The sequence below is a fragment of the Oncorhynchus kisutch genome, linkage group LG1 (assembly GCF_002021735.2).
Source record: "Oncorhynchus kisutch isolate 150728-3 linkage group LG1, Okis_V2, whole genome shotgun sequence".
Lineage (NCBI taxonomy): Eukaryota > Metazoa > Chordata > Actinopteri > Salmoniformes > Salmonidae > Oncorhynchus > Oncorhynchus kisutch.
In genome coordinates, this window is record NC_034174.2 from 13,816,476 (window position 1) to 13,888,564 (window position 72,089).

The window sequence follows — 72,089 nt, forward strand, 5'->3', positions numbered from 1 at the left end:
CATGTTGAAAGTCACTGAGCTCTTCAGTGAGGCCATTCTACTGCCAATGTTTGTCTATGGAGATTGCATGGCTGTGTGCTCGATTTTATACACCGGTAAGCAACAGCTGTGGCCAAAATAGCCAGATCCACTAATTTGAAGGGGTGTCCACATACTTTTGTGCATATGTATATTATGACATGGTAATGAGTGTCATAACGTTATGGCGCTGCGTGTTAAGTCAAGTGCGTTAAACCTCAATGTAAACTAGATGAACTGCACAAGAAGTATACATGTATAGATTTTTTTTAAATACATTGTTCTCTTTATTCAACCCGCCCTTCATCCACACATTGCATGAACCTAAACCTGCCTGTCCCGTGGATATAACAGTCAGGACTGCAGGTTGTGTGTCAACCTGGGCATCACTTAAATACATACAAATCAAAATTAGACATACAACATAAAGTGATGTAACAGCCATTTCCTTTGTTAGATGACCTGGTGCAGATAGCTTCGGTGATGCTATTTGGCAGGCTCAGTCAGTCTGAGAAAAATGCCAATCCACTCAGCTAAGGCAAATACAAAACCATGTGCATTACATTTAGGGGCATGTCATTAATAAAATAAACAAAATTATGGCCATAAACTAAAATTATTGAACTTTTGTCTATAGCCCTGAAGTAACAGACCACTTCACGACCTTACTGTATATGTATGTATAAATATGCATAATATAAATGATTCAAGTATTTAAAATGTAAAAAATAAACTAAGATGTGAGTGTCTGTGGCAGCGAACCATGAGGTGTAGCTGTGGAATAACCCCTAGGTGCTTGGTCCCTGTCTCAAACTAAACCTCAGTGAAATGCGAGTTGAAGAGGTTTCTTTTGAAAAAAAAAAAGTTAAAAAGCTAATTCTGACGTTTCTTTAGCCTTCTCAATCGACCACAGTTAAATTAACAATTAAAATGTGTCAATCAGACTGATAGCTTGAAATCACATGCCTGCAAAAACATGATAGAGGCTATGAAATACCTTCACAAATGGAGGCTGAGGGGAGGACGGCTCATAATGTCTGGAATGGAACAAATGGAAACCAAGTGTGTATTTGACACCACTCCAGCCATTACCATAAGCCCGTCCTCCCCAATTAAGGTGCCACCAACCACCTGTGACCTATACAAATCTTTACACCACACTATGGCATTCAACCAACAGCACAAAAGTGGAATAAATTATCAAATATTTTTTAGATAAACAATGGATAAAGAAAACAAAAAAACGATGAAAAAACTTTCAGTTGTTGTTTGTGTTGAAATTGCCCCTCAGAGGGAGAGGAACCAGGGAGACTCCCCAGCCAGTGCCACTGCTGCACTTCATGGTCCGCAGTTCAGCAAACTGACACCTTCAAGTGCAATCATTGTTCACAGCCCATTAAATAAACCAGGAAAATATTTGGAGGAAGTGCAGTACAGCTGTTAGACCATACAGGAAGTCAAGAATGTTTTTTAAATTTTCTCTTTTCTAGGATCCAAAGCTCTGACACCTCAGTCTTATGTAGTTTATTTTTTCTGTAAAAAATACTGATGGAATATAGCTGCCAGTATTTTGCTGAGATACTTCTTCATGTAACGTGTGAGAAAGTCCCATGCACAGCCAGGTAGTGTTGGTCTTGTCTCATGCAGAAAAGTAGTTGAAAGGTGACTGGTCCAGGATGAACTCTCCGATGCCAATAAAGTACATGACCTGTGCAATGCCGAAGAGAGGAGCGATGACCAGCGCCCTGCATCCTGCTCCCTTCAGAAAGGCAAAGGGACCCTCCTTACGCATGATCTTACTGCAGGGAGAGAAAGGAAATAAAACACTGCTTGAATTTCAGGAATGTGTGTAAATCAATTTTTAGAGCACACTGGTTGTAAAGTTGCAACGAGTTCAAAGTCAGGGAATAGCACGATTAAAGAGTGACTCTCTACCTGACGCAGTCAACCACACCGTTGTAGCTCTCCTCGTTGGCCCCTTTGCTCAGAGACTGCAATCTCGTTTTTACAACTGAAATAAAGAGCGGGAACTTGTTAGACCAGAAAAAGAAGAAAAAGACCCATCCGCTAGCTTAATAGAAGTGGATCACAAATGGAGACAGATTCCAGACTCACCATCACAAGGATTGACTGCCACAGCTGCAGTGGAGCCAGCCAGACAGCCAGACAAGAAAGCCCAGTAGAAGGGTGCGGATTCATCTCGAGATGGCTGGCCCAGCCGGTTAAGGTGGGCAAACAGTGGGAAGTAGACCATGGAGAAGGGAACATCTCTGAAAGACAAGAAGTATTTTACTGGTTTGTAAATCTGTTTTCTAAGCTATTCCAATATTTCTAGCCTAGCAGCCCCAATAAAAATTACTTCAGGCCTTTGACTTTACATGAATGTGTAAGAAGCCCTTACCTCATGAGGGTGGCCCCGAGGCCTTTGTAGAGGCCCTGGATGCCTTGTGTGTGCAGAAGGTCCCGGGCAATCTGGGTAGCAGACACTGCCCTGGCTGCAGGACTGGGCCCCATGTTGTAGGACCTGCTCAGCACTGTGTTAGTGGCAGCCAGCTTAGTAGGAGACTTCATGGCTGGCATTCTCTGCTGAGCCGCTGGGAGGAACAAAAAGACATGAATATACTTGCACAATATATATTTGCCGCTGTAGGAATAACATGTAACATAACTTCCATCAATCAATCAATACGGTGTACTTGCTTACCTAGCCTCCCTGCGTCCTGAAGTTGAATCTTAAGCATTTCCATAGGAGTCGTAATGACAACTTGGCATATGCCTGCACCACAACCTGCCAACATCTCCTTAAACACCGTCAAGCCTTTCCTGCAACAAGGAGTCAGAGGTTAGAAAGCATCCATGGAATAGGATTGGTCTATTCAATGACTAGTTGGACACATTATACATTATATATCTATTAGCTACACTGTACTCTTAAATCTACCGTCTTCACTGTCCAAAATGCAAACAGTAATTTACCCATTTTTGCTAAGATGCTGGCGGAAGAAGTCATTTGCAGCTAGTTTGATAGCCTTCTCAGGAGTGACCAAGGTCAGATTCACAGCAGCACCTGAAGACATAAACAATTGAACATTAGTCAAACCTTAAAAATCATACATCAAAATGTGTTTACAAGGAAATGTTACAAATAAAAACATTCCCCGCCACCATCGATCCATTTAAGTATGCAATGCCATTGACTGTACAGTAATAGCTAGCAATCTAATACACACGTTTCTAAATTAAATAGACAAGAAGCACACAGGATGGCTGCTCTGGCATGATCATGGAGGGGGATTATTTCAAGCATAAGTCAACCTAATGAGTTACATTAAAACATGAGAAACATGATGAGAAGCAAGCAGAACAGGAATGCGAACAGAGATCAGACAACACTAGAGAAGGGGATGCAAAGAAGATAGTAAGTTCCAGGAGAAAATGAAAAAAGCTTAGGCTAATCGACTGGAAGACCAACTTCTCTTAAGAAAAGAAATGTGGGAAGAAGACTTTACATGAAGACATAGGCTAGCCTACATGCCAGTGGGAAATGGATAGACGAGAATGAAAGTCACCTTAGCCGCCATTACTACGACATACATTTTCACAAGAGCATTTTTTGGCAATGGTCACAAGTGTTGGTGAAATGTCAGTAAGCGAAAGGAGTCGAAAGCAGAAAGAACAGGTTCACTGATATGAAGACATGAAGGAGCATAATTTTGAACAAATGGGAAATGTTTGCCTCGTTGAAATAAAGCATTATTGTAAGAACCATTAAATGATTTGCCTTCAGGGTGGCTGTGCCATATCGGCTAGCCGTTCAATTTCCCAGGGGCACCCAGGTCTGTAACATGGAAAAAACAGATGCAAAAAAAAAAAAAAATAGCATTCCTCACACAAATGGAGTCCCATTAAATTAACTCCAACCGCCTCTCCACAAAAGACACTAGGCTATCTATGTACATGAGGTTGCCCAACACAAATGTGTTTCATACAGTATTTAGTTTCAGTACAACTAAAGTAATGCATTTCACTGTGAACATTGCATCAATCATGTCATCAATTGAAAATTAGACCATTCGCTTTTAAAAGGTTTGGAGAATATTCTACCATTTGTCATTCATTCAAATCTAAATAAATGAGTACAAAGAAACACGCCAATTTCTAATGATGCATTTAAACATCACTACATAAGTACAATGCAGTGACAATCAATCAACTTTTGAGATCACATCAGAATATAATTACTGATATCAATAATGAGAAACTACTGCATTGATTGTGATTGAACAGCAACTTGACTGCTTTCACTTTAAGCAAATAATTAAATCCAGATCAGTTATAGCTTAAAGTAATTTTCTTACAAATCGGTCACAATTTCACTAATAACCCCCTTGTTAACTAAATATAGAACCCGTACGTACTATAAAACTAGGAAAAAATATGTAATGACTTACCTCTATACATGCCAAAGTATCCTTCTGATCGAACAGTCTTAACGAGGCAGTCCAGCCTAAGAGAGAAAACACATGATGTCAGAATGAGGGAAATTTATCACATCTTCCTTCGGGCTCGCGAGGGAGCAGAACCACCTACTTGTTCGTGTAGGTGGGGCTGTGACGGTAATGGAATTTTAGGTGAAGGTTATTTGTCAGGCAAATGACTAGTCACCGTTTAGAACTGTTACAATAGCAACAAAAGTCTCATCACGTTGTAAAGAGTCCATGTTATGGCGGAAGCGGACTCGACCACAAGTGTCAATCTTTTTTAATGCCTAGACGTCCCGTCTTCAGTCAGATGTCTGTTCCACAAAATTCTAGAACTGCCTAGTTTTGCCTCCCCTCATCTCTGCTTATATAAGCTGTTTGATGTAAACCAGGCTTATATCCATTTGCTGCTATCAGGTAAATTGTCAACTATTTTTCATGATGGACAATCCATAATCGGCAGTTACACAATTACTGCACCAGGCCTGTCTATAGATAAAACAGACAGTCAGAACTAAGTAACATCAAGGGGTTTAGGGTAGAGATGCCAACTGAATGGGTGCACAGAGCAAAGGGAAATTTCCACTCCCCTCACACATTCCTCAGGATTACTCAACAGGAAGAATGAGCCAATGACGGCAGTCGGTCGTCACAGACATGGGACTCAAAGCCGGGCACAAGTATATGCTCTCACGACAGCAGCCGCACATCAAGATATCCCATCCTATATTAGTGTAATTCCATGTCCTTTGTGGTGTTTTTAAAAACGGTCAAATGAATGTAACTATCAAGATTTAGCTATGCAGCCACACAGCATGACATGAAAAGGGAGGACAGACTCACATGTTCTTGTAGATCTGATGACCTTGCCTCTGGTTCTGTAACCTGGTCTTTACAAGGTCGATGGGAAACACACAGGTGACGCCAACAATGCCAGCAATACCACCATTGATCAGTTTAGCGGGAAGGCTGGAAAAAATAAAACCGTTTGAGATTAGGTTCAGATTGGCATTACACACACACACACACACACACACCTTCAAGGCACTTGAAATAGATAAAACATAAAGGAAGGATACATTTAGGAAAACATTTTCCTGGGTTACTAACACTGAAAAAAAACTAAGCAACTCTCTAAATATTGCATATATTGAGTAAAAAAGTGAAAGACGCTCAAGACAGATGAGAGAAAGCCACAGTTACAGTACCTGATCTGCTGCTGGTGAGCCATGGTAACTTTCAGATAGGTAACAGATGTAGAACGGAACCGTGATATCTTAGCTAGTCGTAAGTCGATCGTAGTGGTCAGTAGATCAAGTGCTGATGAGCTGCTGCTAGAGTTCTGGAGAGGAAGACCCAGGGAGATTATTTATATATAGACAAGCCTGTCAGAGTCCTGAGCGCGAGTACACACACGCAAAATTAAACCTAATACACACAAAGCCTATCCCACACACATACAGCAACATGCCCCTTGGATAATCTCCACCCACTCACACCTCAAAGGATCACGAGGGTTTACAACCTGCCTCTTACTGGAGGTGAAAAGTGACTCTCAATACACGCTCAGTAACAGGAAGTCTATATTTGGGCATCAGTTTGCATGACCCTGAGGCATCCACTCCAGTATCTTTGGCACAGTTGCTAGGGTAAAAGACATTCCAGGTCAGGACGTGAACAAGATTCAACTTGAGTCTAACTTGTAACTTTACTACACCCCAAACCAGTTTAATAATTAACGTTAGTTAGCTATTTCACTTTAATTTAAAGCTAGAATCCCTATTTGCTACATTAATTTTCGGACACACATACACTATATACACTACACAATATATACATACATATATATATACACACACACACACACACACACACACACACACACATCGCCATTGGTTGTTGAAGAATATTACTTATGAGCTTAGTTCAACTGTCATACCCCATCAGAACCCAAAATATAAGCTTGTTTTACTCCAATGTTTGCAAAGAACTTAAATATTAAGCAAAGCTGCACAGTATAGCCTCAAAACATGGTTTAAACTATAGCTTATATCATGTATGGGGAATCATTGCACCACATACTAGATCATTTAGTAGAGCATGGACCTTGCAAAGCCAGGGTTGTGGGTTTGATTCCCACGGGGGACCATTACAAACAAGTATAAAAATGAATGCACTCACTACTGTAAATAGCTCTGAATAAGAGTGTCCGCTAAATGCATAAAATGTCAAATTAGTGGTTAGCTTTAGTTAGCTACATTTTTGCCAGCCCCATCCATTAACTTAACTAACTAGCTACTATTATATTATAATTTTCCCTACGTAAACTTATTTAATAACAGCAAGAATATGTTTCATTACGATTGCGCCTTATTTACTTAGCTAATTAAGTTACCAAGTCTAGCTAAGTTAGTTAGCTGTTATTTATACGGAAATGGCGTTTGCCAACGTTAATTCAGTATCTTCCGTATATGTATAACGGTGCTGTAAGATTATTAATCAAGTTTCTCTATGTATAAACATAATAATAATAATAATAATAATAATAATAATAATACATAAAATTCGAATAGGTTGTTTAATTACACTCAGAGCAAGCTAGTGTTAACTTGCTACCTAACTTTAACTAGCTAGCCGCGGCAGTTCCTCTTTCAAAAATGCATTATAAGAAATTGAGCAACGATGACATAGAAAGTGTCAATCCCGTGATACATTAGCTAATAGTTATATTTGATAACGCGAAAGACACTCACCTGAAATAAATGTCAGATGAGATATGTCGTTCTAGTACGTAGAAGTATCGTCTGTCTTGTCGTTAGTTGTGAAACTTGCTGAATGACATACTGGAAAATTCCATTACTTAATTAAATACGAAGGCGGGGCCAACTAGTCACAACGAGAGTTCAAATTTATCCAATCGTCGTTTTCAAATGTACATATCGACGGTTCATTTGTCCTTTTATTTCGTTAGTTGTAAATACAACCAATGTTGATTTATTTTGCCTTTTGTACTTTAACTATTTGTACATCCTTACAACACTTTATATCGACCTAATATGACATTTGAAATGTCTTTATTTTTCAGGAACTTTTGTGAGTGTAATGTTTACCTGTACATTTGTTATTGTTTATTTCACTTTTGTTCATGAACTATTTCATGTGCTTTGGCCAATAAATCCCCGTATTAAATTGAAATTGTAAGAAGTGGCTGGGATTAAAGGCTGAAGTTGCCCCTGGGTGCTGATCTAAGGTCAGTTTGGAATTTTCGTGAAGATTTGGGGATGGTAACATCAACAAGATTATTCATCCAAGATCAGTTCCTACTTACATCTTCCCAGAGCCAGAGAGTAGATACACAGAGGGTTAGTTAAAAGTATCTTTGGTAGGCAGTGGTTAAAAAAGTACCAAAGTGTCATACTTGCATAAATGTAAAGATACCTTAAAAGGACTCAGGTAAAAGTGAAAGTCACCCAGATAGAAAACTACTTGAGTACTAAAGGTTTTTGGTTTCATATATACTTAAGTATCAAAAGTAAATGTATGAAGGTACCGTTTTCTTGTTTTTTAAATTCAGCGATAACCAGAGGCACACTCCAACACTCAGACATAATTTACAAATGAAGCATGTATGTTTTGTGAGTCTGTGAAGCAGTAGGGATGAATAGGGATATTCTCTTGATAAATTGACAATTTTCCTGTCATGCTAAGCTTTCAAAACAGAACTAATACTTTTTGGTGTCCGGGAAAATGTATGGAGTAAAAACTACATCATTTTCAAGATGAATGTAGAAGAGTAAAAGTAAAAAATACTGAGCATTAGTACTTTACACCACTGGGTAGAGACCTATGATTGGACATTGCACAGACTTTCTCCAGATAAGATAGGACTAATAAAACGTTAAACTTAGTGTGTTATTGGTATAGTAGTGTTCTTAATATAGATGTAACAGTATAGACTTTAGGCCCGTCCCCTCGCCCCGACCTGGGCACCAACCAGGGACGCTCTTCACACGTCAACAGTCACCCTCGAAGCATCGTTACCCATCGCTCCACAAAAGCCAGGCCCTTGCAGAGCAAGGGGAACCACTACTTCAAGGTCCCATAACAAGTGACATCACCGATTGAAACGCCACCGGCGCGCACCACCGCTAACTAGCTAGCCATTTCACATCGGCTACATAGACAAAGGCCAAATCCTACATGGCATGAGGAGTCAAATATATCAGATGGGTAGGATCACAGAGATCCTTATCTTATTCATTACTATGGGTAGACTCTTCAACTGCTTTTTTAATAGGCCTACATATTAACTAGGACAGGATCATTGAAATTGAACTGCACTGCATGTAGGGATTTTTTTACAAAAGCATGAAAGGGGGATTATATAAAATGGTTTACATTAAGCTATCCAAAATAATGCTAACCATAACTGAGTGAATGAGAGTGAATGAGACTTGAATTATCTGAATGTCCTTGTGCCAAATAAAACAATTACAAAGAGTTGGATGTTTGCAGTGCTATAATCCCTAACATAATGTCAATGTATAATCCTTAACATGGGAAAGCAAAGACAGACAATGATGCTTAACTGTTCATTAATTTATATTCCAATCATTAGCCACCACAGTACAGGAGCCAACACACATGGTCAAGGGTCAAAGACGAGCTGGGTAAGTAAGGGATGTTATAATAGATGTATAATGTTAAATTACTAATGCTTTTTCTTTTTAAAACAAGTCATAAAGTCCTTAAATCACAAAACATCTTTAAAACATAAATATTGAATCAAATATTTTATTTAGCATCACTGCTGTAAGTGAGATTCATTTGCATGTTCTCTGAAATACATATATGGAAGGAATCTCAGGCAAGTCACATGAACATCCCACCAAGGTTACATGTGTCTACATTATTAACATATCTAAACAATCCGTCATGGGTTTCAGTCATATCTGGGGGCTCTGAGTGGCGCAGCAGTCTAAGGCACTGCATCTCAGTGCCAGAGGCGTCATTACAGACCCTGGTTTGATCCTGGGCTGTATCACAACTGGCTGAGATTGGGAGTCCCATAGGGTGGCGCACAAGTGTATACGACATTAAGAACACCTTCCTAATACTGAGTTGTACCTATTTTTGTACCTAATACTGAGTTGTACCTATCGAAACAGTCTCACTTCGTCTGGGCATGAACTCTAACGTTCCACAGGGCTTCTGGCCCATGTTCACTCCAGTGCTTCCCACAGTTGTCAAGTTGGCTGGTAGTGGATCTCTAATCCAAATAGCTCATTCCATCTCATCCCAAAAATGCTCATTTGGATTGAGATCTGATGACTGGGCAGGCCACTGCAGTAAGCTGAATTCACTGTCATGTTTGTGAAACCATTCCTGGACAATCCTAGCCTTGTAGCATGGAGCATTATCCTGCTGAAAAAATATCTATTTGCAGATGGATACAGAGGATTGCGCCGACAGAAATAAACATCTCTCTGGGAAGAAGAAGGGCTGGGGTGTATGTTTCATGATTAACGACTCATGGTGTAAATGTAACAACATACAGTAACTCAAATCCTTTTGTTCACCTTACGTAGAATTCTTCACAATCAAATGCCGACCGTAATATCTCGCAAGAGAATTCTCGTCGGTTATTGTCACAGCTGTGTATATCCCCGCTCAAGCCGACACCACGACGGCCCTCAAGGAACTTCACTGGACTTTATGTAAACTGGAAACCATATATCCTGAGGCTGCATTTATTGTAGCTGGGGATTTTAACAAAGCAAATTTGAGAAGAAGGCTACCTAAATTCTATCAGCATATTAATTGTAGCACTCATTCCGCAATGCTTACAAGGCCCTCACCCGCCCTCCCTTCGGAAAATCTGACCACGACTCCATTTTGCTCCTCCCTTCCTATAGGCATAAACTCAATCAGGACGTACCCGTGGCCTCAGAGAATAATATTGATTTATACGCTGATTCGGTGAGTGAGTTTATAAGGAAGTGTGAAGGAGATGTTGTACCCACTGTGGCTATTAAAACCTACCCTAACCAGAAACCATGGATAGATGGCAGCATTCGCACAAAACTGAAAGCGTGAACCACTGCATTTAACCATGGACAGTTGACTGGGAATATGGCCGAATACAAACAGTGTAGATATTCCCTCCCCAAGGCAATCAAACAAGCAAAATGTCAGTATAGAGACAAATTGTAGTCACAATTCAACGGCTCAGACATGAGCCATGTGTACCAGGGTCTCCCGACAATCACGAGCTAAAAAAAGAAACCCAGCCACGTCACGGACAGCAACGTCTTGCTTCCAGACAAAGTAAACACATTCTTTGCCAACTTTGAGGATAATACAGTGCCACCATGGTGGCCCGCTACCAAGGACTGTGGGCTCTCCTTCACCGTGGCCGACGTGAGTAAGACATTTAAACGTGTTAATTCTCGCTAGGCTGCTGGCCCAAACAACATCCCTAACCAGCTGGCTGGTGTGTTGATGGACATATAAAATCTCTCCCTGTCCCAGTCTGCTATCCCCACATAATTCAAGATGGCCACCATTGTTCCTGTACCCAAGAAGGCAAAGGTAACTGAACTAAATGACTATCGCCCCGTAGCACTCACTTCTGTCATCCTGAAGTGCTTTACCTGTCACCCTAGACCCACTTCAATTTGCGTACCACCCCAATAGGTCCACAGACGATGCGATTGCCATTGCACACTACCATCTAGACAAAAGGAATACCTATGTAAGAATGCTGTTCATTGACTACAGCTCAGCATTCAGCACCATAGTACCTTCCAAGCTCATCATTAAGTTTGAGGTACTGGTTCTCAACCCCGCCCTGTGCAATTGGGTCCTGGACTACCTGATGGGCCGCCCCCAGGTGGTGAAGGTAGGAAACAACATCTCCACTTTGCTGATCCTCAACACTGGGTGTCCCACAAGGGTACATGCTCAGCCCCCTCCTGTACTCCCTGTTCACCCATGACTGCGTAGCCACACACGCCTCCAACTCAATCATCAAGTTTGCAGACGACACAACAGTAATAGGCTTTATAACCAACACCAATGAGACAGCCTATAGGGAGGAGGTGAGGACCCTTGGAGTGTAGTGTCAGGAAAACAACCTCTCACTGAACTTCAACCAAACAAAGGAGATGATCGTGGACTTCAGGAAACAGCAAAATGAGCATCCCCCTATCCACATTGACGGAACAGCAGTGAAGAAGGTGGAAAGGTTTAAGTTCCCCAGCATACACATCACGGACAAACTGAAATAGTCCACCCACACAGACAGTGTGGTGAAGAAGGCACAATAGCGCCACTTCAACCTCAGGAAAGCTGGGACCAAGAGACTGAAATATAGCTCCTATCTCAAGGCCATCAGACTGTTAAATAGCCATCACTAACACAGTGAGGCTGTAGCCTACATACAGACTTGAAATCATTGGCCAAGTTATTAAATGGATCACTAGTCACTTTAGTAATGCCAATTAAATAATGTTTACATATCTTGCATTACTCATCTCATATGTATGAACTGTATATTATACCATCTACTGCATCTTGCCTATGCCGCTCGGTCATTGCTCATTCATATATTTATATGTATTTATTCTTATTCCATTCCTTTACTTATATGAGTGTGTATCAGGTAGCTGTTGTGGAATTGTTAGAATACTTGTTAGATATTGCTGCACTGTCTGAACTAGAAGCACAAGCATTTCACTACACTCGCAATAACATCTTCTAACCATGTGTATGTGACCAATAAAATGTGATTTGATTTGATGCCATGAAGGGATGCACCTGATTGGCAATGATGTTCAGATTTCCTGTAGCATTCAAACATTGCTCCATTTTTATCAAGGAGCCCAATAGAGAGAAATAGTAATGCTGTCCTTTTATAGGCACTAACTAACTCTGACATGGTTCGTTGGACAAATGGTTAGTTGGAAAAATTATTTCCACCACAGAGTCATTGAACTTAATGTTGGTGATATGGCCCCTCATGTTCAGACAAGTAATCCTCTGTTGTGATTTGTTTCCTACCATTTGAAAAAGGGGAACACAACAAAAACAAAACTACACAGATTTGTTTGAATGGAACTGTGAATGGCATGTGCCCTACATACAGTAGCTAATTCAATTCTGTGTAAAAGAATGCTGAGGAGTCAAATTCTGTTTGGATGATTGTTTTATTCATCAGAGTATCAGGGCTTTTCTCTTCAAAACACAGCTTGATGTGGTATGTCAGCTGGACAATTCACACCATTGTCATGTGATTAGTCTGATTGTTTCAGAGTAAATTCAGGCCAACAGTATTTTATTCATTTTTAACCAATTGCATTTAAAACAAATGGAAAAGCAACAGACGTATAATCACTTTCCAATCTGATTAAAGCAATGAGTCTTTCATGAGGTCAATTCTAGTTGTGTAGTATTGACAAGGAAGTTTGAAGGTGGGGGGACAATATACCAATATTGTATATTAGGGGGCCGAGTGAACCATGCTCGATACGCAATTTTGTGATGTTGAAATCCTTCTGATGAATGCTATCTGACATGTTCATTTTCCATCTATTACTACTCAGCGATAAACAACATTTCGGTTATTTTTGGTTTTTAAACAACTAATTAATTGGTTGACGTCGGTTCAATTATTTGAATTCCATTTCGTTTGTTTTCTTTCTGTGAGCTCAATGCGCACATCGCACAGTTCCTCTGGTCGCGGACCTGTTAACATGCTGACCAAACCGGACACGTTGCGTGCTAGCGAGCGTCGCAAAATAAATGTAGAAATCCATGTTATTCAATTATTGCACCCACACTGCTCGCGTGCGCCAACGAGCGTCTGCGACGCCAAGGGCTAAAATAGAATTCATGCCTATTTCTGATGCAGATCGCGCTGAAAGTCCTACCTCTACCATCTCCTCATTGGTTTATAGAAGCAGGTACCCACGTGCATCTCCTCATTGGTTATACCCAAGTGGGAGATTGAAAGACGAACTGTTTTGCTGGTAGTCATGGTAATACAATGAACGTTTAGATGGATCACCATATAAATTAAACGATGAAAAAGGCTGGAAGGACGAGAGATGACTAGAAATGATTCGGTTGGCCGTTTTATGTGTGGATTAATTTTCAGAGTAGAGGTCCTTGTGCATTTCAGGTAAAATAACATACATAATATCCCAGGACAAATTAGCTAGCAACAGCAAACTAGCTAAATATGACAAATTAACGTTAGCTAGCAAGTGCAAGTGTAACAGGGTTATATTGGTGATTCCCCTTGCCACTTTATTGTTAAGCCAATGGGTTTTTGGTTTGAGTTTGTCTTGCCTTCACCTACTCAACATGGCATCTTATTGGCTGGTTTGCGTAGCTTGCTTACGAGGGGGGATGTTCCAGTTAGAATCGTCCCAGTGAACAAGCACCAAACCCGCGGTAAGTTGTTGGTTGCAAAGCACTGTACATCAAAAGTGATTTTTATACTCTCAAGTGATGATTTAAATGTACAATTTATATCAAATTGTTTGTAAATGTTATTCGAACATCACACATAAGATGCAGTGGTTTTTGGAGAATATTTGTTGTGCATTTTGTTGTAGAGAATTCCCGCCAGTACTAGCTAGCAACTTACCGTGTCTGGTGGGGGGGTTTCATATATTTTGTACAGTGCGTGAGTGCAGAGTTGGATGGTGAGACGTGCATTGCATGACGTGCAATTTTGTGTCGTTCTTATCAGAATAAAGCTACATGACTGGTGCTACATGTTGGGAGTTCCGTGTCGATGACTGATTGTACACAACGCAAGACGAGTACTGTTACACAATGCCAACTAGCTAAATCGCCATATCTGTTTAATGCTTTTCGACCTGTCCCCAGATTAATGTAATTGGTTCAGAGTTTGTTTTGATATTTTAACCTGCGTGTCATGATCGTGTTTGGTGTGGAGAGGCAAAATGATGTATGCACAATAGCGCATGCGCGCAGCCGGCTTGGGTTCCGTGTAATTGTGGGTCGCGACGTGTCAGAGTAAATGTATAATTATTTCATGAATTACTACAATTGATTTGGCCAAGTGCAACTGCGCCCACTGTTCAGTGCGCTCTGCTTAGCAGCGTTGCCTCTGTACAGTTTTGCAGACGAGTGAGAGGAAGACGTGCGTGTGCCTGGTGGTATACCTGATCTTTTTCCGGCAGTTTTCTTGAAGATCACTCCGCGACACACACGCTGCGGCGCTGTCGTTCAGCAGCAGATGAAGCGCTGTCAGCCACTGATTTGTCATTCCACTTGCCGTCACTCACCGCTGTTATCGAATTGACTCAAGCTAGCCTCAAGTTCTGACTGAACTCAATCGTCATGAAATGCAATACAGCTATGAGTTTCTCTCTCTTGGTTTCATGCGAACTATGAGAAATAACGAGGAGCGCCACAATGTATTTTGTGAAGGGAAGTGCTCAGTAATGAGTCTCAAAACGAACAAAAGAACGACACGTCCCGACCAAACATCCACAGCATGACGGTAAACTGGGACTTTTTTCAGAACAGGGCAGAATACTACAAGATACAGTGCTTTGACAGTGGTACAGTAAATCAGCTAGCAAGGCATTATTGTCATTTTATAACAGTTAATGATGACACTGTTAGCAGAAATAAGGGATTACTATCTCTCATAGTAGTCGATGTGAGTTTCTCTTAAACAACATTGTACACAGCTAATAGTTAGCTAGCTTACGTAAACGTTAGGCAAAGCAAACTAGCTAGCTACTGATACTGCAACCCTAAGTAACAGTACAGATGAAAAATAATCAGGTCTACTGTACATCATACGGTATAAATGATTGTTGTTTATTCCAGTTCAGAATGAAAGTGATGTCTTGTATTTTAACAGCAACAGTTCCAACCTAGACAGATATGAAATAGTGTTTTTAATGGGGACCAATACACATGGATAGCTATTTATATGGTTATTTAATTGTTATTTGTTTTTGTCTATATTGCATTTATTTTAGGCATTAGGACAATGCAATGTACACATATTTACATGTTTTTATAAGCTTGGGCCCCATTAAAACAGAATTTCTTAATTTGGGTCCCAGGCTGAAAATGTTTAAGAACCCCTGAAATAGAGACCAGCTGTTGCTTCCCAAGGTATCTCTCTACCTGATATTACATGATCTTCCAAGATGGCGTAGCAGTCAGACGTCTTTGTCTTTTGTCCTGTTGTGTCTTTTTACATCTTTTTCTTTGCATATATTTTTTACCTGATTTGCACTGACTGTATATAGACTTTTTGTTTTATTTTGTTCTACTGTATTATTGACTATGTTTTGTTTATTCCATGTTGTTGTATGTGTCGAATTGCTATGCTTTATCTTGGCCTGGTCGCAGTTGCAAATGAGAACTTGTTCTCAACTAGCCTACCTAGTTTAAATAAAGTTGAAATATTATTTGGTATTCAGCAGTCTTAAATAGAGGTCGACCGATTATGGTTTTTCAACACCGATGCCGATTATTGGAGGACCAAAAAAAAGTGGATACCGATTAATCTGCCTTTTTTTATATCTATTTATAATGACAATTACAACAATACTGAATGAACAATGAACACTTTTATTTTAACTTAATATAATACAGAAATATAAATCAATTTAGTCTCAAATAAATAATGAAACATGTTCAATTTGGTTTAAATAATCAAAAACACAGTGTTGGAGAAGAAAGTAAAAGTGCAATATGTGCCATGTAAAAAAGCCAACTTTAAGTTCCTTGGTGGTTCCTTTTAACATGAGTCTTCAATATTCACAGTTAAGAAGTTTTAAGTGGTTATTATAGGACTATTTCTCTCTATACCATTTTGTATTTCATAGACCTATGACTATTAGATGTTCTTATAGGCACTATAGTATTGCCAGTCTAATCTCGGGAGTTGATAGGCTGGAAGTCATAAACAGTGCTGTGCTTCAAGCATTGCGAAATGCTGCTGGCAAACGGAGGAAAGCGCTGTTTGAATGAATGCTTACGAGCATGCTGCTGCCTACCACCGCTCAGACTGCTCTATCAAATCATAGACGTAATTATAATATAATAAACACACAGAAATACGAGCCTTAGCTCATTAATATGGTCATATCTGGGAAACTATCATTTCGAAAACAAAACATTTATTATTTCAGTGAAATATGGAACCGTTCCCTATTTTATCAAACGGGTGGCAACCCTAAGTCTAAATATTGCTGTTACATTGCACAACCTTCAATGTTATGTCATAATTATGTAAAATTCTGGCAAATTAATTACGGTCTTTGTTAGGAAGAAATATTCTTCACACAGTTCGCAACGAGCCAGGTGACACAAACTGCTGCATATACCCTGACTCTGCTTACACTGAATGCAAGAGAAGTGACACAATTTCAGGCACCACATTGATTATATGCAACGCAGGACAAGCTAGTTAAACTAGTAACAACATCAACCATGTGTAGTTAAGTAGTAATTATGTTAAGATTAATTGTTTTTATAAGATAAGTTTAATGCTAGCTAGCATCTTACCTTGGCTCCTTGCTGCCTGCACTCACGTTACAGGTGGTCAGCCTGCCACGCAGTCTCCTCGTGGATTGCAATATAATCGCCATCTAAAAATGCGGATTACGATTGTTATGACAACTTGAAATCGGCCATTCTGATTAACCAGTCGACCTCTAGTCATAAACGTATTCCTTATTTACTTTGAAGAACTACAAAATAGGGATTTTTGTCAGACAGCATAGGCAGCAGCTCTATAGAGATGAGATGATGACTCTGAATGAAATAATAAAGTCATCAAATAAAACATGTAATATGCACAACTAAAGTATTTTATTAAAGTAATGTGAATAAATCATGGGACTTATATTCATTGTTTTATCCTGTGTTAGCATTCAACCCACAAAATGCACAATGCATTTAATGTAAAACATGTTTTATCGAAACAGAAATCGAAGGCCCTCAGTACATGTTTTGATAATCAAACTGAACTAACCTCAAAAGCACGAATCGCTCAGCATTTCCATCTAAGCCTCCTTACCTCTCCATACCCTGTGGTTTCCCTCTTTGAGTCATCATCATGTCATGACCCTTGTCACATTGACACCGACTGAATTACAACATAAGGTATTGAAAATTCATAAAATCAGATTAAGCATTGATTGAGATAAAGGGAGTCCAAATCACAGGCGCATAACATGTCCCCCTCTGAGCTGGTGACTTATATATAGACCACCAGCTGTCTCCCCAAATGTCCTTTGTTTATTTCTGACCATGCATGCCCCCTGTGATACACTCCCACGAGACTAAAGTTATAACCAGATGCACTTTGGATAGGAATGGATAGGATAATGTATGAAATCCCATTCAATGATGTGTGTTAGTAATGTCTGTTCATCGAGTGCACTTGGTGAAATAAAATAGTAATTCATTATACTTTTGTGTTCATTCTTTTTGACAAAACTACTACTAAATCATTTTAGAATTTAGAATATTTTTTTAATTTAATAGTGCACAGGCTATCTCTATGATTATTTCACACAGAAATAATTTCCAATCAGATTATCAAGCCAACAGAGGGAAAGTCGGGGAGTCATTGCCAAGGTCTTGTTAATCACTATGTTGTTGCTGTCAGTGTGTCTGTGTTGTGTTTTGAGTGTGACAGCAAGCTGTGTTCCTACACAGGATGTGATTCATTAAGATTACTGACAACTATTTACAGACTTCAGCTTTAATCTAGTTGCATTCATGGTATTGGTTCAACGTAAACAAAATAGCTCAGTGAGTCAATGGACAGGACAGACAGAGAAGGACAAACCCAGGAAGCAGACGAAAATACCAGGGTCAGCCTCCATTGTATAGCAGTAAACTAAAAAGCACATCCAGATACAAAACAGACAGTATACATGTCACAATACATGGTGTCCACCACCCTGTAGCTACAGGTATGTATCCACCACAAACACATAAACACAATGCTAAGCACAATGATGTTCTATTTTGATAATGAGTAGGCTATTGACCAAAAACTTTATTTTAACTGATCATTCTCATTACCTCCCCTGTTGGTAGTATGGTCATTACAGCCATCCTACAGATGCAGGGTCTTAATTTGATCACTCGTATTGCTGAACATTTTCCTGCTCAGCAAAAAGGCTTCTAAAGTTTGTAATTTCCACTTTAAAATGTCAGGCATGATTTAGCCTAACGAAAAATGTATCAACCCTACAAAGAATGACCATGAACTGTAATCCATATAATAATTAGCATTTCCTGTTGTTAAATAATTATTTTCCTGCTGTAGAAAACGGCTCAAATTAAGATCCTACATCTGTCCACGGAAGGGAGAGGATTTAGTTGGGGTGGATGTAGTTGCTCAGGCCAGGGTATGGGTAGATGTTTCTGAGTGGCTTGGTACACCTGGGGCCATCACCACTGCTGGCCTTGTGGGCACACTCATCACTGTCTGTGTTGCAAGTGCCACAGTGGCAGCTGAGGGCTACGGGGTAGGTGAAGAGAGGGTTGGCATGGAGCGGGCAACCAGGCAGTATCACTGTACGGTACTCCACCTGGTCATAGGTACAGCCTCTCTGGACCAGGAATCTTGGTCCGGCCAGCTCCTTCATATTACTGTCCTGATTATCACACACACAGACACATGCTAAACATATATACATTAAATGCATGCGATGTAGGTCAAATATGCCACACGTCAGCCTGCCAAGTGGAATCTTACATAGTTCAAGTTTCAATACATATATTTTATCATCACTTCTCCAATCCACAACATGTGACAGGATATAATTCACACATGGTATGTTGTATAATTGACCTTGTCTGTAACTACTAGTGTCCTGCAATTATGGCCAGGTCTGTCTTGTAAAAGAGTATGCTTAATCTATGCTGATCAAATAAAGGGAAAACAAAACATGTTTTTGTGGGAGGATAAACATTTTAAACTGAGTGGATTTTGCAGATTTTTTCTTGTTGAAAACTTAGAATGTCAGGTTCAGCTTGTAGCCTGCTTACCCTTGAGTAGCAGAAACCCATGCAAATGGTAGTATTGATGGCCACGCAGAAGTCACATTCATGTCTCTCCTCATACAGAGTGTAGTCCGTGGGCACACACATGGGGACAGCTTGGCTGAACAGCAGGCAAAGGAGACCACACATGGCCACAGACGATTCCATTTGGCAAGCAGCGACAACTTTCTGTCATACAACCAAGAACCTGCATGGAATTAAAGTCAATGTCAAGAAGAAAATATGAACATTTTTATAGTCGGAAATATGAACAAATATATATTATATAGATATATATATTAGTTAGTTAGTAAATCTATCCCAAAAAATGGATGTTTGTACATATGATAAGCCCTGTAAATAAAACTAAATTTGGTCCTTCAGCAAGGCTGCACCAATAGCTGGACAAAAGAAGCTGAACCAGTGTTCCTGTCTGATCAGCTCTGCTCACTCACCTGGTAGAGCTGGGCACCTGCAGGTCTGATGATGCTGCCTGATGCTTTTTATACAGGCATTCTAATCCACCTTGATCCTACTGGACCATTATCTCCAATCTCTGACCGAGTGGTAGCAGGAGTCTCCAGGTCCATTATCAGGTTGACATACATAATTACATTTGAGTCATTTAGCAGACGTTCTTATCCAGAGCGACTTACAGTTAGTGCATTCATCTGAAGATAGCTAGGTGGGACAACCACATATCACAGTCATAGTAAGTACAATTTTCCTCAATAAAGTAGATATCAGCAAAGTCAGGGATGGTAAGGGGGGAAAAAAGTCAAGTTAGTTCACGAAAGGCTACTTAAAAAATATTTATATAATAGGCACCCTCCGTAACTATTCCTAGGCCGTCATTGAAAATAAGAATTTGTTCTTAACTGACTTGCCTAGTTAAATAAAGGTAAAATAAAAAACCTTTTAAAAAAACTACAAACTTCCAGTACAGTAATGTGTGGGGTGAGGGTTTAACCTGTAATAACCTCATAATAAGCTTCTTTTTTTTAGCAGTCACATACTGTACTGCAGTATGTGACAATCTCACTGGTTAGCATAATAGAAAACGAAGTGGCGAAGTCCGATTGGCCCGGTCCAGAAACAACTCCAAACCCAACTCCTAGGTAAGAGCGTCTGCTAAATGACTGAAATGTAAATATTATTTTTCTTTATACCCCCTTTTTCTCCAGAATGTCAATCTTGTCTCAACGCTGCAACTCCCCAACGGGCTCGGGAGGCTAAGGTCAAGTCATGCGTCTCTCCCGAAACATGACCCACCAAACCGGACTTCTTAACACCCGCACGCAGCACTGATGTGTCGGCGGAAACACAGTTCAATTGATGACCGAGGTCAGCCTACAGGTGCCCGGCCCTTCACAAGGAGTTTCTAGAGCACGATGAGCCAAGTGAAGCCCCCCTGGCCAAACCCTCCCCTAACCTGGACAACGCTGGGCCAATTGTGCTCCGCCCTATGGGACATCAAATCACAGCCTGGGATCAAACCCAGGTCTATAGTGATGCCTCTAGCACTGCGATGCAGTGCCTTAGACCGCTGCGCCACTCAGGAGTCCCGTACATGTTATTCTGACCTAGGAATAGGATCTGTTAAGTATTGGGTCTACATTAAGGTGAAAATTCCACCAAACCTATTAGAGGGCAAAGTGGAGATGCAACCATAAGCTTACATATCAAATTGTTTCACATCTACATGTTCCTATACATCATGTGTGGCTGGCATTATGGCCTTAGGGGGCCCGGCCCGGCCTATTGTACATCGGATGCTGGAAACTTTAACAGTTTGATTTGATTTAATCCTATTCTTTGACCTTGATTTTTGGTTGAGATGGAGATGTGAATCCAACATATTTATTATTAACTTATAGATTCCATTTGAAATCAACCAAAGCTTGAAACCCTAGGCCTAAATCTATTGTCTATTTTGACGGGAGTGGATCTTCAATATCTGTCCACGTGACAATTCAGCAGTTAGCAGACCAAGTGGGGATTTTTTGTATGGAGATCTATAGAAAGCAATGGTTATGGCATCTTTTTGTAGGCACTAACTCCGCCATGGCTTGTTGGTCAAAGCCTATGGGGGAATACAGTTTTTGGAGGGTTTTTGGATAAATGCCGAAAAGAAGGTCTGTGGTAAACACAGGCTTAGGTGATCTTATATGTTTTATTCTATGAGATAATCTTCATCAGCTAACACCACTTTTTGTGAATTTTGAAGCATTTTCATAATCAAAACAAGCACATAAATCAAAATCAAATTTGATTTGTCACATACACATGGTTAGCAGATGTTAATGTGAGTGTAGCGAAATGCTTGTGCTTCTAGTTCCGACCGTAAAATAACCACAAGCCCGCACAAACACCAGCGGGCTAAACGAACTTAAATAACACCCATCCTAAAACCCCAACAAGGAACAGGTGAAAACAATTAGACAAAAACAAACGAAAAGGAAAAAGGGATCAGTGGCAGCTAATAGACCGGCGACCACGAGCGCCGAGCGCCACCCGAGCAGGAAGGGGAGCCACCTTCAGTGGTATTCGTGACAATAAAGTTCATGTTAACTGACGCTTGTTCCCTTCTAGCCATGACCCTCTCGCTTCGCCTCTTCCTCTCCTCCAAACAAAGGGCAAATAATTAACATAATGAAACAATGAATGTGCCTGAATTGGCAGGAAGCAGAAAATATATGCAGTGCTATGCTCCTCTTACCATGCATGTGCTTTCTGCTTCCTGCCAATTTGGGCACATTCATTGTTTCATTATGTTAATTATTTGCCCTTTGTTTGTAACATTTGTGTAAATTCCCAGATAAATATATCACAGTAGTGAATTTAACGTTCATCAACGTTTGCTTATGGTAATTCGGTTCATTAGGCTACATTTTAATTAGCTACCTTTCTCATTCGGAGTTCTTTGCAGAGCCCACAGACATGCTACACTTGAGCAAGATGTTTAGATTTATTTATTTCCATTTTAGAGTCTACTGTCAATTCCTTCAATGTTTTTCATTTGGACTGCTCCATGTGTGCTGGAACGAACAGCTTCTTCAGCTGTTCATTGAGCGTGTGCAATAGTTTTAGGCCTAAGATTAGTAGGCCTACTAAGTTGAGATAAAATGGTAGCGTTTCGTTTGTAAAGTTCAATGAACTGTGATGATATGTTATGAAGTCTGGTGTAGACTCAAATTTAGCAGGTTTTCATAATGAATCCTTGTTCTGGAGGAAGCTCTGCATTGTGGTCACTAGCTGGTACAGCCACAAAGTCATGAAATCTGAATTGAAACCTAACCTTAACCACACTGCCAGAGCCATGTCCCAGTGAGACACAGGTGCCAGCCCACGTAGAAACTGAAAAGTCCAACTTTTTAGTAAAATAGTGTTGTAAATCCTGTATTGACTTGTGCCTACTTTGTCTACATGATGCTTGAATGGTGTATATAGACCATGTAGAGCTATCACAGCCTGACTGGGAGCACAAAGGCAACGTGACATTCAACAAATTGAAACACTATAAGACTAGTGGCAATTAAACAATAAATGGAACAAATTGTTCAGTGTTCCTCAGGAGTAGGCTCAAAGCCAATGAATGTTCTGTTCCTAACTTAATCTGAACACCTGGTCATGACTGATTAAAGTAAATCTTGTAGCCAGAAGTACCCACTGGGCAAAAACTGGTTGAATCAATGTTGTTTCCACCTCATTTTGACCAAATCAATGTGGAAAACTATGAATTTTGTATTTTTTTCAACCAATCTTTAACCTAAATCTAATGACAGGGTGACATTTTTGGTTGATTTCACATTGAATTCACATTAGTTGACAACTCAACCAAATGTAAATCAAAACGACACTATCTAGAACCTAAAAGGGTTATTCGTCTGTCTCCAGAGGAGAACCCTTTGGAGAACCCTTTTTGTTTCCAGGTAGAACTCTTTTGGTTCAAGGTAGAACCCTTTTCACAGAGGGTTCTACATGGAACCCAAAATGGTTCTTCCTGGAACAAAAATAGTTCTCCTATGGGGACAGCCGAAGAAAAAAAACGTTCCAAAAGGGTTCTAAGAGAGTTGAAGTTGAACTGACGTCTGCCCAGCGGGTAGCTTTCAGATGTCAAGTCTCCCTGTTCTATCAGGCTTATTTTCATCTGAAATCTTTCATATTATACCAAGTCTTCTTGTCTGTCCAAATGCCATGTTGGCTTTCTCCTTGTTTTTTTTTTTTACACAATCTTAAATAAACGTAACCCAACTGTAAAATCTACATGTTGATTGGCATGTAGTAAGCCCTCTATGCTGCCTTCCAGAACATGTAATAATCTACTGCATCGATGGGAACAGATATCCATCCGTCCAACAGTTTTACACCAATCCTGGATGGTCCCTTATCTCCAAGTGTTTTCATTTGAAGTTAATGATTGTAGAGAGGATTATCCCTCTCTCTCATATTCATGTAAGGTTATAACTGAGAGGACTTTTTTTTTATGGTGCCCTATCCAACATTTCACACTAAAAAAAATGTTACTGAAATAAATGCAATCTATGGATAGGAGCATTATAGTTTGAGTCCTTGAGTGATTCAGTATCCATATGTTCCTAAAAACTGGACATTATCTTCTCTTTCTACAAGTGCTTATATCTATATGTACTATAATTGTTTTTCCAACCTACTGACTCGTGCAATGGAATGGAATGACTTATTTATGGCTGATCTATGACTATGTTTTATGGCTGATTTATGACTGCATTATTTTTCTCAAAGATGACTTTGCTTCTCTGGAACGTCTAATCAGTCAAATGTTGAGCAATCCGGTCTTGGAGTCCATAAGTACTGGAGGATTTCTTGTTGCAGAACCCTTTTCATGCTTTTGAAAGTCACAACTGTGTCAGGCAGACCATACATGGTGTTCTACCACTAGAACTATATCAACTGTTCTATTTAATGGTAGATCGGAAGGCGGGCCAAACACACTTCATCAAGTCAGATATAATGATCATTCCGTTTTAGAATCTTGGTAGGCAGTGCAGTGAATTCTGTATAGTTTGTCCTTGGGTGATGATTAACTAAAGGTGTGTTTATGGTTAGCCGACACCAAGAGTGTGTTCTTCCATGCTTTTGTTAGGATAAGGGGACCACACAAAGAAGTCTTGCTAAACAGGAGGATGCATTTCTAGTAATTCTCAACTTTATTCAACCTCAACAAGTACTGAAGACTTAACAAATAGGATTATTGGACATTTGTTCTTGGAATTCTCAGACGTTTGTATAAGGATGTTTCTTTCAATTGTGGATGTCTATTGTAAGTGTCAAAGAACTGCGATAATCCAAACAGGTTATCTGCATTAATACATTTCTGAGGTGCTTATCTAGTTGACTGAGAATTTATTTGCTATTGTTTTGTTTCTTGGAATACTGAAAAAAGGTTGGACTCAATTTGAACAAAATTGATTTATTTTGACATTCTTGATCAAATCAAACATTCCTTTTCTACTTAGTGAAAGTTAAATATCAATGCTACACCTGTTCTGTAATTCACATACCATTTATCTGATTAAATTGTAAATAGGAAAAATAGTGTGCATTGGAAAGAAAGGAAATTAAACATTAGCAACATTGCCTAACATTCAACCTGTAAGATCTAAGTGGCGACCAGTGGGTGAAAGTGGTTAGATAGTGAAGATTAGATAAGTGTTGGTCTCTGCCGGAGGGATCTCTTCTGTACTCATTAACCATGACGACGGGTACAGGGGGCCCAGTGGCCTCGTTCTCTGTGTGGGACTATGTGGTGTTTGTGGGGACAGTACTGGGGGCGGCCGGCATCGGCCTGTTCCAAGCCATCCGGGGCCGCAAGAACACCAGCAGCGATGAGTTTCTGCTGGGGGGCCGTCAGATGACAGCGGTGCCCGTCGCCATGTCCCTCACTGCCAGCTTCATGTCTGGCATCACCGTGATCGGCACTCCAGCAGAAGCCTATCGGTTTGGGGCGGCCTTCTGGATATTTGGCATCTCCTATGCCATCATGTCCATCATCACAGCTGAAATCTTCGTCCCTCTCTTCTACCGCCTGGGCATCACCAGCACCTACGAGGTACTGTAAGATATACCAGGCTGGGTCAGACCCGCCTGAGCATCACCAGCACCTACGAGGTACTGTAAGATATACCAGGCTGGGTCAGACCCACCTGGGTCAAATACATATACAGTATGTCAAATACATTACAACATTTGAGGTGCAAATAGCTTGATGATTCCTATTGGTCAAACAGCAAGTGCAAGCAAGGTGGATTGAGATAAAGTTATAGGGGTATGAATTAAGATGATAGCTAGGGGGGTGAAGATGAGAGGGTTTGCTCTGAAATGTCCAGCAGTTGTATTTTTTGGTATTTGTAAAAAAAAAATGCAACTCCCATACGGATTCGGCAGAGGCGAAGGTCGAGAGCCGTGCGTCCTCCGAAACACAACCCCGCCAAGCCCCGCTGTTTCTTGACACAATGCATACTTAACCCGGAAGCCAGCCACACCAATGTGTCGGAGGAAACACCGTACACCTGGCGACTGTGTCAGCGTCCATGCGTCCAGCCTGCCACAGGAGTCGCTAGAGCGCGATGGGACAAGGACATCCCGGCCGGCCAAACCCTCCCTTAACCAGGACGACACTGGGCAATTGTGTGTCACCTCATGGGTCTCCCGGGCACGGCCGGCTGCGACACAGCCCGGTATCGAACCAGGATCTGTAGTAATGCAGCCTTAGACCGCTGCGCCAGCAGTTGTAGTGTAACTAATAATTAATCAGTGATCCGTGAAAACAATCTAATCCAGGAGGGGTGCCAAGATGTTACATCTGTTACATTCAGCATCTGGGGACTTTACCTCCTAAAAATATGTGACTAGTTGCTATAAAAGTAATTACAGGTATTTAATTAGTTTTGTGCACCAAGCAACCATTTAGCAGGTTGGCATTTATTTGGATGAGTCATGTACTGGAGGCAGCTCTGCAGGGTAATCACTGGCTGGCATTGACACAAAGTCATAAAATCTGATTATAAACCTAAAAATAACCTTTACCACACTGCTAGCCTTATGCCTAATGCTAACCTTAAATTAAGATTTAAAAAAAAAAGCAAATGTTTGTTTTCACAATTTTTTACAATATACTGTATATAGCCAATTTTGGCTGCAGCTGGCACATCCAGTGGATATCGCTCAGATCTGCCTCCAGGACAAGATTCATCCCAATAAACATCAACCTGCAACCATTTATGACTTGAACAAACCAGATGTAGACCTGCAGATAGACAGACTACTGAAAAGTCTATGAATCTTTCTTCATCATCACTTCCTGACCAGGAAAAAATATTTACAAGTGTAAAAAGCCAATGAAATCAGGCCAGGTTTGACTGAAATGTTTATTTTCTCTCTAGTATCTGGAGATGCGTTTCAACAAGTTGATTCGGGTGATCGGGACCACCATGTACATCATACAAACGGTAAATATTCAGTTAACATCATGAAAATGGGGCAAAAGGGTAGATCTTAATGAAGCTAATGTTTTCCAAAGGATATGGTGGAAACAAAAATCTAAATAATGCATTAACTACAGAAAATGGCAACATTTGTCCTTGCCCTTTTTTCCAAAGCCATCTGGGCATCTAAGGTAAACATTCCGCTTTATGAATGTGCATCAAGCATATGTTTACATCCATCAACTAATGGCGGATTTTGTTTCAGGCCTTGTACACTGGTATGGTCATCTACGCCCCAGCTCTTGCTCTCAATCAAAGTAAGTCATATGCAAAGTATCTCTGTAATGTCCTTTAATGAATCAAAATAATATTATTATCTGACTGTTGACAGAAGGTCAATCTCTGGACCAAACTGATGATAAATATTTAGCTAATTAAATTGGTCTGTGACCTGCCAATAAAGGTATTGTCTAGTTGCTTACCAATTGATGCAGCACGAAAGAGGATATGCAGATGTCGTTAGGCTAAGTGATAATATCACAGGGAATTCATCTGTATCTATACTGAACAAAAATATCAACGCAACATGCAACAATTTCAAAGATTTTACTGAGTTACAGTTCATAAGGTAAACAGTCAATTGAAATAAATTCATTAGGCCCTAATCTATTGATTTGACATGACTGAAAATACTGATATGGATCTGTTGGTCACAGATACCTTAAAAAGAATGGGCCTCCCATCGATAAAATGCAATTGTGTTCGTTGTCCGTAGCTTATGACTGCCCATACCATAACCCCACCACCATGGGGCACACTGTTCATGATGTTGACAATAGCGAACCGCTCGCCCACACAACGCAACACACGTGGTCTGTGGTTGTGAGGCTGGTTGGATGTAAAGCCAAATTCCCTAAAATTATGTTGAAGGCAGTTAATGGTAGAGAAATTACAATTAAATAATCTGGCAACAGCTCTGGTGGACATTCCTGCAGCCACCATACCAATTGCACACTCCCTGATCTGTGGCATTGTGTTTTGTGACAAAACTGCACTTAGAGTGGCCTCTTATTGTCCAGAGCACAAGGTGCACCTGTATAAGGAACATGCTGTTTAATCAGCTTCTTGATATGCTACACCTGTCAGGTGGATGGATTATCTTGGCAAAGAAGGAATGCTCACTAACAGGGATGGAAACAAATTTGTGGAGCGCTTTTCGTGCATATTGAACATTTTCGGGAGCTTTTATTTCAGCTCATGAAAGATCTGACCAAGAGTTTACATGTTGCGTTTATCTATTTGTTTCAGTTCATGGAAACAGTATTATTAGTATTATTTGGAAAAGCTGTATAAATGGGTCTGTACTTGTGTGTGTTTCAGTCACAGGGCTGAACCTCTGGGGAGTGCTGGTGGCCACTGGGGTGGTGTGCATCATCTACTGCACCCTGGTCAGTGGTTCATCAGATCTCACTCACCAATCAGCAATCAACTCCTTCATGCTATGACAATACATATTTTAATATTGAACATTTATTAGGATCCCAATTAGCTGACACAATAATGTCAGCTAATCTTCCTCGGGTCCAACACAGAGCTTAAATTATATTACAAACAATTGCATTTACAATAAGAAATTAACAACATTTAACAAGTAGACATTAAATCAAATCAAATCAAATGTATTTATATAGCCCTTCGTACATCAGCTGATATCTCAAAGTGCTGTACAGAAACCCAGCCTAAAACCCCAAACAGCAAGAAATGCAGGTGTTGAAGCACGTTGACTAGGAAAAACTCCCTAGAAAGGCCAAAACCTAGGAAGAAACCTAGAGAGGAACAAGGCTATGAGGGTTGGCCAGTGCTCTTCTGGCTGTGCCGGGTGGAGATTATAACAGAACATGGCCAAGATGTTCAAATGTTCATAAATGACCAGCATGGTAAAATAATAGGTCTGGGACAGGTAGCACGTCTGGTGAACAGGTCAGGATTCCGTAGCCGCAGGCAGAACAGTTGAAACTGGAGCAGCAGCATGGCCAGGTGGACTGGGGACAGCAAGGAGTCATCATGCCAGGTAGTCCTGAGGCATGGTCCTAGGGCTCAGGTCCTCCGAGAGAAAGAGAGAATTAAAGAGAGCATACTTAAATTCACACAGGACACCGGATAAGACAGGAGAAGTACTCCAGATATAACAAACTGACTCTAGCCCCCCGACACGACACAACTACTGCAGCATAAATACTGTAGGCTGAGACAGGAGGGGTCAGGAGACACTGTGGCCACATCCGATGATACCCGCGGACAGGGCCAAACAGGAAGGATATAACCCCACCCACTTTGCCAAAGCACAGCCCCCACACCACTATAGGGATATCTTCAACCACCAACTTACCATCCTGAGACAAGGCCGAGTATAGCCCACAAAGATCTCCGCCACGGCACAACCCAAGGTTGTCAAATTGTATTGTCACATGCGCCGAATACAACCTTATGCTTACTTAGCAGCCCTGAAATGCTTACTTACAAGCCCTTAACCAATAAGAAATAGAGTTAAGAAATATCTACTAAATAAACTAAAGTAAAAAATAAAAAAAATGTATCCAGAAGGAACTAAATAAAATGTCATAATAATAATGAGGCTTTACAGTATACAGGGGGTATCGAGGCAATGTGCGGGGGTACAGGTTAGTCGAGGTAATTTGTAAAGTGACATAGATAATGCATAGATAATAAGCAGTGAATAGCATCAGTGTAAAAACAAAGGGAGGGGTCAATGTAAATATCCAGGTGGCCATTTGATTAATTGTTCAGCGGTTTTTTATTTTTTTTATTTTTTTTATTTCACCTTTATTTAACCAGGTAGGCTAGTTGAGAACAAGTTCTCATTTGCAACTGCAACCTGGCCAAGATAAAGCATAGCAGTGTGAGCAGACAACAAAGAGTTACACATGGAGTAAACAATTAACAAGTCAATAACACAGTAGAAAACAAAGGGGGAGTCTATATACAATGTGTGCAAAAGGCATGAGGAGGTAGGCAAATAATTACAATTTTGCAGATTAACACTGGAGTGATGAATGATCAGATGGTCATGTACAGGTAGAGATATTGGTGTGCAAAAGAGCAGAAAAGTAAATAAATAAAAACAGTATGGGGATGAGGTAGGTGAAAAAGGGTGGGCTATTTACCAATAGACTATGTACCGCTGCAGCGATCGGTTAGCTGCTCAGATAGCTGATGTTTGAAGTTGGTGAGGGAGATAAAAGTCTCCAACTTCAGCGATTTTTGCAATTCATTCCAGTCACAGGCAGCAGAGTACTGGAACGAAAGGCGACCAAATGAGGTGTTGGCTTTAGGGATGATCAGTGAGATACACCTGCTGGAGCGCGTGCTACGGATGGGTGTTGCCATCGTGACCAGTGAGCTGAGATAAGGCGGAGCTTTACCTAGCATGGACTTGTAGATGACCTGGAGCCAGTGGGTCTGGCGACGAATATGTAGCGAGGGCCAGCCGACTAGAGCATACAAGTCGCAGTGGTGGGTGGTATAAGGTGCTTTAGTGACAAAACGGATGGCACTGTGATAGACTGCATCCAGTTTGCTGAGTAGAGTGTTGGAAGCCATTTTGTAGATGACATCGCCGAAGTCGAGGATCGGTAGGATAGTCAGTTTTACTAGGGTAAGCTTGGCGGCGTGAGTGAAGGAGGCTTTGTTGCAGAATAGAAAGCCGACTCTTGATTTGATTTTCGATTGGAGATGTTTGATATGAGTCTGGAAGGAGAGTTTGCAGTCTAGCCAGACACCTAGGTACTTATAGACGTCCACATATTCTAGGTCGGAACCATCCAGGGTGGTGATGCTAGTCGGGCAACAGGGTGCAGGCAGCGACCGGTTGAAAAGCATGCATTTGGTTTTACTAGCGTTTAAGAGCAGTTGGAGGCCACGGAAGGAGTGTTGTATGGCATTGAAGCTTGTTTGGAGGTTAGATAGCACAGTGTCCAAAGACGGGCCGAAAGTATATAGAGTCTTACAGTCTTATGGCTTGGGGGTAGAAGCTGTTAAGGTGCCTTTGGTCCTAGACTTGGCGCTCTGGTACCGCTTGCCGTGCAGTAGCAGAAAAAACAGTCTATGACTTGGGTGACTGGAGTCTTGACAATTCTTTGGGCCTTCCTCTGACACCGCCTAGTATATAGCTCCCGGACGTCAGGAAGCTTGGCCATACCAGGCGGTGATGCAACCGGTCAGGATGCTCTCGATGGTGCAGGATATGGGGAACCATGCCAAATCGTTTCAGTCTGCTGAGGGGGAAAAGGTGTCGCCGTGCCTGTCTTTGGACCATGAAAGTTTGTTGTTGATGTGGACACCAAGGAACTTGAAATGCTCGACCCCCTACATTACAGCCCCGTTGATGTTAATGCGGGCCTGTTTGGCCCTCCTTTTCCTATAGTCCACGATTAGCTCCTCTGTCTTGCTCACATTGAGGGAGAAGTTGTTTTCCTGGCACCACAATGTCAGGTCTTTGACCTCCTCCAAATAGGCTGTCTCATCATTGTCGGTGATCAGGCCTACCACTGTTGTGTTGTCAACAAACTTAATGATGGTGTTGGAGTCGCGCTTGGCCACGCAGTCGTGGGTGATCAGGGAGTACAGGAGGGGACTAAGCAGGCACCCTGAGGGGCCCCAGTGTTGAGGATCAGTGTGACAGATGTGCTGTTGTCTACCCTTACCACCTGGGGGTGGCCTGTTAGGAAGTCCAGGATCCGGTTGCAGAGGGAGGTGTTTAGTAACAGAGTCCTTAGCTTAGTGATGAGCTTTGAGGGTACGATGGTGTTGAACACTGAGCTGTAGTCAAGGAACAGCATTCTCACATAGGTGGTCCTTTTGTACAGATGGGGAAGGGCAGTGTGGAGTACGATTGAGATTGCGTCATATGTGGATCTGTTTGGAGTGGGTCTAGGGTGTTGATGTGAGCCATGACCAGCCTTTCAAAGCACGTCATGGCTACCAATGTGAGTGCTACGGGGCAGTAATCATTTAGGCAGGTTAGCTTCTCTATCTTGTGAACAGGGACTATGGTGGTCTGTTTGAAACATGTAGATGTTACAAACTCGGTTAAGGAGAGGTTGAAAATGTCAGTGAAGACACTTGCCAGTTGGTCGCGCATGCTTTGAGTACACGTCCTGGTAATCCATCTGGCCCCATGGCTTTGTGAATGTTGACCTGTTTAAAGATCTTACTCACATTGGCTAAGGAGAGCGTGATCACACAGTCATCCGGAACAGCTGGTGCTCTCTTACATGCTTCAGTGTTGCATGCCTCGAAGTGAGCATACAAGGCATTTATCTTGTCTGGTAGGCTCGCATCACTGGGCAGCTCACGTCTGGGTTTCCCTTTGTAGTCCGTAATAGTTTGCAAGCCTCGACACATCCTACTAGCGTCAGAGCCGGTGTAGTAGGATTCAATCTTAGTCCTGAATTGACACTTTGCCTGTTTGATTTTTCTTGTGAGGGCATAGCAGGATTTCTTATAAGTGTCCGGATTAGTGTCCCGCTCCTTGAAAGTGGCAGCTCTAGCCTTTAGCTTTGTGCGAATGTTGTCTGTAATCCAAGGCTTCTGGTTGGGATATGTACGTATGGTCACTGTGGGGTCGACGTTGTCGATGCACTAATTGATGAAGCTGAGGTGGTATACTCCTCAATGTCATTGGATGAATCCTGGAACATTTTCCAGTCTATGCTATCACATGTGACATGCTGGTAGAAATTAGGTAAAACGGATTTTAGTTTGCATGCATTAAAGTCCCCTGCCACTAGGAGCGCCACTTCTGGATGAGCATTTTCTTGTTTGCTTATGGCCTTATACGGATCGTGGTCTTAGTGCCAGCATTGGTTTGTGGTAAATAGACGGCTATGAATAATATAGATGAGAACTCTCTTGGTTGATAGTGTGGTTTACAGTTTATCATGAGATACTCTACCTCAGGCGTACAATTACTCGAGACTTCTTTAATATTAGAAATCGTGCACCAGCAGTTATTGTCAAATAGACACACACCCCCGCACCGTGTCTTACCAGACATATCTGCTCTGTCCTGCTGATGCAAGGTGTAATGATTCATAGGTGTTCGTAATAATGAGTGTCAGCTGTGCATAATGATGAATCCCAGGACCAGTGGTTAGTACTCTGGTGACATCATACGCCGGAGGGGAGGAGCAGGAGCAGACGTGACACAGGGAGAAGCCAGCCAGCTCTATATTAACCTTTTCGTCGTTTAACCACGTCTCTGTGAAACATAAGATATTACAGTTTTTATTGTCCCGTTGGTAAGATAGTCTTAATCGTAGATCGTCCAGTTTGTTTTCCAATGATTGCACATTGGCCAATAATTTGGAGGGTAGTGGTGGTAGCGGTGCTTTACCTACTCGGCTAATTCTTACAAAGCACCCCGCCCTCCTCCCCCCATTTTCTCTGTCTTTACTTCACGCAGATGACAGCGATTTGGGCCTTGTCTCAACAAAGCAGTATATCCTTCGCTTCGGACTCATTACAGAAAGAATCTTTGTCCAGGGCCAGATGTTTTTCCTGAACCCATGACATGTTCATGCAGGGAAAAGTCTCAGCCCCAGTTATGGGCAATTACGACTGTAGGGTCCAGTTTTTTCCTGGTCAGGTCACAGGGTCAGGGAACACACTTAAACCTACACATGAACAAACCTCTTTGGTGCACATGAGGTTGCAGCATACCTTCCTTCCCCTGACTCCATGTTGCATTGTGGTTCTCAGGGAGGTCTGAAGGCGGTCATATGGACAGACGTGTTCCAGATGGTGATCATGTTAGCAGGCTTCGTGGCCGTCATCGCCAGGGGGGCTGTCATCCAGGGAGGTCTGGGGAAGATCTGGGATGACTGTTACCAAGGAGGCAGGCTCAACCTTTTTGAGTAAGTAAAATGTCCACACGTCATGCAGGGATTAATTACCACCACAGTATGACTCCCTATGGTTAGCTGAGAATTTTCACTTTAATACCTTCTAATGCAGTTTTGATCCAGACCCTTTGAAGCGTCACACGTTCTGGACGATCGTGGTTGGTGGCAGTGTGATGTGGGCGTCCATCTACTCCATCAATCAGTCACAGGTGCAGCGTTACATCTCCTGCAAAACCCTAACTCAAGCCAAACTGTGAGTGGCACTCCTACCTTCCACAGTCATAACATACAGGAAAAGCTGTGAATGAAGAAAAGCAATATGAGTGTTTGTTCCATGTTGGCTTTTTTTAAACCCTCAGGTCACTGTATGTGAATATGATTGGTCTCTGGGTGACTGTGAGCTTAGCAGTGTTCTCTGGCCTCACCATGTACTCCATTTACAAGAACTGTGATCCACTCACCAATGGTGATGTAGGGGCACTTGATCAGGTCAGTAAATGAAAGACAGCTATGGCTCTTACACAAACATGGACAGTGCTGCACTATGGCAGTGTTATTGAATGCTAGTGGGTGGGTACTTATATTTGTCCTATTTCACACATGTACACGTGTGTATTAATATGTATGTGTGAATTGGAAAGGACTGTGTGTGGGATTAATAGTGTGTGTTGTGTGTGTGTGTGTAAACAAGCTGCTTCCATACCTGGTAATGGACATCCTGGCAGCCTATCCTGGAGTCCCTGGGTTGTTTGTTGCGGCAGCATACAGTGGTACACTGAGGTGAGTATTCTCCAGGGGAACCCAAATAGACAAGGTCCGCTGACACAAATCTTCCAGGTGGCAAAGATCTGGATAGATATAGTCACTTATCAGCATAGTAACAAACCCCTACCTCGCAACCCCTCCCCGTTCTGGATCCGGAACCAGACCGCGTTCCGCCTATTGTGTATAGCAGGTATACACTAACAAATGCATGCAATCTTCCACTACTTTTACAACTAACCTACCAATGAATGTGTTTAACCATGAGTTCCCTGCAGACAAAGGGCAATTCCTCCTCTTTCTCTTTGCCTCATCTATTGTCATTGCGTCTGTTTCAGTACTGTGTCCTCCAGCATCAATGCGCTGGTGGCTGTCACTGTGGAGGACTTCATCAGGCCAATGTACAAAAACCTGACAGATAAACAGGTGACCTGGATGAACATGGGCCTCAGTGAGTTTCACACAAAACACTGTGTATATGTGGGTTCATTCAAATAGTAATGCCCCACAAATAAAGGTCAGTTTGACATTTGCAGAGGTATGTACATTATATGTCAAAAATACTTTGCATTGAAATATATTTATAATCATGAAATGTGTATGGAATATTTAATTACCTTTGCACCTATTCCAGGTGTTTTCTTTGGATTTTTGTGCATTGGGATGGCTGCAATAGCTTCACTGATGGGGAGCATTCTGCAGGTAGGAAAACTATAATCAGAAGTGACTCCGTATCGCCACCTGCTGTCTCGTAGTTGTCACTTCTACTTTATGTCTCTAACGTTTTCTCTTTTCAGGCAGCCCTGTCCATATTTGGAATGATCAGTGGCCCTCTTCTTGGGCTTTACCTCTTAGGCATGTTCTGGCGCACAGCAAACTCAACAGTAGGTATCCCACATCTTATTCATATCACTTTCATTACTCATACTTAAAGAATGATTTACTAATTTACTCAAAGATATATTACTAACCAGTAACACTATAAATGTTCTGACATGCAAAGATTTTGGTTGTTGAATATAAAACAACGCTAGACAATATAATGACATAGAAATGGAATGTATCTTTATGGGTGAGACTGAGACGGCTTCCTTGTGCATTGCAGGGGGGACTCACAGGGCTGATTGTGGGCCTTGTTATTACCCTGTGGGTGGGGATTGGAGCTCAGATATACCCACCCTTAGCTGATAAAACCAACCCCCTGCCAATCAGTGTGGCAGGCTGTAACCGCACACAGGACCTGAACTACACCACCCTGGCCCCATGGACCAGTGCAGTAACAATGACCCCTCTGCCTGAGTGAGTTACTCATAGTCACTCTATAATCACTGTCTTCAAAGTCACCCTATTCCACATATGGTGCACAATTTTATACCAGAGTCCTATGTTGCTTATAGCTAACTATGAACCAGCCTGATCTTGTGAGCTCACATTCTGTTTCACTGAATGAAAACGTCAATGCTGTGACGATTGTTGTTGGTGGAATTAGCTGAAGATGCAGCGTGAGGTAGGTTACTCATATTCTTTAATGATAACCAGGAAAAACAAGAAAGAGAGAACCAACGAAACGTACAGCCTTGTAGGGCTCAACAGCAACAATACAAGAACAAGATCCCACAACATAGGTGGAGAAAAAGGCTACCTAAGTATGATTCCCAATCAGAGACAACGATAGACAGCTGTCTGATTGGGAACCACACTCGGCCAAACACAAAGAAATACAACACATAGAATGCCCACCCAAATCACACCCTGACCAAACCAAATAGAGACATAAAAAGGCTCTCTAAGGTCAGGGTGTGACAGTACCCCCCCAAAGTTGCGGACTCCGGCCGCAAAACCTGAACCTATAGGGGAGGGTCCGGGTGGGCATCTATCCTCGGTGGTGGCTCTCGTGCGGCGACTGGCGACCCTCTTTGCAGACCCTGGACTGGGGACCCTCGTGGTCAACAGTCTGGGGCCTGCAGCGAGGTTCTCCAGCCCGGGGGCTCGCTGTTGACGCTCGCTGCAGGCCCCGGACTGGGGACCGTCGCTGGTGGCTCTGGACTGGGGACCGTCGCTGGTGGCTCTGGACTGGGGACCGTCGCCGGAGGCTCCGGACTGGGGACTGTAGCCAGAGGCTCCGGACTGGGGACTGTAGCCAGAGGCTCCGGACTGGCGACCGTCGCCGGTGGCTCCGGACTGGAGACCATCACCGGAGCCTCCGGACAGGGGACCGACGCTGGAGGCTTCGTGCCATGGATCCTCACTGCAGGCTCCGGGCCATGGATCATCCCTGGAGGCTCCGTGCCATGGATCATCACTGGAGGCTCCGGGCCATGGATCATCACTGGAGGCTCCGTGCCATGGATCATCCCTGGAGGCTCCGGGCCATGGATCATCACTGGAGGCTCTGTGCCATGGATCATCACTGGAGGCTCCGTGCCATGGATCACCCCTGGAGGCTCCGTACCATGGATCACCCCTGGAGGCTCCGTACCATGGATCATCACTGGAGGCTTCGTTCGTGGAGCTGGCACAGGATATACTGTGCCGTGGAGACGCACTGGAGTTCCTGAGCGCAGAGCTGGCACAACCCATCCTGGATGGATGCTCACCCTAGCCCAGCAACTGCGTTGCGTTGGCACAGGAGGCACTGGGCTGTGAAAGCGCACCGGAGACACAGTGCGCAGAGCCGGCGCAGGATATCCTGGACCGAAGAGACGCACCGGAGGCCAGGAGCGCTGAGCCGGCACAATCAGTCCTGGCTGAAGGCCCACTTAAGCTCGACAAATGTGATATTCTCCAGCCTGCACCCAGGGTCCCTTGCCTTCCAGTATCTCCTCTCATGTCCACTCCTCCAGAAAACGCTGCTTGGTCTTTTTGTGGTGGGATCTTCTGTGACAATCGTCGTTGGTGGAATTAGACCAAGATGCAGCGTGAGGTAGGTTACTCATATTCTTTAATGATAACCAGGAAAAGCAAGAAAGAGAAAACCAACGAAACGTACAGCATTGTAGGGCTCAACAGCAACAATACAAGAACAAGATCCTATAACATAGGTGGGAAAAATGGCTACCTAAGTATGATTCCCAATCAGGGACAACGATAGACAGCTGCCTCTGATTGGGAACCACACTCGGCCAAACACAAAGAAATACAACACATAGAATGCCCACCCAAATCACACCCTGACCCATCCAAATAGAGACATAAAAAGGCTCTCTAAGGTCAGGGCGTGACAAATGCAGCAGTCAGTCTGGTTTCACAAGATGGCGCCGACAGATAGGGCAGCTTTGCTTCTAGCTACAAAGCAACTTTGTAGTATATATTTTTTTGTTAGTTATTTCTTACATTATTATTCCAGGAAATGTTTTGTGTTATTACATCCACCCGGAAATAACTTTTTAATATCAGAGTGGCGGTAACTCACCAGCATTTCGACCGGGAATACGACTTTACCGAATTGGATTCTTTGTTCGTACCCCCCAGGGCAAATTAAATGATTCCAGAGGCTGATCCAAAACACAGCCGACGAGAAGAGGTATTCGGAGTGGACTTCTAGTCCGACTCAGGAGGTGCACACCATCCACCGCATCCAAGTATATTATTCGCTAATGTTCAGTCTCTGGACAATCAATTAAACGAGCTCAGGGTTCTCAGCTAGCTGGGTTCTCAGTATATAGCATCGACAGGATTAAAGAACTCTCCGGGAAGAAGAAAGGCTGGGGTGTATGTTTCATGATTAACCACTAATGGTGTGATTGTGATAACATACAGAAACTCAAGTCCTATCGTTCCCAACCTAGGATACCTCACAATCAAATGCCGACCGTATTACCTCCCAAGAGAGTTCTCTTCAGTTATAGTCACAGCCGTGTATATTCCCCCTCAAGCTGATACCACGACGGCCCTCAAAGAACTACACTCGACTTTAAGCAAACTGGAAACCACATAACCTGAGGCCGCATTTATTGTAGCTGCGGATTTTAACAAAGCAAATTTGAGGAAAACACTACCAAAGTTCTATCAACACATTGACTGTAGTACTCGCTCTGATAAAACACTCGACCACTGCTACTACAACTTCCGGGATGCCTACAAGGCCTCCCCTGCCCTCCCTTCTGCAATTCTGACCACGACTCCCTTCCTATCAGCAGAAACTCAAACAGGAAGTATCCGTGCTAAGGAATATTCAATACTGGTCTGACAAATCGGAATCCACGTTTCAAGATTGCTTTGATCACCTGGACTGGGATATGTTCCGGGTAGCCTCTGAGAATAACATTGACGAATATGCTGATATGGTTACTTAGTTTATCAGGAAGTAAATAGGAGATATTGTACCCACTGTGACTATTACAACCTACAGTACATTAACCGTGCATAGATGGCAGTTAAACTGAAAGCGTTCAGACATGAGACGGCTGTGGCAGGGTCTACAGACAACCACAGACCACAAAGGGAAAACCAGCCACGTCACAGACACCGATGTCTTGCTTCCGGACAAGCTAAACACCTTCTTCGCCCGCTTTGAGGATAACACAGTGCCACCGACACGGACTGCTATCAAGGACTGTGGGCTCTCCTTCTCTGTGGCCGAAGTGAGTAAGAGATTTATGCGTTAGCCCTTGCAAGGCTGCCGGCCTAGACCAGCTGGCTTGAGTGTTTGAGGACATATTCAATCTCTCCCTATCCCAGTCTGCTGTCCCCACTTGCTTCAAGATGTCCACCATTGTTCCTGTTCCCAAAAAAAGCAAAGGTAACTGAAATAAATGACTTTCTCTCATCATGAAGTGCTTTGAGAGGCTAGTTAAGGATCATATCACCTCTACCTTACCTGACACCGTAGACCCACTTCAATTTGCTTATCACCCCAATAGATCCACAGATGATGCAATCGCCATTGCACTGCACACTGCTCTATCCCACCTGGACAAGAGAAATACCTATGAAAGAATGCTGTTCATTGACTATATCTCAGCATTCAACACCATAGTACCCTCCAAGCTCATCATTAAGCTTGGGGCCCTGGGTCTGAACCCCACACTCTGCAACTGGGTCCTGGACTTCCTGATGGGCCGCCCACAGGTGGTGAAGGTAGGAAACGACACCTCTTCGCTGATCCTCTACACAGGGGCCCCACACGGGTGCGTGCACAGCATCCTCCTGTATTCCCTGTTCACCCATGACTGCGTGGCCACAATCATCAAGTTTGCAGACGACACAACCATAGTAGGCCTGATTACCAGGAAAATAACCTCTCACTAAAGGTTGACAAAACAAAGGAGCTGATCGTGGACTTCAGGAAAAAGCAGAGGGAGCCACGCCCTTATCCAAATCAACGGGACTGCAGTGGAGCAAGTGAACAGCTTCAAGTCCCTCGGCGTACACATCACTGACGATCTGAAATGGTCCACCCACACAGACAGTGTGCAGTGTGGTGAAGAAGGCACAACAGTGCCTCTTCATCCTCAGGAGGCTGAAGACATTTTGCATGGCACCTAAAACCCTCACAAACGTTTACAGATACACAATTGAGAGCATCCTGTTCGGCTGTATCACCGCCTGGTATGGCAACTGCACCACCTGAAACCGCAGGGCTCTCCAGAGGGGGGTGCGGTCTTCCCAATGCATCACCGTGGCCTACTAACTACCTATCAACTACCTACCCTCCAGTATACCTACAGCACCCGATGTCACAGGAAGGCCAAAAAGATAATCAAGGACAACAACCACCCAAGCCGCTGCCTGTTAACCCTGCTCTCATCCAGAAGGCGAGGTCAGTACAGATGCTGGGACCGAGAGACTGAAAAACAGCTTCTATCTCAAAGCCATCAGACTGTTAAATTAGCCATCACTAGGCGTCTTCCACCCGGTTACGTAACCCTGCACCTTAGACGCTGCTGTTCCATATACATAGACTTGAAATCACTGGCCTCTTTAATAATGGAACACTAGTCACTCTAATAATGTTTACATTTTTTTGCTTTACTCATCTCATATCTATATACTGTATACTCTATTCTACTGTATTTTAGTCTTTGCCACTCTGACATTGCTCATCCTAATATTTATTTAGTCCTTAATGCCATTCTTTTACTTTTAGATTGTGTGTATTGTTGTTAAATATTACTGCATTGTTGGAGCTAGAAACACAAGCATTTTGCTACACCCGCAATAACATCTGCTAAACGTGTAAGTGACAAATAAGATTTGATTTGATTTAACAAAGCTAATGTGTTAGCGCAAGGCTACTGTGTTAGTGTGGGCTCAGGTCTGACTCTTCATCTTATTGTTACAGTGACCGTCCGGCTCTGGCAGACTCTTGGTACTCCCTGTCCTACTTGTACTTCTGTCTTCTGGGCACTTTGGTGACTGTGATCGTGGGCTTGGTGGTAAGCGCTATCACAGGTGAGGCTACCTCCTTTAGATCCAACCCTAACAGCATAGTGCATGATATGAATTATTTTTTTTGACTGCATGACCTGACCAGGACAAACTTTACATTTTACATTTACGTCATTTAGCAAACACTCTTATCCAGAGCCACTTACATGACCTATGCCACTTTGCCACTCTGATGGCAAGAGCCTTGCTCAAGGGCAAAGATAGATTTTTCACCTAGTCAGCTCGGGATTCAAACCAGCAAACTTTTGGTTACTGGCCCAAAGCTCTTAACCAGTAAGCTCTTAACTCTGGGGCTAGTTGTTCCTGGTCAGGTCTGTTAAAGGGAAATTCCTGGCACTAGGCATAATGACTTTGGCTGGTTCAAATTGATATTTTATGCAGTTAGCTAAACGTGACGTCTCCCTGTGTTGTCTGTCCAGGTGGCTGCAAGCAGGAAAAGCTAAGCTCAGATCTCTTTGTAAGGAGAAGTGATCTATTCTGTGCTGGCTGTGGCAAGGACTCAGAGGTAAAGCTTCTCCCCCCACCCCACTTCACCTCACCTCACCCCACCTCTCTCTCTCTCTCTCTCATACCGTAGGCCTACAGCTGTATTAAATGTTTTGTGCCTGTGTTAACTGGCTCCCGGTGTGGTCTTTGTGTGTCTTCTGCAGGCATCAGAACCTGAGATAAATGAAAAGGCTGGGTCAGAGCTGAATAAGGGATCAAACAACGCTGGATTCCAAGACCCTCAGTATAACATTGTGGAGAAGGATGTGGAGAAGGTCACTAAAATGTGATTCTGCCACCAAGCTAAATGCACTCTGTCAACTGGAGTTCTGCAAGAGAACAATTTTTCCTCTTACTTTTCCATTCTACTTTTATTGTAATGAAATTCATTACTAAGAGAAGGAACCCCAAGTGTGTAATAATGTAGGTTGATACAGTTGATCAACTAGCTAGCTCATGTATGTTAGGCTAACTAGCTATCTAAATCTTATAGTTATCATAGCCAGATTACTTGCCCAGGTGCCTCGACCCCCAGGGGGTCTCCATTGATTTTGTAGAGTCATTAAAGTATCATATGAACACACATAAGACATGGCAAAATGTGTAGAATTGCAAGAAATGAGCTTTAAAACTGTAAAATGTTCTCTAAACCAACAAGAGGGGTGTGAATAGTTTAGGATCCCATGTGTTGTGAGGTGGTTTGTTACTATCTCAATAAATGGCCGTATCCATCCAGCCACCAGACCTTCTCAAATAGTAGCTGAGCATCCCTGACCTAGGCCATGGAAGGGTACTGCAATGTAAAGCAATATTTTAATGTATACAGCACATGTTGTAAGGTAGGACTTTTCAACCATGTGTTAAGATAAAACAATATATAATCATGTAAATCTAACTTAATTGTCAGTAGAAATAAGCATATGCAGTTCATATGTAATCATATTTATTTTGTGTTTACAGCACCTTAGGCTGATATGAGACATTTTACAGTATGTAATATTAATTTTGTGGATATAAAGATTGTGCTGAAATGCGTACCTGTTTGCTTGCTTGATTTATCTGTGATTGTTCTTTTGGGATTTTGTTTTATATTGTCAAGTTTTCATAAACAAGGCAATGAGCTAGACAAGGCAAATGCACACTTATTTCTAGACGGGTTTTGCATCTTTACAAAGGTGACAATATTACTTGGGTCAACCAACAACTGTATGCTACTAATGCATTTGTTGGCAGCTGACTTGGACATGCAGGTTCAGCCTACCATACGCAAACATCCAAAAAACATTTTAAATAATAACTTAACTGCTCTGCAAAAAGTTCTGATTTGCTGACTGTAAGCCTACACAGAGAGTTAAGTTAATCTGACCAATGACCATAGCTGTGTTTGAATACTAACCTCAATAACTGTACTATTTGTGATGTAAATTGAAGCATAGTATGGATAAATGTAGTATGCCAAAAGTTTACGGAAGTTGTACTACATTCGCCAAAAAGTATAAAAGTAGTTGACAGTAGTGGACAGATTTTAAGAAAATGGCGGAAAATATGGTCACTCTGACAGAGCTCCAGACCTCCTCTTTGGAGATAAAAGAACCTTCAAGAAGGACAAACATCTCTGCAGCACTCCACCAATCAGGCCTCCTCAGCTCACCTTGAGCCACTCCTCAGTAAAAGGCACATAACACCCCGCTTGAAGTTAAACAAAAGGCACTTAAAGGACTCTCAGACCATTAGAAACAAGATTCTCTGGTCTGATGAAAACAGCATTGAACTCTTTGGCCTGAATGCCAAGCGTCATGTCTGAAGGAAGTATGGTGGTGGCAGCATCATTCTGTGTTTTTCAGCGGCAGTGTCTGGGAGACTAGTCTCGCCCGAGGGAAAGATCCAGGGCTCGAACCAGGGACCCTCTGCACACATCCCGCTAACTAGCTAGCCATTTCACATCGGTTACACCTATAGGGAGGAGGTCAGAGACCTGGTTGTGTGATGCCAGAAAAACAACCTCTCCCTCAATGTGATCAAGACAAAGGAGATGATTGGGAAAGGTGGATGCCTAGTCAATTGTACAACTGAATGCCTTCAACTGAAATGGGTCTTCCGCATTTAACCCAACACCTCTGATGTCATAATCGACATCCACGTCTTCGGCGGCCAGGGAACAGTGGGTTAACTACCTTGCTCTGGGGCAGAACTACAGATGTTTACTTTGTCAGTTCAGGGATTCTATCCAGCAACCTTTTGGTTACTGGCCCAATGCTCTAACCACTAGCCTACCTGCCACCCCCATTGTGGACTACAGGAAAAAGAGGACCGTGCACGCCCCGACAGGGCTGTAGTGGAAAAGGTTGAGAGCTTCAAGTTTTTTGGTGTCCACATCACCACCAAACTATCATGGTCCAAACACACCAAGACATGAAGATGGCATGACAAAGCCTATTCCCCCTCAGGAGACTGAAAATATTTGGCATGGGTCCTTAGATCCTCAAAATGTTACTTTTATTTTCAATTTTAAATGTTTTACTTATCTATCTTTTACTTAACATTTTTTTTTTTTCTTAACTTCTTAAATAATTGTTGGGTAAGGGCTTTACTGTAAGGTAAACCTACTCTACACCTGTTGTATCGGCGCATGTGACAAATACAATTTGATTTGATTTTACTCAAGGCTGAAATTGCTGCCAAATGTGCTTCAACAAATAACTAAGTAAAGGGTCTGAATATTTATGCAAATGTAATATGTCAGGGGTATTGTGCGTAGATTGATGAGGGGGAAAAACTATTTATTCCATTTTAGAAAAAGGCTGTCATGTAATAAAATGTGGAAAAAGCACTGTAGCTAACATAACTAACTTATCTTTAAATCCGCTACAGTCATACAAAAACATTACAGTGTATAGTCAGTAAGCAGTTTATCACTTACACCGGCAGGCACCAGTGGCAATGAATTAGTAAAACCAAAAGCTAACGTTGACTTGGAAGAGTTCCAATGTTGTGTTGGATAGTCATAGCCAGCTAGCTCTCTTTGAGAAGGGTGTTTGAGTGTGCTAAACTAGCCTCTCTCTATCTCTCTCTTGCTTCTCTTTCATTTTGGAAGAGATTAATTTGTTTAAAACTGTTCAACTATTGTTTTTCTCTCTCTTTGAGTTAACTACTCACCACATTTTATGCACTGCAGTGCTAGCTAGCTGTAGCTTTTGCTTTCAGTACTAGATTCATTCTCGGAACCTTTGATTGGGTGGACAACATGTCAGTTCATGCTGCAAGGACTCTGATAGGTTGGAGTACGTCCTCTGGACGTTGAACCATGAGCCTTCTAGGTTTTGTATTGAATAAATGTACGCAGCGGAGGACAGAAGCTTGCTGTCCTCCAGCTTCACCATGGTGCTACCCTACGGAGTGCCGCTGAGGCTACTGTAGACCTTCATTGCCAATTGTGTGTTTGAAACAATTAATCGGTGATGTGAAAATATTTAGTGTAGTTTAGTCTAAAAAGGATAACTTTTTAAATGTTTTACCATTTTTATTTACATGAAATTCACTGAGGAGGATGGTCCTCCCCTTCCTCCTCTGATGAGCTTCCACTGTAGGGTATACAGAAGGCCAAAAACACAGTGGAAAGATTATGTTAATAAAATACAGTATGTGCTTCATATTTTCAGTTGCCTCCTATTACGTTTCAGAAGGCATTGTTCAGGTTCTTTTGATTCTGCAAGCTCTCATGTTTACCTATTGTTAGCAGTTGATGTTATTCTTCAATAACACAGACCCCAAAGCAAATCAGGGGGAGGAAAATATGTTTATTCAAATAGGACAAATCCTTCTTGGAAGGAAATGGTCATTCTCCCCTGTCATCAGTGATGCTGAGGCTGATGTGTTTCTCTCCAGTGAACAGAGGGACAGGATCGAGTTTATTACCCAGCCCTAGCCCGTGGTTGACCAATTAGATTTCCTTGCAATAAAACTCTATCCTATTTCAGGTTGGACCAATGAGAACGTGCCACACCATGAGTTCAGGACTGACATTCCTAACAGATGTTGAACTGAAAACCAACTATTTCCATTGATAATTCCCTATTACGGAAAAAACACTATTTCCATAGATCGTTACTACTCTATTGACTTCTCGTCCCCTGTCTCTGTGTTGTGTATTTATCTTCGAAATATTCATATAATATTATGACGCTAAATCTTTAGTGGGCTGAAAGAGCGGGCAATTCTTAGGTTGTATCTACCTCGGTGAAATACACATTTGCTGTAACATTTGCTAATACAAAGGGTATTATGCACAGCAGGCCTACCTGAATAAAATGTCAAAACATGGGTTGTGACTCCTTTGTGACTGTGAAGAAAAAAAACTGTACATGTACAGGCTTCTGCTGTTTCAATATTAGAACACACAGTCTGAGAGAATGAAAGATAATGTTGGTCAACACTGTACACACACAGTTGGAGGTTATTATTTTCATTTCATTATTGTTTCATACATTTATGAATATTGTTGTACAAGCTGACACATTTGTGCTACTGTAGTGTATGTCACATGAGTTTACTAACTATACTGCATTTTCAGTGGGTCGATCCCGAGCAGCAGACAACACACTAGTCATTTCTGGAGGACTCTACGATGGTTCACAAATCTATAATCCTACTATGGCAACTACTGAGCATTACAAGCATTTCGCTACACCCACAATAACATCTGCTAAACATGTGTATGTGACCAATAAAATGTGATTTTGATTTGACATGATGGAGAGTGCGTTCAATTTTGACAACCATCTACGTGTGTCCCAGACATCACAGTTCCGCCTGGAGTTCTTGACTGAAGAACGAGAGCTCTCCCAAGGCTATGGAGGCCTCTAATTTTCATTCATTTCAGCATATTGTTTATGATTTTTTTAAAATCTCAAATCTATCTTTTTTAACTTCACTTTATCATTTGTAATGTCAAACCTAGCCAATGGCTTTAAAAAAAATCACTAATCACTTCATCAATTATAATGTCAAACCTAGCCAATAGGCCCCCCCCCCTAAAAAAAAGCAAAAAAGGTACAATCCACGTCTCAATTGTCTCAAGACTTAAAAATCCTTCTTTAACCTGTCTCCTCCCCTTCATCTACGCTGATTGAAGTGGATTTAATAAGTGACAATAAGGGAGCATAGCTTTCACCTGGATTCACCTGGTCAGTCTATGTCATGGAAAGAGCAGATGTTCCTAATTTTTCTAATGTTCCTAATTTTTACAGTCCGTGTATATTATTAATGTCTTTACACTTTTTGACAGATTTAGCTGATTATTGACAAATCAGGGAGAATACGACCATCTGAGTAAATACAAATAAATGACTATAACAAATTTTAGCATAATTTAATTTGGGAGTAATATAAATAATAATAAATGACCAGTGGTGGAAAAAGTACTCAATTATCATCATCAATTATTATTATCATACATAAAAGTAAAGATACGTTAATAGAAAATGACTCAAGTAAAAGTGAAAATCACCCTGTAAAATCTATCTTGAGTACATTTCTAGACGTATTTGGTTTTAAATATACTTAAGTATCAAAAGTAAATGTATAAATAATTAAAATGTTCTTATATTAAGCAAAACAGACAGCACGATTTTCTTGTTTTTTACATTTACGCCAGGGGCACACTCCATCACTCAGACATCCTTTACAAACGAAGCATGTGTGTTTAGTGATTCCACCAGATCAGAGGCAGTAGGGATGACCAGGGATGTTCTCTGTTTAGTGATTCCACCAGATCAGAGGCAGTAGGGATGACCAGGGATGTTCTCTGTTTAGTGATTCCACCAGATCAGAGGCTGTAGGGATGACCAGGGATGTTCTCTGTTTAGTGATTCCACCAGATCAGAGGCAGTAGGGATGACCAGGGATGTTCTCTGTTTAGTGATTCCACCAGATCAGAGGCAGTAGGGATGACCAGGGATGTTCTCTGTTTAGTGATTCCACCAGATCAGAGGCAGTAGGGATGACCAGGGATGTTCTCTGTTTAGTGATTCCACCAGATCAGAGGCAGTAGGGATGACCAGGGATGTTCTCTGTTTAGTGATTCCACCAGATCAGAGGCTGTAGGGATGACCAGGGATGTTCTCTGTTTAGTGAGTCCACCAGATCAGAGGCAGTAGGGATGACCAGGGATGTTCTCTGTTTAGTGATTCCACCAGATCAGAGGCAGTAGGGATGACCAGGGATGTTCTCTGTTTAGTGAGTCCACCAGGTCAGAGGCAGTAGGGATGACCAGGGATGTTCTCTGTTTAGTGAGTCCACCAGGTCAGAGGCAGTAGGGATGACCAGGGATGTTCTCTGTTTAGTGATTCCACCAGATCAGAGGCAGTAGGGATGACCAGGGATGTTCTCTGTTTAGTGAGTCCACCAGATCAGAGGCAGTAGGGATGACCAGGGATGTTCTCTGTTTAGTGATTCCACCAGATCAGAGGCAGTAGGGATGACCAGGGATGTTCTCTGTTTAGTGAGTCCACCAGGTCAGAGGCAGTAGAGATGACCAGGGATGTTCTCTGTTTAGTGAGTCCACCAGGTCAGAGGCAGTAGGGATGACCAGGGATGTTCTCTGTTTAGTGAGTCCACCAGGTCAGAGGCAGTAGGGATGACCAGGGATGTTCTCTGTTTAGTGATTCCACCAGATCAGAGGCAGTAGGGATGACCAGGGATGTTCTCTGTTTAGTGAGTCCACCAGATCAGAGGCAGTAGGGATGACCAGGGATGTTCTCTGTTTAGTGAGTCCACCAGATCAGAGGCAGTAGGGATGACCAGGGATGTTCTCTGTTTAGTGAGTCCACCAGATCAGAGGCAGTAGGGATGACCAGGGATGTTCTCTGTTTAGTGAGTCCACCAGATCAGAGGCAGTAGGGATGACCAGGGATGTTCTCTGTTTAGTGATTCCACCAGATCAGAGGCAGTAGGGATGACCAGGGATGTTCTCTGTTTAGTGAGTCCACCAGATCAGAGACAGTAGGGATGACCAGGGATGTTCTCTGTTTAGTGAGTCCACCAGATCAGAGGCAGTAGGGATGACCAGGGATGTTCTCTTGATATGTGCAAGAATTTAACCATTTTCATGTCCTGCTAAGCATTGGAAATGTATGGAGTAAAAAGTCCATAATCTTCTTTAGGAATGTAGTGGAGTAAAAGTTGTCAAAAATATAAATAGTGAAGTAAAGTACAGATATCAAAAAACTACTTAAGTAGTACTTTAAAGTATTTTTACTTAAGTACTTTACACCACTGTCAATAACAATGCAATGTTGACAAATGTCATATATAGGAACATAAAAACAGCACAAGCAAAAACAACAATGTTATGAACAAACACTTGAACTTATTTATGTTGAATGGACTCAAAGGTGGCAAGTCTGTTCAAAACAAGCATTTTACATGTTTTCCATTAATAAAGTGAGCAATGTGGCTAAACAGTAACATCAAAACAAGATAATATACTTAGTTCATTTCAAATTGTTTTGACTTGCATTTTAAATGTATATTTCGGTCAACAGATTTCCCAGCATCAGACAACTACAGACATGAATGAACTTGAGAGCAGTGGTGTAATGAAAAAAGCATATTGAATGTCCACATTTGTCACACACACAGAAAACGATCCATTTTGAAAAGCACTTGTTGTTTTTCTTCTCCTTGTCAGCACCAGCGGCAGCTGTCCAACCAGCATCCTGCATCCTTTTCATTGCAGCGAGCTTTAAAGCACTCCCAAGTGATTTCTGAACAACAGGGCTCTGGACCTGAAACATTACAATAGTATAAAACAGGAAAAATGAGTGAAGCAGAAGCAAACCGGTGGAAGTGATTGTGGAAGTGGCTAATAATGACCTGAAAATTGTAGAACCCCACAGCATTAACTACTTTTACAAGTTACAGACTATATTTTAGAAGTTGCAGAGTTCAGACTATACTATAATGCAATATGGTATTTCACAGATTATTTCATAATGCAGAGGGAGTATTGCCAAGTAAATCAAGTATTTGGTGATAATGTTCAGCTGGCTCATTCGTTCCTCAATATGTCCACGTTTTGATGCTGTGCTGCTGGGACACTTGGCTGCAGGTGGCTTTTGAATGGATCAGTTGCAACTGCAAAGCTCTGCCATTATAAGAACCAGAAAGACATCCAAGTTAGAAGTGATATTTAAAGAAAAGGTATTCCCACAATGAAAATGTGCATACCATGCAGCATGCATTATAAAGTTATGAGTTCAAACTTATTTGTGGTCATTGGGAATTGCGTGGTATTTCATAATACATCCTGAGTTTTAGGCCAATCCAATGTTATCAGCACTATTAAAGTTAAAGCAGTGTGTTCATTAGATCGACCATATAAATCTTTATGTTCAGAGCTGTCAGACTTGGGGTCAAGCTCCAGGGTGCTCTTCCCCCAGGTCAAGCTCCAGTGTGCTCTTCCTCCAGGTCAAGCTCCAGGGTGCTCTTCCCCCAGGTCAAGCTCCAGTGTGCTCTTCCTCCAGGTCAAGCTCCAGGGTGCTCTTCCCCCAGGTCAAGCTCCAGGGTGCTCTTCCTCCAGGTCAAGCTCCAGTGTGCTCTTCCTCCAGGTCAAGCTCCAGTGTGCTCTTCCCCCAGGTCAAGCTCCAGTGTGCTCTTCCCCCAGGTCAAGCTCCAGTGTGCTCTTCCCCCAGGTCAAGCTCCAGGGTGCTCTTCCTCCAGGTCAAGCTCCAGTGTGCTCTTCCTCCAGGTCAAGCTCCAGGGTGCTCTTCCCCCAGGTCAAGCTCCAGGGTGCTCTTCCTCCAGGTCAAGCTCCAGTGTGCTCTTCCTCCAGGTCAAGCTCCAGTGTGCTCTTCCCCCAGGTCAAGCTCCAGTGTGCTCCTCCCCCAGGGCACAGACTTCCCAGCGGACGGAGGAGTTCTGATTCTGTAAGACAGTGGAGAAAATCACTCAATCACAGAGAAATAGGATGGAGAGAATCCTCTGGGGGAATGGTACACGTGTCACGGTCAACAAATAAAACACAGTGAATACTTCACATAAAAAAATCTATCCCCACCTTAATCCGTGGTGTTGCGCCAGCTGCACTGGGGAACGCCAAGATGGAGTTTTGAGAGCTTTGCTTTCCTTTGACACATCAAACATACCACTCCAGTTAATCTAATAAATTCTACAGTGATCATACAACATACCAACACCACATCCATTGATGATGGAATAGCCTACATTATAAAAACACCACACAAAATAATCAACCGATTCCAATACCTTAATTTGCGGTGTTGCTATAACTGTTGTTATGGAGCTCCAAGATGGAGTTCTTGGGGCTTTGCTTTCCATTTCCTTTGACACATCAAAAATATATCAGATAATCTGAGGAATTATACAGTGATCATGCACAGGGATGTAATGGAGAACAGAAAGAACCCAATCATTTTTAAGAGGTTCATGATCAATAACATTAATGTTTGGATTTACAGCATATCTTCTGTCTGAGCTTTGGGATTGGGTTACAGAGGCTTTGTGTGACTGTCCTCAGGCATCATGGCTGAGTGTTTCAGAACACCTAGCTTCTATGGACTTTGGCTAAGGCAGCTAGTTCATTTGGAAATGTTTTTATTGTTGGGGAAAAACAATAGTGTTGTTTAAAATTGTCTTACAAAAACTAAGTGTTGTTGTAATGCTCTGATATCTGAATATGTACCTGTTTATCCTGTGTCTGCAGCTGTCTGCTCATTTTCTGACATGCCGTCTCTTTTTCCAGGCCTGTAATCTCCTGTAGTCAGCTTTCCTACAACACAACATGACATCACGACTGAGTCAATAGACAACATTTGTCACTTGACACAGCTTTGTCAGCATGGTGGATGGCAGGGGACTTACCCTCTCCTTCATTTCTTTCTCCAGTTGTTCCTTCAAATGGCCATTTTCCATGTTCTGCTGTGACAGATCCAATTCCTGAGGAAGAATCAGAAAAGAAGCAGATATATAACACTCTACTGAAATACTCCCAGTTAATACCATGGCATTTTTATTCATGTACTATCATGTATCATACCAGTGATGTTCTATTAGCAGCTGCCTCCATGTCTTCTCTCTTCTTATCATCAAGCTCTGCATCTTTCTCGTCAACCATTTTGTCATAGTGGTTCTGATGCCAACAGAGAACTTAACCTTGTGCTTTCCGTCACGGCAACCATGTCTGCTGTCTTGTTCTGACGTTTGACTTCAGCATCAGCTTCCTTACTCTTGACGGCCTCTGTAGCTCAAAGCTGTAGCTTCGGTACCTGCAGGGATCAGGTTACAGTCGAAGTCAGAAGTTAACATACACTAAGTTGACTGTGCCTTTAAACAACTTGGAAAATTCCAGAAAATGGTGTTATTGCTTTAGAAGCTTCTGATAGGCTAATTGATATAATTTGAGTCAATTGGAGGTAAACCTGTGGATGTATTTCAAGGCCTACCTTCAAACTCAGTGTCTCTTTGCTTGACATCATGGGAAAATCAAAAGAAATCAACCAAGACCTCAGAAAATTTTTTTTGACCTCCACAAGTCATCACATTCCCAGTGGATCAGAAGTTTACATGCACTCAATTTGTATTTGGTTGCATTGAATTTAAGTGGTTTAACTTGGATCAAACATTTCGGGTAGCCTTCCACAAGATTCCCACAATAAGTTGGGTGAATTTTGGCCCACTCCTCCTGACAGAGCTGGTGTAACTGAGTCAGGTTTGCAGATCTCATTGCTCGCACACGCAGGCCCTGCCCCGCCCCCCTTTCGGAAAAGCTGACCACGACTCCATTTTGTTGATCCCTGCCTACAGACAGAAACTAAAACAAGAGGCTCCCACGCTGAGGTCTGTCCAACGCTGGTCCGACCAAGCTGACTCCACAATCCAAGACTGCTTCCATCACGTGGACTGGGATATGTTTCGTATTGCGTCAGATAACAATATTGACGAATACGCTGATTCTGTGTGCGAGTTCATTAGAACGTGCGTTGAAGATGTCGTTCCCATAGCAACGATTAAAACATTCCCTAACCAGAAACCGTGGATTGATGGCAGCATTCGCGTGAAACTGAAAGCGCGAACCACTGCTTTTAATCAGGGCAAGGTGTCTGGTAACATGACCGAATACAAACAGTGCAGCTATTCCCTCCGCAAGGCTATCAAACAAGCTAAGCGTCAGTACAGAGACAAAGTAGAATCTCAATTCAACGGCTCAGACACAAGAGGCATGTGGCAGGGTCTACAGTCAATCACGGACTACAGGAAGAAATCCAGCCCAGTCACGGACCAGGATGTCTTGCTCCCAGGCAGACTAAATAACTTTTTTGCCCGCTTTGAGGACAATACAGTGCCACTGACACGGCCTGCAACGAAAACATGCGGTCTCTCCTTCACTGCAGCCGAGGTGAGTAAGACATTTAAACGTGTTAACCCTCGCAAGGCTGCAGGCCCAGACGGCATCCCCAGCCGCGTCCTCAAAGCATGCGCAGACCAGCTGGCCGGTGTGTTTCCGGACATATTCAATCAATCCCTATACCAGTCTGCTGTTCCCACATGCTCCAAGAGGGCCACCATTGTTCCTGTTCCCAAGAAAGCTAAGGTAACTGAGCTAAACGACTACCCTAGCACTCACTTCCGTCATCATGAAGTGCTTTGAGAGACTAGTCAAGGACCATATCACCTCCACCCTACCTGACACCCTTGACCCACTCCAATTTGCTTACCGCCCAAATAGGTCCACAGACGATGCAATCTCAACCACACTGCACACTGCCCTAACCCATCTGGACAAGAGGAATACCTATGTGAGAATGCTGTTCATCGACTACAGCTCGGCATTCAACTCCATAGTACCCTCCAAGCTCGTCATCAAGCTCGAGACCCTAGGTCTCGACCCCGCCCTGTGCAACTGGGTACTGGACTTCCTGACGGGCCGCCCCCAGGTGGTGAGGGTAGGCAACAACATCTCCTCCCCGGTGATCCTCAACACTGGGGCCCCACAAGGGTGCGTTCTGAGCCCTCTCCTGTACTCCCTGTTCACCCACGACTGCGTGGCCACGCACGCCTCTAACTCAATCATCAAGTTTGCGGACGACACAACAGTGGTAGACTTGATTACCAACAACGACGAGACGGCCTACAGGGAGGAGGTGAGGGCCCTCGGAGTGTGGTGTCAGGAAAATAACCTCACACTCAACGTCAACAAAACTAAGGAGATGATTGTGGACTTCAGGAAACAGCAGAGGGAACACCCCCCTATCCACATCGATGGAACAGTAGTGGAGAGGGTAGCAAGTTTTAAGTTCCTCGGCATACACATCACAGACAAACTGAATTGGTCCACTCACACAGACAGCATCGTGAAGAAGGCGCAGCAGCGCCTCTTCAACCTCAGGAGGCTGAAGAAATTCGGCTTGTCACCAAAAGCACTCACAAACTTCTACAGATGCACAATCGAGAGCATCCTGTCGGGCTGTATCACCGCCTGGTACGGCAGGTGGTATATAACTAGCCACTTTAAACAATGCTACCTTATATAATGTTACTTACCCTACATTATTCATCTCATATGCATGCGTATATACTGTACTCTATATCATCAACTGCATCCTTATGTAATACATGTATCACTAGCCACTTTAACTATGCCACTTTGTTTACATACTCATCTCATATGTACTGTACTCGATACCATCTACTGTATCTTGCCTATGCTGCTCTGTACCATCACTCATTCATATATCCTTATGTACATATTCTTTATCCCCTTACACTGTGTATAAGACAGTAGTTTTGGAATTGTTAGTTAGATTACTTGTTGGTTATTACTGCATTGTCGGAACTAGAAGCACAAGCATTTCGCTACACTCGCATTAACATCTGCTAACCATGTGTATGTGACAAATAAAATTTGATTTGATTTTCAGTTCTGACCACAAGTTTTCTATGGGATTAAGGTCAGGGCTTTGTGATGGCTACTCCAATACCTTGACTTTGTTGTCCTTAAGCCATTTTGCCACAACTTTGGAAGTATGCTTGGGGTCATTGTCCATTTAGAAGACCCATTGTCGGCCAAGCTTTAACTTCCTGACTGATGTCTTGAGATGTTGCTTCAATATATCCACAACATTTTTCTACCTCATGATGCCAGCTATTTTATGAAGTGCACCAGTCCCTCCTGCAGAAAAGCACCCCACAACATGATGCTGCCCCCTCCGTGCTTCACGGTTGGGATGGTGTTCTTCGGCTCGCAAGCTTCCCTCTTTTTCCTCCAAACATAAAGATGGTTATTATGGCCAAACATTTCTATTTTTGTTTCATTAGACCAGAGGACATTTCTCCAAAAAGTACGATCTTTGTCCCCATGTGCAGTTGAAAACTGTAGTTTGGCTTTTTTATGTCTGTTTTGGAGCAGTGGCTTCTTCCTTGCTGAGCGGCCTTTCAGGTTATGTCGATATAGGACTCGTTTTACTGTGAATATAGATACTTTGTACCTGCTTCCTCCAGCATCTTCACAAGGTCCTTTGCTGTTGTTCTGGGATTGATTTGCACTTTTCACACCAAAGTATGTTCATCTCTAGGAGACAGAACGCGTCTCCTTCCTGAGTGGTATGGCGGCTGTGTGGTCCCATGGTTTTTATACTTGCATACTATTGTTTGTACAGATGGACATGGTACATTTAGGCATTTTGAAATTGCTCCCAAGGATGAACCAGACTAGAGGTCTACATTTTTTTCTGAGGTCTTGTCTGATTTCTCTTGATATTCCCATTTTTCAAGTTTGTAGACCTTGAAATATATCCACAGGTACACCTCCAATTGACTCAAATGATGTCAATTAGCCTATCAGAAGCTTCTAAAGCCATGACATTATTTTTTGGAATTTTCCAAGTGTCACACCCTGACCTGAGATATCTCTGTTTTCTTTATATTATAGTTAGGTCAAGGTGTGACTAGGGTGGATACGCTAGTTTTTGTATTGTCTAGGGGTTTTCTATGTCTCAGGGTTTTGCATTGTCTAGGGTTTTTGTATGTCTAGAGTTTTGCAAGTCTAGGTATTTGTATTTTTATGGTGGCCTGATATGGTTCCCAATCAGAGGCAGCGGTTTATCGTTGTCTCTGATTGGGGATCATATTTAGGTAGCCATTTCCCTTTGGTGTTTGTGGGTTCTTGTCTATGTGTTGTTGCCTGTCAGCACTCATTTGTATAGCTTCACGTGTCGCTTTGATATTTTGGTTAGTTTGTTCAGTATTCATTATCATAACAATAAAGAATGTACTCATACCACGCTGCGCTTTGGTCTCCTTCGTACGACGGACGTAACAGAAGAACCCACCATAAAGGGACGAAGCAGCGTGTTCAGGAGGAGCATGGACATGGGATGAGATTTTGGACGGTAAGGATCCTGGACGTGGAAGGAAACATTGGCAGGAAAGGATCGCCTGCCTTGGAAGCAGGGGGAGATAGCACAGGAGGAACTGCGACGATACGAGGGGACACTGAAGCCAGAGAGGCAGCCCCAATAAAAAAAATTGGGGGAGGCACATGAGGAGATTGGATGAGTCAAGTTGGAGACCTGAGCCAACTGCTCGTGCTTATCGCGGGGAGCGTGTGACTGGTAAGACACCATGTTATGCAGGGATGCGGACGGTGTCTCCAGTTTGCATTCATAGCTCTGTGTGCTCTATTCCAGCTCCTCGCAATTGCCGGTCTAGAATGGGCATCCAGATAGGACGGATGGTGCCGGCTCAGCGCTCCTGGTCTCCATGTACACCTTCTTGGACCAGGATATCCTGCGCCGGCTCTGTGTACTGTGTCTCCGGTGCTTCTGCACAGCCCAGTGCATCCTGTGCTAGCGCTCCGCACTTGTCGGGCTCAAGTGAGCATCCAGCCAGGACGCATTGTGCCAGGTCTACGCTCCAGATCTCCAGTGCGTCTCCACAGTCCAGTACGTCTTGTGCCTGCTTCCCGCACTCGCCATGAGGTGAATGTCTTCAGCCCGGTGCCACCTGTACCGGTCCCACACACCAGGCCTCCGGTGCCCCTCCAGAGTCCAGTAAGTCCTGTGCCTCCTCCCCGCACTCGCCCTGAGGTGCGTGTCTTCAGCCCGGTGCCACCTGTACCGGTCCCACGCAGCAGGCCTCCAGTGCACCTCCGGAGTCCAGTACGTCCTGTGCCTACTCCCTGCACTCGCCCTGAGATGCGTGTCTTCAGCCCGGTACCACCAGTGCCGGCACCACGCATCAGGTCTCCAGTGCGCATCCACAGTCCAGAGCTTCCGGCGACAGTTCCCAGTCCAGAGCTTCCGGCGACAGTTCCCAGTCCAGAGCTTCCGGCAACGTTTCACAGTCCGGAACCTCCAACGACGGGCCACAGTCCGGAAAATCCTACGACGGGCCACAGTCCGGAACCTCCAACGATGGGCCACAGTCCGGAACCTCCAACGACGGACCACAAACCGGAACCTCCAACGACGTGCCACAGTCCGGAACCTCCAACGACGGCCACAGTCCGGAACCTTCAACGTTGGGCCACAGTCCGGAACCTCCAACGACGGGCCACAGTCCAGAACCTCCAACGACGGGCCACAGTCCGGAACCTCCAATGTCGGGCCACAGTCCGGAACCTCCATCGACGGTCCACAGTCCGGAGCCTCCAAAGAAGATCCCCAGTCCGAACCCTCCAGCGACGGTCCCCAGTCCGGGGTCTGGAGCGACGGTCCCCAGTCCGGGGTCTCCAGCGACGGTCCCGAGTCCGGGGTCTCCAGAGACAGTTCCCAGTCCGGGGCCTCTGGCGATGATCCACGGTCCGGTTCTACAAAGGCGGAGGGATCAGCGTAAAGAGGGGGGGGGGGGGGGGGGGCGTCCAGAACCAGAGCCACCACCAAGGGTAGATGCCCACCCAGACCCTCCACTATAGTTTCAGGTTTGCGGCCGGGAGTCCGCACCTTTGGGGGGGTACTGTCACACCCTGACCTGAGATATCTCTGCTTTCTTTATATTTTGGTTAGGTCAGGGTGTGATTAGGGTGGATACGCTAGTTTTTGTATTGTCTAGGGGTTTTGATTTGTGTAGGGTTTTGGTATGTCTAGGGTTTTTCAGGTCTAGGTATTTGTATGTTTATGGTGGCCTGATATGGTTCCCAATCAGAGGCAGCTGTTTATCGTTGTCTCTGATTGGGGATCATATTTAGGTAGCCATTTCCCTTTGGTGTTTGTGGGTTCTTGTCTATGTGTAGTTGCCTGTCAGCACTCACTTGTATAGCGTCATGTGTCGTTTTGTTATTTTGGTTAGTTTGTTCAGTGTTCATTCTTATAATAATAAAGAATGTACGCATACCATGCTGCGCTTGGGTCTCCTTCATAAGACGAACGTGACACCAAGCTGTTTGAAGGCACAGTCAACTTAGTGTATGTGAACTTCTGAACCACTGGAATTGTGATAAAGTGAATTATAAGTGAAGTAATCTGTCTGTAAACAATTGTTGAAAAAATGACTTGTGTCATCGACAAAGTAATTTTAGATGTCCTAACCGACTTGCCAAAACTATAGTGTTTTTAACTTCTTAAGTTATAGGGGGCAGCATTTTCACTTTTGGATAAATAGCGTGCCCATTTTCAACTTCCTGCTACTAATGCCAAGAATATAAGATATGCATATTAGTAGATTTGGATAGAAAACACTCTGAGGTTTCTAAAACTGTTTTGAATCATGTCTGTGAGTGTAACAGAACTTATGTAGCAGGCAAAACCCCGAGGACTAACAGTTCAGATTCTTTTTTTTTAGGTCTCGGTCTGTTCAGTGGGTTCTCATTGGGAAACGATATTGTTGTTTTCAGTTTCTTCCGCTTCCACTGGATGTCACCAGTCTTTGGAATTTGGTTGAGGTTATTTCTTTATGCAATGAAGAAGTATGGCCATCTAGGAACTGCGTAACACTGTTGAGAGTTGAGCAAGACTTGAAAAGTAGCTTGGTTTGTTGTCTTCCTGTATTGAACAGAGATAGACCCGTCTTCAATTTGATCGATTATTAACGTTTAAAAATACCTAAAGTTGTATTACAAAAGTAGTTTGAAATGTTTTGGCAAAGTTTACAGGCAACTTTTGAAATATTTTGTAGTGACGTTGCGCAATTTGGAAGCTGTTTTTTTCTGGATTAAACGTGCCAAATAAATGGATATATATGGACAGAATTAATCGAACAAAAGGACCAATTGTGATGTTTATGGGACATATTGGAGTGCCAACAAAAGAAGCTTGTCAAAGGCAAGGCGTGTTTTATGCGTTTTGTGTAGCGCCTGCAGGGTTGAAATATGCTACCCTCTTCGTTTACTGCTGTGCTATCACCAGATAATAGCTTCTTATGCTTTCGCCGAAAAGCCTTTTTCAAATCTGACATGTTGGCTGGATTCACAATGAGTGTAGCTTTAACTTACTATCTTACATGTGTGATTTAATGAAGGTTTGATTTTTATATCATTTTATTTGAATTTGCCGCGCTGCATTTTCCCTGGCTTTTGGCCAAGTGGAACGCAAGCGTCCCCTATACCATAAGAAGTTAAAAGGCCATTTGCCTTTTGGTAGGCCATCATTCTAAATAAGAATTGCAATGCAGCAAGACACATTTGTTCTCAAAATCATTCACCTTTTCTTTCCCATAGAGAGGATTTGAAATCCTAAAATGACAAAGTTGAAGAGCAAGGTGAAGACACTGAGAATCTGCAGAAGAAACTTGGAAAAAGTTTAAGCAAATCAACTGTTTCAAACTGTTTTTCAGACAACAACAAAATACGGCCAAATCTACAGTTGAAGTCGAAAGTTTACATACACTTAGGTTAGAGTCATTAAAACAAGTTTTTCAACCACTCCACAAATTTCTTGTTAAAATACAATATAAATATAGGACAAAACACACATCACAAAAAGAGAGTCAACACAACACTACATAAAGAGAAACCTGAGACAACAACATAGCAAGGCAGCAACACATTACAACACAGAATGGTAGGATCACAACATAACAACAACATGGTAGCAACACAACATGGTAGCAGCACAAAACATGGTACAAACATTATCGGGCAGAGTCAACAGCATAACGGTCAAGAAGATAGAGACAACAAGACATCACACAAAGCAGCCACAACTGTCAGTGAGAGTGTCCATGTTTGAGTCTTTAAATGAAGGGATTGAGATAAAACTGTCCGTTTGAGTGTTTGTTGCAGCTCGTTTCAGTCGCTAGCTGCAGAGAACTGAAAAGAGGAGTGACCCAGGGATGTGCTTTGGGGACCTTTAACAGAATGTGACTGGCAGAACGGATGTTGTATGTGGAGGATGAGGGCTGCAGTAGATATCTCAGATAGAGGGGAGTGAAGCCTAAGAGGGTTTTATAAATAAGCATCAACCAGTGGGTCTTGCGACGGGTATACAGAGATGACCAGCTTACAGAGGAGTATAGAGTGCCGTGATGTGTCCTATAAGGCGCATTGTTGGCAATGGTTGGATGATAAAGAACATCTAGATGCTCGAGAGCACCCTTACCTGCCGATCTATAAATTATGTCTCTGTAATCTAGCATGGGTAGGCTGGTCATCTGAATCAGGATTATTTTGGCAGGTGGGGTGAAAGAGGAGCAATATCGATAGAGGAAACCAAGTCTAGATTTAACTTTAGCCTGTAGCTTTGATATGTGCTGGTGGCAGGACAGTGCACCGTCCAGCCATTCTCTCAAATACTTGTATGAGGTGACAACCTAAAACTCTAAACCCTCAGAGGTAGTAATAACACCTGTGGGAAGAGGGTCATTCTTCTTACCAAACCACATGACCTTTGTTTTGGAGGTGTTCAGAACAAGGTTAAGGGTAGGGAAAGCTTGTTGGACACTAAGAAAGCTTTGTTTGTAGAGCATTTAACACAAAATCCGGGGAGGGGCCAGCTGAGTATAAGACTGTATCATTTGCATATAAATGGATGAGAGAGCTTCCTACTGCCTGAGCTATGTTGTTGATGTAAATTGAGAAGAGCGTGGGGCCTAAAATTGAGCCTTGGTGTACTCCCTTGGCAGTGGCTGAGACAGCAGATTTTCTGACTTTATACGCTACACTCTTTGAGAGAGGTAGTTAGCAAACCAGGCCAAAGACCCCTCAGAGAAGATTTTGTTGACCTTAGCCGGCCTACAAGAATGGAATGGTCTACCGTATCAAAATCTTTAGCAAAGTCAATAAAAATATCAGCATATTAACAGCAGCATATTAAATATTAACAATCAACTCTGACAATAATTGATGGTTTTCCTCCTGGAGTCTTTCAATTTCCTTCTTCATCTTCATCTATGAGAGAAAAATATTCCCATAACAACAAAATACCTTAAATGATCAGAAAACTGCTAAATTATTCTGTATTATTCTATACATATAGCAACACATGTTCAATTCATACAGACTTTTAGTCGTGCTACAAGAATGGTTGCCTCTGAGGATTCATTCTGCATCGTCTCCAGAATAGTCTTGTTCTCAAGTTGCAGCTGATTGAGACTTGCTGATAGCTCTTCATACTTCACCCTGGGGAAGAGTTCACATTCAGCATTATTTAAATGGAGAATTGGAGACATGGAGGAAAACTGTCCCTCAGGTAATTATTTAAGTGATATTTGAACATCAAAGGCCTTACTCATGTTGTACAATGTCTGTCTTTAGATGATCTTTTTCCTTGATGGATTTTTCCTCTCTTCTCATTGCAGCAGATAATTGCCTCTCAATCTCTTGTATTTTCCTCTGTGGGAGAGAACACATGAACAATCTCTTTCCTGGACGATTGCATGTACAGGTGTCGAACAAAAAATTGAAGCCAATATTGTGCGAGGAAAATACAATTGATAGAATCAAACCTCAGTCATATTGTCTTTTTCCTTCAAATAGTTTTGCATCGTTTCAGCCTTTTCAAGTGCCTTTTCCAGTAAATTGTTTTCAGCAGACTTTATTCTGGATGGGTACAACACATTAATAAGATTTAAGCAAGCAATATTCTTCTGAATAAGTAGTGCTACAAATGTATCTACACAACGGTCATCTGAACATCATCTTACCTTGAATTAGTGAATTTCAGCATGTTTCCCCTTAAACTCTGTGGTGAGTTCTGATGTTCTGGTCTCCACAACTTTGTTTTATCTAGTGACTGTATGGATTTTGTTTTGATATCCTAAAGGCAAGAGTTAAATAATTGCTCTTTCATTAACCTCACTACATGGACTAGGCATGACATTTATAAGAGGGAAGTGTCAATTTGGGTTCACAAAACACAATGTAATCTTCATAATCTTTGAATTGCATAACCTGTATTTTGAATATTCTCTTCATCAGCATATTGGAGTACAAGATATAATACTAACTTCAAAGTCTTTATTGAGCTGTTCGGCACTTTGCAGACTCTAACAGGGATTCTTGTTCTTGTTTGAAACTTTGATGGGCTTCCTGATGTTGCTCTGTCAAAAAAAAAAGATGTTTATTAGTTTTTGTCATAAATCATGAAATTTAACAGGAGTAAAGCAGTTATGAAGCAGCTACCATGCTTGTAGTTACACTTTCAGTAAAATGCATGGAATATTTGGAAAAGTTCACACTTAGGCCTAATCAATGAACAAAATCAAAATAAATTCGATTTTTTTCAAGTGCCAATCTTACTTGCTGCCTCTTGTAAACTTTTGCAACTCTCTTGGGTTTCATAGAAGTTGAGGATTTACTGACGTTTTTCTTTTTTGTTCTTCCTTTTCATCTGTATCACAACGTTTAAGAGATATTTTCAGTTTGAATAGTCTACATACACAAAGTAAAATACTGTTCATATTGTGTGACAACAAGAGGTTTCCAAAAATGTGTGTTTTGGGAAACACTCAACAAGGCAGTGCCCATTACTCTACTCATGTTGATTGAGTCAGTTATTGACCAATCTCTTCTTGTTTCATGCTGAATTCTTCCCCAAACTTCTGCTTTAGATCATTCAATTCTTACAATCCCTCTTTGACTGTGTGAAATGTTCACACCAAAGGAGTTGTTGTTCTATTTGAATATACTGTGTACATTGCCTAGTGTTATGTTCATAACAACACAATACAAGTACATTGATGATTATATACAGTATTAAAAGTACACATACATTTCAGCATCTCATGGCGGTCAGTTTCTGCTTGAATACATAGGCTCTCAAAGGCAACATTCATCTTCTATAACAATGAATAAAGTAAACACATTTCACTAGCACCATACATGCTTTATTCATGTAGATAACAAATAATCAAAAGAACAGGAAATATTCATATTCACCTGAGTACTTTCACTGTGCTAATGACGCTGGAGGGGATGGCTGCCGTTTTACGGGCTCCTAACCCATTATGCTATTTTGTGTGTTTTTTCTCATTGTTTGTAACTTATTTTGTACATAATGTTTCTGCTACCGTCTCTTAAGACCGAAAATAGCTTCAGGGTATCAGAACAGCGATTACTACCCCGACTAACCTGTACCCCCGGATATTGACTCGGTACTGGTCCCGGCTGTATATAGCCTCGTTATTGTTATTTTATTGTGTAACTTTTTTTAACTTTAGTTTATTTAGTAAATATTTTCTTAAATCTATTTTTCCTAAAACTGCATTGTTGGTTAAGGACTAAGGACTTGTAAGTAAGCATTTCACGGTAAGGTTTACACCTGTTGTATTCGGCGCACATGACAAAAAAGATTTGATCTTCTGTCCATGAACACATGATGGGTTTCTTCTCTAAGAGAACATAGGTTAGTTTGAGGACAACGTAGACCACAAAATGTCCTCATTTTGAATTTAGGTACTAGCATGTACACTTAGGCTGAGAAGACGGCATGTTTTAGTAACGTAGATGGACTTTCTCCGCTGATCTTTCAAACGTATATTTAAATATATGACTTATGTTCCATGTTGCATTTCTGTTCGAGAAATAAATGTGCCAGATAAAAAGCAGAATGATAATACAATCTATAGTGAAAGTATCATGTTGTAATCAAATACATACCTGTTCCGCAGATCATTCTCACTGCTCTGATCTTCTAGTTTAAATAAAGGAAAGGGAAATGCAATAACAATAATGATACACTTTTTTAACCTTTCTAGCACAGGCGTTTCGCTAGCGGAACCCCTCGACAACATTCCGCTGAAAAGGCAGCGTGCAAAATACAAAAATATTTTTGGGAAATATGTAACTTTCACACATTAACAAGTCCAATACAGCAAATTAATGATAAACATCTTGTTAATCTACCCATCGTGTCCGATTTGAAAAATGCTTTACAGCGAAAGCACAACATATGATTATGTTAGGTCATAGCCAAGTAAAAAAAAAAAAGCAATTTTTCCAGCCAAAGATAGGAGTCGCAAAAAGCTGAAATATAGATAGAATTAATCACTAACCTTTGATGATCTCCATCAGATGACACTCATAGGACATCATGTTACACAATACATGTATGTTTTGTTCGATAATGTGCATATTTATATCCAAAAATCTCAGTTTACATTGGCGTGTTACGTGCAGTAATGTTTTGATTCCAAAACATCCAGTGATTTTGTAGAAATACTCATAATAAACATTGATAAACAATACAACTGTTATTCACAGAATTAAAGATAGACTTCTCCTTAATGCAACCGCTGTGTCAGATTTTTTAAAAACTCAAAAAAACTCAAACTCTAAAAAAGCATCATCTGAGAACAGCGCTCAGAGCCCAATCCAGCCCGAGAAATATCCGCCATTTTGGAGACAACATAAGTTAGAAATAACACTATAAATATTCACTTACCTTTGATGATCTTCATCAGAAGGCACTCCCAGGAATCCCAGTTCCACAACAAATGACTGATTTGTTCCATAAAGTCCATCATTTATGTCCAAATAGCCACTTGTTGTTAGCGTGTTCAGCCCAGTAATCCATCTTCATGAGGCGCAAGCACTTCGTCCAGACAAAAACTCAAAAAGTTCCGTTACAGGTCGTAGAAACAAGTCAAACGATGTATGGAATCAATCTTTAGGATGTTTTTAACATAAAACATCAATAAGCTTCCAACCGGAGAATTCCTATATCTGAAGAAAAGCACTGGAACGAGAGCTAACTCTGTCGGGAGAGCGCGTCACGAGCCTGAGACACTCTGCCAGACCACTGACTAAAACAGGTCTCATGAGCCCCTCCTTTATAGTAGAATTCTCAAATCAGTTTCTAAAGACGGTTGACATCTAGTGGAAGCCGTAGGAAGTGCAACTTGACTCCATAGACAATGTGTATTCAGTAGGCCAATCCTGGTTGGATTTTTCTCCGTTTTAGAAACTTCAGAGTATTTTCTATCCAATACTAATAATAATATACATATATTAGCATCTGGAAGAGAGTAGGAGGCAGTTCACTTTGGGCTCACTATTCATCCAAAAGTGTAAATGCTGCCCCCTATCCCAAAAAGGATTATAGGACTGTAGCATTTTCACTCTGTCATTTCAATATAGGCCTAGACCTTAACCATATAGCCTGTTATTTAAAACTAAGAATTGAGATAAATTGAAATAAAGACTAATTTGCTCATAATCAACTAATATTGGCTCACTGGTGAGATGAAAAGTGTGGTATCTACTGTATCTAGGTAGTGGTGGGAAAAGTACTAAAACTCATACTTGAGTAAAAGTAAAGTGAAAGTGTGTCACCCAGTAATATACTACTTGAGTAAAACTCTAAAAGTATTTGGTTTTAAATATACTTAAATATCACAATTAAATGTAGTTGCTAAAATATACTTAAGTATCAAAAGTAAAAGTACAAATTAATAAAAAGTCCTTATATTAACTTTACAATTGTATTTTTAATTTATTGACGGATAGCCAGGGTCACACTCCAACACTCAGACATAATTTAAAAACAAAGCACATGTTTAGTGATTCTGCCAGATCAGAGGCAGTAGGGATGACCAGGGATGTTCTCTTGAGAAGTGTGTGAATTGGACCATTTGCTGTCCTGTTAAGCATTCAAAGTGTAACTAGTACTTTTGAGTGACAGGGAAATTAATGGAGTAAAAAATACATAATGTTCTTTAGGAATGTAGTGAAGTAAAAGTAAAAGTAATCAAAAATATAAATAGTAAAGCAAAGTACAGATACAAAACAAACTGATTTAAGTAGTACTTTAATGTATTTTTAAGTACTTTGCACCACTGTATCTAGGCCTATATTGTGGCATTCCAAAGTTGACGTGACCATTGTGGTTTAAAGAAGCAAAGGTTTGGAACATGCCCAGTAGTTTTCTAAAGACCCAATTGGACATCACACCCCTCTTCTGACTGATACTCACTAAGTGTAACAAATACAGGTGAATGTACACGACAATTTAAGGGAATCCAGGAAACATCCCCCTCTGATCTCTATAGCAGTTTTATTCCCCTACGACCCACCAGCTCCATGTCACATTACATAGTATTGTTTTTATCTGTGTCACACCAAACTAAGTTTACTCACTTCTTTATTTTTGATTGGTGGCACAACTTTCATCTTGAATGCATCTTTTGAGAGAAAATATATTATGAATGTATTCTACCTTGAGATGCATGTGCAACTCATGCCTTTGGATAAATCAACTTTGCCCAAAATTCTAGGAGCCGGTTTAGCCTAAACCTAATTCCTTGACTGAAAATCACTATCAATGTAGCATCTGGGTCTGAAAAAACAGCACTAAATAAATAAAAAAAGAGTCAGCATTCTGCAATTAATGTTCCATATGAAAAAATACCTGATCTGGTGGGTTTCATATTCGTCGAGGGAAAACTCTTTGTCTAAACATTTATTATAACACTAACACGGAACCCAAACCGGCTGCGCGTGTGCGCCATTGTGCGCCATCGTGCATCAATGTATTTTGTCCACCCACACCAAACGTGATCACGACATGCAGGTTAAAATATCAAAACAAACTCCGAACCAAATATATTAATTTGAGGTCAGGTCGAAAAGCATTAAACATTTATGGCAATTTAGCTAGTTAGCTTGCTGTTGCTAGCTAATTTGTCCTGGGATATAAACATTGAGTTGTTATTTGACCTGAAATGCACAAGGTCCTCTCCGCCAATTAATCCACACATAAAATGGTCAACCGAATCGTTTCTAGTAATCTCTCCTCCTTCCAGGCCTTTTCTTCTCTTGGCAACTTTCATAAATTAGGTGCATTACCGCCACTGACTTCATTCATCTTTCAGTCACCCACGTGGGTATAACCAATGAGGAGATGGCACGTGGGTACCTGCTTCTATAAACCAATGGGAGATGGGAGAGGCAGGACTTGCAGCGTGATCTGCGTCATAAATAGAACTGAATTATATTTTAGCCCTTGGAAATGCAGACGCTCGAATAACATAGATTTCTAAATTTATTTTGCAACACTCGCGCATGCGACGCGAGCGCTGTAATCAGCCTGTAAGAAATGAAGTAGAACATTGATGCGAGGTCATTCATATTGAGAAAATACCAAACCATTTTATTTAAAACAAAACATATACTACCTGCTGCAAAGTATGCATGACACATCCACTATCCTCCACTATTTCATGTGGGTTGACGGTAGAAACCTGTCTGGTGAACAGAGTATGTGAGCAGAGCTGGAGCTGAGCATGCCCTAATTTGACTGGAGTGTGGAGCCAAAGGCTGGAGCATCGGCTTTCTCGCCTGCTCCAATTTCGCTCCAGTTGCACTCCAGTAGCACTCACTTCACAAGCTCAGGGCATGCTCATTATAGTCAACTTGTGTGCTGCTAATAGCCCCTTGCTTTAGACCGTGGTAAAGACAGATTCAGGTTGGATATTCAATGGATATTCGCCTGTAGTTTTCCTTAAGTCCAACAACAGCAGTTAGGGACTGTCAACATAGTGACAAATCTACTTTTTCAAATGTCAATAGATCTTTAACTATTACTCCTAAAACTTTCAAAACTGGTTCTAGCTAACCCAATGGCATAGACACACATTGCACACACAGAATCAGGTCTTCTACGAGTGATTTAGCACCAGGTTCCCCACAAACATGCGGTACGTATCAGTAGAAGGGCGGCAACTCATCCGGCTGCACCCCAACCCCCTCACGAACGGCTCTACTCACCTCCCAAAAGAGGCAGGCTATCCCGGGCCACCCGAAGATCTGCTGCGCTACGGTATCGTTACCTTTAGGGGTGATTCTGACTTAGAGGCGTTCAGTCATAGTCTCACAGATGGTAGCTTCGCACCATTGTCTCCTCAGCCAAGCATATACACCAAATGTTTGAACCTGCGGTTCCTCTCCTTCTGAGCAGGATTACTACAGGTGGGTATGCTCCTTTGAATTCCATCAAGTTGACATTCAGTGATCCATGCCCAGTGAGAATCTATGCTTCTTCCGTCCGTTTTATGGCTCCACAGAAAATCAGTGGGCGTGGATGGTAATACCCACATCAGATGTAGGCCCCCCGCTCCAGACAAGCTGGAGATACCTCTCCCCACTTTGTAGGGCATGAGCCAGACCTATACAATGACCTATCACTGGGTTTAGTCTCTCCACCATGAGTCTAGTGAGCGTAGAGGATACCTACCCACCTACAATGCGTGGTGTCCCGCACTCAGGCAAGCCTGAGGCCTGGTTGTGTCAGCTAATGGTAAGGTACATGCCATCTCCAATACCCCAACTACCCACCGGTCCGCCTTTGGAACTTCCAAAGGTTGCGAGAGGAGGGCGAAGAGGAGGGCGAAGGAACGACAAGCAGGGCTTGATCCCAGCCCTGCTTCACACCCCAGCCCGACCGACCCAGTCCTTACAGCCAATTCTTATTCTAAAGTTACATATCCGACTTGCCAACTTCCCTTACCAACATTGTTATAACATGCCCGAGGCTGTTCACTTTGGAGACCTGCTGCGGATATGTGTATGGCCCCCGGATTTTCAAGGGCCAGCGAGAGATCACCGTACACCGCCGGAACCACAACGCTTTCCAGGGCCCTCTCTTGGGGTGAACCCATTCCAGGGCGCCCTGCCCTTCACAGAGAAAAGTTCCAGCCAGCTTCTCCGGAATCGGTCAAGGAGCTATTGGAATTCTAAAGATGACAAAATTAATGTAAAATCGTGTGAGATGAAAATTGACAAGCTAAAGGGTGTGCAGTGGACATTCTGCACCATGTTCGAGGTCAGTAGGTCACATGACCAAGGAGCTATTGAAGTTAGAACTTTTGAAAAAATGTGTGACATGAAAATGGACAAACTAAATGGTGTGCAATGTGTAGGCCCACTAAGTGTACATTCTGAACCTTGTTCGAGGTCAGTAGGTCACATGACCAAGGAGCTATTGAAATTCGAATTTAAAAAAAATGTGTACTTTTTTTTGCTCCGTAACAAATTCAACTAGGAATACAAAATGCTGCTCACATTTCTACGTGTTTATTAGCGTAGGAAAGCAAATTAATGTCCAAATCTTGAAAATAAGAACTGTGCATGGTTGTGCGCAATTTTTCCAACATCTTGGAAGCTATTGAGGTTTGAAAGCACGAATATCCGTTGAATATCATAAGAAACTGATAAAACACACAGGTGCTAAATCAAGGTGACTTACAAAGATGAGGACGAAGAGCAAGAGAGGGATTGCGGTGATGTAGTGGCCACTGTTATGTTTAAAGCTTGGCTACCACCTGCTGGTATGGTGCTAAACTGTTATGTTACAGATCGGATGCCACCCGCGAGATATGGCAGTTGTTACACGCTGGCTACATGAAACAACTAAATAATCATTGTGGAATCTGAAAAGACACGTATCCCAAAAGTATGATGGTGTACTGACTACGTGCACATGCTAAAAGAAAGGAACAAGGTGGGTCGATAACTAAGTGTGTCATTGTAGCTTAGTGTTTATCAACTAAACATCTGATCTCTTAAACGTTTCGTTAATTGTCATACGATTATCTATACAATAAGCCATCATTGATTTTGGCCTAAGTGGCCTGGCAGAGTAGCCAAAAGTGTGTTTAGAATCCCCAGTGTGGAGAGGACATTCTCCGCTGCTTGCGGGCTCTCCAGGCACGATCGCATGAGTATTAAGCCCCAGACTGGCCAAACTCGTGTTTTCTAAAAATGAATTCAAAGGCAGTAATAATTCATTTTTTTGTTTAATTTGTGCTTAATTCTAAGTAAGTCACAGCCTATATGCACAATGTATAGACTATAATTATTTAATGCAATGAAATGTTGTTAAAATGCTGAGCGCTTTATATCCCTGCCAGCCTAGTGTCACACTAGTAAATGCCCCACAAGGTATTTCTTTGTAGGCTATAGCCTTGAAATAATATAAATAAAATAGCCTAAATAATTCATTTTCGTTCCTTCTTAGGCTCCCTGTCTGGCTCCTGACCTATTGAGAGTGTTTATATGCTGTTTAGTAGGACATGTAGCCTATTTGAAATGATGTTCGCTTTTTACATTCACCATTTCATGTTTATTCAAATACTTTTCATTGAAATCCATATGGTTTGGTTTCAATACTTTAAAGCCAATTGGTAGGTCCAGGTAGTCACAAAAATAGATGGGTGTTGGAATTTGTGAGTGTGGGGCGGTTTTTAGCACTTTATGGAGTGGTAGGAAGGACAGCGGTAGGAGCGGCTCCATGAGCGGCTTTCCAGCAGCTGAACATACTGTGCCTGGGAGTGGGTTTGACTCTGTAGGAGGAACCAACAGCTTGAAGTTGAATCCTCTCTCTCTCTCTCTCTCTCTATCCTGACAACGAATTGGTAACATTAATATTAATTGACAATAGCACTTTATTGACAGTTAGTAAACTAGCAAGCAAGGTCTTTTGGCTATAGCTATTTTTTTGTAGATAATGTTAGTGAGCAAGTGTGTTAGTGGCACAACAACAGCTAGCCAGCAAAAAGTTAGCTAGCTAGCTAACCTAGCTAGAGACTGGACACATTTACAGAAAAACAAAATATTTTGCAATAACATACTTAGCTAGCAAGCTAAATAATTAATATCTAATTGTGAAATATGAGCAAATGTTAGCTAGTAGATCCCTACCTGGAAGTGAAGACAGCCAATGTTTGTTTTGTTCAAATGGCAGATGTTTTAGTTGTTGAAGTGAATGTGTGCAGAATGTATCAAATAGATAGACTACATATGTGAAATAAATGTATATTATACCAGTCATACATTTATATTTTCTTAATATATTGCTCTGCATTACACTAATCAATGGAAACATCGAAACATTGTAATCTAGGTTAGCCAATTAATTCAAACAGTCCAATAGCTGTGGGGATATTTTATTTTATACTTAGACCAAAGTCAATAACTCTTAATGAACACAACATCCCATTTCAGTTTTATTTTTTGTGGAAAGAAAAAAAGACATTTCACAAAACTATTCACATCATGGTCATCATCCATGTATGACACACATGATTAAAAGTGTCTTCGTGTGTTGACGTCAAAGTGCCTCCCTTCAAGTCGGTAATGTCTAGATTGGACCCAGCTTTTGAAAATGTACGTTAAAAGTAGACACTTTTTTGGCGCATTTTAGATAACCCTAACCCTTTTCCTAATCTTAACCTAATTCTCCTAACCTGCTGCGTAATTTCTCCTAGCCCTGATATGAAAAGTCAATTCTGACAAAAAGCTGGATCCCTTCAAGACCCTCCAAGTGCCCTTGGACATATGGAAATGACCAAAGATTGTCTGTTCCCTCATGGATCAGGGTACCATCACATGACAATCAATGCCTATCAACTTTCACTGGATCAAACCCTTGATTTCTGCATTCACAATTATGACTTTAGTCTCATCAAGTAGGTGACATTAGTGCAACCTCAAGGTAGTTGTGTCTGGAATATTTTTAAAGTTACTTAAAATTAAATCAATCAGTAACAGTGATATACAGTGTCATTTTCCAATATAACGTGCAAACAATTTCCTCTGGGATGAGGATAAACTTTCAGGAGCTCAAGAGTCATTAACGTAAGACTAAATACTGCCACCTAATGGAGATAAATAGCTAATGGGTTAAGGCAAGAAATGTAGTAGCTGGATATTCCAATCATCCGCAGGAACCGCACCCGACAGCTATCTGCAGGAGTCGTCCCCGCTAGCTGTGTTCCGGCGTCCTAGCTAGTAAGCTAACAAGCTAGCACACAGTGTCCTTCATTCCCACCTGCTAAACACCTGCCCTTGCCATTATTACCAGAACTGCGGGAAACTAGTGCATGACAGGCATGGGCGAAGTACACTGTCTACCGGTGTCCTAGCTATCGTTAACTAGCAACCTTTCTTCTGCTGCTGTGTACCGGAGTCCTAGCTAACTAGCTAGCTATCACACAGTGTGTTTTGCTCCGGCTTGCCGAACACCTGCTGGAATCCTAGCTAGCTAACTAGTTAGCACCCATTGTCCTAAACACCTGCCGAAAACCTGCCCTTACTGTCGTTAACAGTACTTCGGAAA

At 42.1% G+C, this 72,089-nt stretch overlaps 4 protein-coding genes and 1 long non-coding RNA gene across 7 annotated transcripts in view; 1 reads left to right on the top strand and 4 right to left on the bottom strand.

The window, feature by feature from the left end:
- Positions 1–277: 277 nt before the first annotated feature.
- Positions 278–7,433, bottom strand: LOC109899120 (mitochondrial glutamate carrier 1). 2 transcript variants are annotated; one of them, XM_020494178.2, is made up of 10 exons: positions 7,253–7,433; positions 5,708–5,841; positions 5,343–5,468; positions 4,470–4,525; positions 2,995–3,085; positions 2,723–2,841; positions 2,420–2,612; positions 2,134–2,288; positions 1,954–2,029; positions 278–1,817 (listed from the first exon to the last, which is right to left on the bottom strand). In XM_020494178.2, exons 2-10 carry the CDS (start codon positions 5,728–5,730, stop codon positions 1,658–1,660), a joined length of 999 nt encoding a protein of 332 aa, XP_020349767.1. In that variant the 5' UTR covers positions 5,731–5,841; positions 7,253–7,433; the 3' UTR covers positions 278–1,657. The 2 variants fall into 2 exon arrangements, with proteins under 2 accessions (XP_020349767.1, XP_020349781.1); XM_020494192.2 differs by lacking the exons at positions 5,708–5,841; positions 7,253–7,433 and having other exon boundaries at positions 705–1,817; positions 2,995–3,856; positions 5,343–5,384.
- Positions 7,434–18,254: 10,821 nt separating this feature from the next.
- LOC109899110 (thyrotropin subunit beta) lies at positions 18,255–20,047 on the bottom strand. The gene is made up of 3 exons (XM_020494167.1): positions 20,018–20,047; positions 19,569–19,770; positions 18,255–19,174 (listed from the first exon to the last, which is right to left on the bottom strand). Exons 2-3 carry the CDS (start codon positions 19,728–19,730, stop codon positions 18,893–18,895), a joined length of 444 nt encoding a protein of 147 aa, XP_020349756.1. The 5' UTR covers positions 19,731–19,770; positions 20,018–20,047; the 3' UTR covers positions 18,255–18,892.
- Positions 20,048–24,658: 4,611 nt separating this feature from the next.
- LOC109899099 (sodium-coupled monocarboxylate transporter 1) lies at positions 24,659–42,624 on the top strand. Of its 2 annotated transcripts, none has more exons than XM_020494157.2 (15): positions 24,659–25,653; positions 26,987–27,052; positions 27,294–27,345; positions 28,409–28,476; positions 33,809–33,963; positions 34,064–34,204; positions 34,311–34,440; positions 34,643–34,731; positions 35,052–35,164; positions 35,348–35,415; positions 35,511–35,597; positions 35,819–36,012; positions 40,997–41,106; positions 41,523–41,608; positions 41,754–42,624. In XM_020494157.2, exons 1-15 carry the CDS (start codon positions 25,297–25,299, stop codon positions 41,877–41,879), a joined length of 1,842 nt encoding a protein of 613 aa, XP_020349746.1. In that variant the 5' UTR covers positions 24,659–25,296; the 3' UTR covers positions 41,880–42,624. The 2 variants fall into 2 exon arrangements, with proteins under 2 accessions (XP_020349746.1, XP_031689547.1); XM_031833687.1 differs by lacking the exon at positions 24,659–25,653 and adding an exon at positions 25,699–25,712.
- A 5,982-nt stretch (positions 42,625–48,606) lies between these two features.
- Positions 48,607–51,934, bottom strand: LOC109865369 (uncharacterized). Its single transcript, XR_004211278.1, has 6 exons — positions 51,644–51,934; positions 51,469–51,543; positions 51,290–51,376; positions 50,854–50,928; positions 50,645–50,712; positions 48,607–50,511 (listed from the first exon to the last, which is right to left on the bottom strand). It is a non-coding gene; the product is annotated as an uncharacterized LOC109865369 (long non-coding RNA).
- An 18,967-nt stretch (positions 51,935–70,901) lies between these two features.
- The window catches only part of LOC109899090 (monocarboxylate transporter 1), a 19,133-nt gene continuing 17,945 nt past the window's right edge, over positions 70,902–72,089 (bottom strand). Inside the window, exon 5 of the mRNA XM_020494147.2 lies at positions 70,902–72,089. This exon is cut by the window's right edge and continues 2,289 nt beyond it. The gene's annotated coding sequence lies outside the window, so the exon portion shown is untranslated.

Bases quoted from the DNA above. Each gene is read 5' to 3' on its own strand.
- LOC109899110 (XM_020494167.1), bottom strand. From the start codon at position 19,730: ATGGAATCGTCTGTGGCCATGTGTGGTCTCCTTTGCCTGCTGTTCAGC. The intron at 19,175-19,568 runs GTAAGCAGGCTA...TGTGATAATCAG, and splicing joins TGGGTTTCTGCTACTCAAGG to GACAGTAATATGAAGGAGCT.
- LOC109899099 (XM_020494157.2), top strand. From the start codon at position 25,297: ATGACGACGGGTACAGGGGGCCCAGTGGCCTCGTTCTCTGTGTGGGAC. The intron at 27,053-27,293 runs GTAAATATTCAG...ATTTTGTTTCAG, and splicing joins CCATGTACATCATACAAACG to GCCTTGTACACTGGTATGGT. The intron at 34,441-34,642 runs GTCAGTAAATGA...TGTGTAAACAAG, and splicing joins ATGTAGGGGCACTTGATCAG to CTGCTTCCATACCTGGTAAT.
- LOC109899120 (XM_020494178.2), bottom strand. From the start codon at position 5,730: ATGGCTCACCAGCAGCAGATCAG. The intron at 5,469-5,707 runs GTACTGTAACTG...TATTTTTTCCAG, and splicing joins GCTCACCAGCAGCAGATCAG to CCTTCCCGCTAAACTGATCA. The intron at 2,289-2,419 runs GTAAGGGCTTCT...CTTGTCTTTCAG, and splicing joins CTCGGGGCCACCCTCATGAG to AGATGTTCCCTTCTCCATGG.